This window comes from Myxine glutinosa, chromosome 8, assembly GCF_964187855.1.
Source record: "Myxine glutinosa chromosome 8, kmMyxGlut1.1, whole genome shotgun sequence".
Classification (NCBI taxonomy): domain Eukaryota; kingdom Metazoa; phylum Chordata; class Myxini; order Myxiniformes; family Myxinidae; genus Myxine; species Myxine glutinosa.
In genome coordinates this window covers 105,707,245-105,779,333 of record NC_136268.1, presented here as the reverse complement: position 1 = coordinate 105,779,333, position 72,089 = coordinate 105,707,245, and the positions used below count along the sequence as shown (strand labels likewise).

Sequence of the window (72,089 nt, the reverse complement as noted above, 5' to 3'; positions counted from 1 at the left end):
CGGGTCGTGGAAGGGGAGGGGATATGGTCGGGTCGTGGAAAGGGAGGGGATTTGGTGGGGTCGTGGGAGGGAAGGGGAACTGGTCGGGTCATGGGAGTTGAGGGGATCTGGTCGGGTCGTGGGAGGGGAGGGATCTTGTCGGGTCGTGGGAGAAGATGGACCTCGTCGGGTCGTGGGAGGAGAGGGATCTCGTCGGGTCGTGGGAGGTGAAGGGATCTCGTCGGGTCCTGGGAGGGGAGGGGATCTGGTCGGGTTGTGGGAGGAGGTCAGGACGGGTTGTGGGAGGCGGTCAGGACGGGTTGGGTCGTGGGAGGCCGTCTGGACGGCTGGGGTAATTGGAAAGGGATCTGGTCTGGTTGTGGAACTGGTCGGGTCATGGGAGGAGAGGGGTCTGGTCGGGTGGTGACGGCCTTCGTCCATTGTTGGCAGAATAGAAATAGCATGTGTAAGATAGAGTGACCTGGTCTGAATCCGAATTGATGATCCGAGATGAGGTTGTTGGAGAAGAAGGATTTTATGTTAACTGCGACTATGGATTCCATGACCTTGCTGATGATTGGAAAAAAACTGACAGATTTGTAGTTAAGGGGATCGGTTTTTGCACCTTGCTTATGTAATGCAGTGATGTTGGCTGATTTGCAAGCAAGCGGAATAAGACCTCGGGCAAATTATAAGGTGAAAAGAGCAGAAAGAGAATGTGCAAGAGCAGCAGAACAGGTTTTGGGACACTTGAGCTGATTATGTCAGGTCCAGTTGCACAATCAGAGTCGAGGGTTGCAGAAACGCCTCTACCTTCTTAGGCACAAAGGACACAGATTCCAGGAGCAGTTGTGTACGACTGGGTAGGATGCGTACAGAGAGCGAGGGGTTGGGGACACAAGATTTGGAAGCCAACAAAGGATTGAGAAATTCGGCCTTGTCATGAGCAAATCTGCTGGGGAGCATCCTCAATATACAGACAAAACAAGGTGTCACCAGATGTTAGAGGAGGGAGACAAGTTTGAAAGTTCAATCTTGATGTTGGATAGATGTTGTTTTCTAGCTCTCCTGAGAGCGAAGACACTTGTTGCAGGCTTTGTGGAATGATGTAAGATTGCCTCCAGTCGGGTTTGCCTTCCAGGAAGAGAAAGCAAGTGGTATCAAACCAACCACCTCACCACAGGATTCGGTGTACTATGGGTAGTAGGAAGGGTAGGATAACTGAAGACAAGATGGGATGAATCTGTGCATGAGACAGAGAAGGTTTCTGTGGAAGGATTTCCAGGCTGAATTAATATCAGGGGCGGTAGACATTGGAGACCAGTCCTGAAGTGTAATGGCTGCATGCAGTCCCTGTCAATCTGCTTGAGTGAAATGCCAGACTTGCTGGCATTGAGGCAGCTCTCTGAGAATACCCAGACAAATGTTAACCTTCACAAACATATGATCAGATGAACCAATTGGAGGAGAGGAGGAGCATCTAGTCAGGATCTGTTCCAGAAAGAGCAGAAAGAGGTTATGATTATAACAGTATTATGATTGAAAAAAGGACATTTGTGTGAAAGTTAGTCATCACCAAGTCCAGAAGGGAGGATTTGCCATTGGAAGAAATCCTGGTTGGAAAGTTCACAGATCGAGTCAGTCCCACAGAGTCACAGAAGTCTTTGCTGAAGTGCCATGGCTAATGAGAGAGGTACCAACACCCAGGTAATTTGCATGGTGACAATTGAAATCACCACATGTGAAGAAGAGAGAGTAGGGATGGATGAGTGGTTAAAAGTTTGTCCATGTTGTCTGAGAGAGATGTAGAAGGAGTCATCACAGTTTGGAAGCTGGTACAACACAGACAAACAAGAGGTGGGAGGGGAGGGGAAGTCGCAGCCAGAGGTACTCCTTTAGTTAGGAGGTGGAAGATCCGTTACTAGGTGTAAGAGGAGGTGAGGTGTAAGAGGGTACATGATGTCCATTACACACACAGTGCGAAATTGAGTTAATGATGTAGAGTGAAACACGGCCTCCAGTGCAGGGTTCAGGCCTATCAAATTGTAGCAGACAATACTTAGGGATAGGCACGAAGGTGTCAAGGATGTCCTGTGGGAAGAAGTCTGTTAAACAGATAATTTCCGGTTTATCAGCAGCGACCTGGTTTGAGAGATCTGTCAGGTTGGAGCAGAGGCCTCGGATGTTTGAGGTCCAGACGGTTAGGGACAGGAGAGGAGGCTTTGGGAGGATACGGGAAAGGGAGGAGAATCTGGGAGGGTGCCAGATGTGGTTGGTGGTTACTGGACGGGGGGTGGGGGGGGGCGGTGAGGGGGTGAGGAAGATGGATGAAGCTGAGTGTGCCCAGGGGGCCTTGAATGGTGTGGTATTGGTGAGTTGAGGGGAGGCTTGGAGGGTGTGGGATGGGGGGAGGCAAATGGAAGAATGCGGGATGGGGGAGGTGTATATGGGAGGGTATGTACATTGTACATGATGTCCGTACGTGTTACAATACTATCTCTCCTCTCCATTTTCCCATCACAATGCCATGGAGGATGCCATCACAATGCTGGAAGGAGCCCAAAATCAAATCTGGTTGCTTACTTTTCACTTGCTAGCATGGATCCTTGATGAGAACTTTAATCAGAAACATTTAAAAAACAAACCACAAAAAAACATCAGGCCAGCAATCAGTACCTTGAGGACTGCGGCCTTGCCCCGTCCAGTCACGAGGAAGACAACGCAGTGGGCGGCGTTCAGCACAGGTAGTGTGAGGGTTATGCGGCATGGAGGCTCTTTAGGAGAGTCATTGATATGAGCCACCAACCGCTTACTCTCCTATTCCGGGAATGACAACAGGTGTTCGGATTGGAATTAACCGAAATAAAAATAAAATAGGTTTATCCACAACACTGATCAAATATCACCAACTTGAAAGGGAGGGGGGAAGGGTAGGGATGTTTGGGGCTATATCAATTAAGTAAATAAAAGCACTGCTCATCAGGGAGTAACGATGTGTTGCTGAATGCAAATGTTTAGGTATATACCAATATAGGGTTTAGTCACCTGTAGTAATGGGTGCGATGGGAAGAGAGAGCAGGTATGCCCATCCGGGCCCATTCCCAGGATCAATAGGTCAAAGGTAGGTACATCCTCATTCGGAAAAAACTACAGAGCAAAAATTGAGATGAATGGAGAATTGTACGCCCATCACGACGGCAGAAGCAGCAAGTAATTATCACTTACTCTACAGCTGGGATTTATTTACAGAGTTAATTCCCTTCATTCGCTCGAGCTCAACATGAACTGAGAGATAGAACTATTCCATCGGAGGGAGCTAACCGGCCAATGAGATTGTACTCGTCATCGGTGAGCACCAAGGTAGCACTGTGAGAAACACAAGCGAACACGTTTACGTGTAGGCCGACACGATTAGCAATCAAAATATTATGGTCATAAGAAAACCAAAATCCAACACAGAGCTCTCTAATCATAGGGACTTCTGATTCACAATACAGGTAAACAAGGTACTCACACACACTTAATCATCGGTACTTGTGAATCACAAAACAAGTCCCAAGATACTCACACGCATGACTCTCTGCTCATAATCCTCAGCTGCCTCTTCCAATGGGAGATCAGTGTTAACAGCAACCACATGGTTCTCTGCCAGTGGTACCTTTGCTAGTAGTCCAGCCTGGTAAGAAAAGTACACTAAGGTCACATCAAAGCAAACTATAGATGATATATTACGTACGATACTTGGGGAATTCAATGTCACAATTGTCTAATCAATTCTGCCTTCACTTGCTCGATAGTTCATTGTTAAAACATTGGAATAAGGAAAAATACAAACGAATGCAGAAATCAGTTTCATTACCACTGCCACCCAAAGGTGGACGAAGGTTATGTTTTCACCCGCTGTTTATCTGTCTGCATGCCTGTGATCTCCAAAAGTTGTGGATGGATACTGACAAAACTTGGTGGACATGTGGGGTGTGTAACAAGGACGAAGTGAAAAGATTTTTGTGAAGATCCGGATCTTCGAATTTTAAAAGTGATTCTTCACAATTGAGAGACAGGACCAACTAGAACGGCACGACGTAAAGCGCTTACCTCCACCATGCTGAACAGTTTACATTTTGGATCACACCGAGAGGCCGGACCTTGATATGCTCGTTTTTCTAAAACAAAATCTAATCGATTTGCTCTTGCCACCGAACCAACTCATTCACCAAGTTTCATCATAACCGGTCCGCAACGTTTTGAAAATTGGCAAAGACTGTTGGGAAACTTGGAATTTGTTTAAGTAGCAACTTCTGAATGCAATTAATGAATTTGTTCCAGTTGTCAAAAACACTACAGGGTGAAATAGGAAACAAATCTTCACTACCAGAGGGACTCTTTTCCACAAGCAGACGTAGGCATAAGATTACCGGTCCTACTGTATGGTGAGTGCCAGACTACGCAAAGCAACTCAGAACCTCAACAAGGAATACGAGATGAAACTTATCGATAATATGAAACAGAATCCCAAGGATTTCTAGCATTATGGTAACTCAAGGGTGAAGAGAAGAAAAAAAAAGCATCGGGTCTTTGAAGTTGGAGGACGGAATGGAAGTGTTCAACAAACTCTTCAGTAGTGTGTTGACCAATGGAGACATCAGTGGTGCGCTTATGCCTAATTAGCAGTTCAACGGAGCGGATCTAGAAAACAAATATTACACCAAAGATGGTGAAAGAGAAACTCCAGCGGTTAATTGGGTGCAAATCAGCAGGACCTGATGGATTTCATCCTCGGGTCGGGTCCTGATGGAGTTAGCTAATGTTATATGCACTCCACTGGGAATCATCTTCAAGAAGTTGATGGATGAGGGAATACTTCTGGACAACTGGAAAAGCCAATGTAATCTTGATATTTAAGAAGGGAAATCGTCGACTTTCAGAGAACTACAGGCCAATAAGCCTAACCTGTGTAGTAGGTAAAACCATGTAATCCATTGTGAGGGATGCAGTGCTGCATCATGTCATCAGTAAAAAGAGGGAGCAATGCTTTGCCATACATGTCCCCTAGTGGTCCCAACAAATGCTCTTGTTCCATGCACTCAGCAATTGTGAGCCATTCGTACAGTAGGACAAATTATTTTAAATATGCAAAGCTACAGAATACGTTACAGTTTCTGTAAATTATCATAATAAAGCCAGGTACCAAGTTTCAGTTGAATATATATTAAGGGGTATGGGGGAAAAGTCTGGAAAAACCACAGGTAGGATGGACAAATGGGCAGACAGCAAACCTATAGTCTCCTCCAATGAAACCTGGTAGGGGACTAATAACCTCCTCCATGAGGCATACCTGGTCATTCATGTTTATCTCAGCTGACGTGGCAAAAGGAGAAATGGACGAGGTTGATCAGTTCTGCGAAGCCGATCGACATCTTTTATCTGAACGTCAGCAAAGCATGTGATACGGTCCGCATCGTCATCTTCTTAAGAAAGTCCAGGCTTGTGGCATCAATGACAAACTTTTGAGATGGATTGAAGCTTTCCTTGTAGGTGGAACCCAATGTGCCACTGTCAACAATGTTCAATCCGACCAGGTTAGCTTTGGCAGCGGAGTCCCGCAGGGAAGTGTTCTCGGTACCCAGATCTTTGTGTTATACGTCAGTGACCTGCCAACTGAGATACAGACCTCCGTCCAGATTTACGCTGACAAAACAAAGATCCATGAGGGCATCACAGCGCTTGACCTTGACAGAGCTGGAAGATGGGTCATTACTTTGCAACGTTCATTCAATCCAGCCAAATGTAAGGCCATGCACATTGGCAAAGGAAAGCGGAATGTAAATTGTAATGTAATACCTCAACTGTGAATAGCTACAAGTTACACAGGAAGGGAAGGACCTTGCTGTTGTTATAGACAATGAACTTGCCTTTTATAGGCATGTAGCTGCATCTGTCCACAAGACAAATGAGATGCTGGGTCTTATCAAGAGGACCGGGTCCGACGAATTACCCAAATGAAAGCACAATGTACCCAAATGTACCCAAATGTAAGTCGTACTACGTAAAGGAAGGTTATTTTATGCAGTAAAACGTTACGGTGTGCTTCTTGATGTCCAAGAAAACGAATGCGAACAGAATTTTACAAATTTTACCGGCCCGATCGGTGGCAGCCATTTTAGGCCAGGGGGACATAACTCGGTGTACATCTGCAGGATTAATGAATCCGTGCTGAAGCGAACAAGGTGGCGGTAAGTTTACCCACATAGGTTGATCCTAGACATTAATGAAGTATAAATATTTGATCAAAGTTACACCCTACTTTCTTATTATTTGTATCAGAATGATGTGGAATATTTACCCAAATGAAAATCAAAAAAATTCGACGATTTACCCAAATGAACGGCAACCAGCCAAGCTTTACCCAAATGAAGATCATCTCACACGGAACTAGTCACACAAAGTGAAGTAAATATAAATATTTGATCAAAGTTACACCCTACTTTCTTATTATTTGTATCAGAATGATGTGGAATATTTACCCAAATGAAAATTCTCAAAAATGACGATTTACCCAAATTTACCGAACCCGAACCCTAACAACTATAATCTGGTGCAGAAAAAAAATGCACAATGCCCTATGCTGTGGGCCATACACATTGCCCTATGGGCCATACACATTGCCCTATGCTATGGGCCATACACAATGCCCTATGGGTCATACACATTGCCCTATGGACCTGACTGTGCACACCGTAACGTTGTAAACTGTTTCTCATTTTGCCGACCTCGGAAGGATGGCAGGCTTTGTCAACCCACCCGGTGTTATTTAATGGCGGTACAGGGGCTCGACCTCGACCATAGCATCTCGATGAAGGTAAACACTGCTAGTAACACCACCAGGTGGACAAGCACAAACTAAGAGCGCAGGACGAGCCAACACACCTTGTACACCCCGTACGTACTGTCAGCGTGTCCGGGCGGGACGTAGCGCTCATCGCAGAAAAACATGCGGGTCCGCTCCCAGGGCAAGGTCTCCCCGGGAAGCGCACGAGCCAACAGGTCGGCCACACTACCGCCCGACACGCCAAAGCGGAAGGGAAGTGCCGAGTCGACTGATAGAGCGGCCCGTCGGGATACCAGGCGTCCGAGGGCCGCGGCCAAGTCTCCGGAATCTCGGAATCGCTGCACGAGCGCGTCCGCCATGTGATGTGTCCAAGTCGGTGTAATCACTGAACAGCCGCGAATTCCGTGCCGCAGATTCGGTCAAGCAAAGTCCAGCCAGCCGCCAATTCCGTGCCGCAGATTCGGCCAAGCAAAGCCCGGCCAGCCGCCAATTCCGTGCCGCAGATTCGGCCAAGCAAAGCCTGGCCAGCCGCCAATTCCGTGCCACAGATTCAGCCTCGCAGCGCCCGTTCGACCAGCTCGGTTACTGCGGTTTGCACTTCATTACGAGAATGGCGATGATTACTTCCCTGCGCTCACGAAGCGAAATGCGGGGTTAAGCGACCAAGTGCGTGCGTGCGTGTGACGAATGTATGTATATATACGCGTCTGCATTTTATATACGCATTATGCATTAATATATACGCATTAATATACGCGTCTCAGATCTCCGTGAGGCCGAACGTGGCGATGAGGAGACGTTTGAGCACCCCGTACTTGTGGTCGGCCGGCAGGTGCCGCAGGATGGACATGACTCGGGCGGCAGTGCTGGGCCCGAGGGCGGCGACCACGTGGTAGTAACGGGTCTCGTCCGCCGTTATGCCTCGAAGCTGAAATTGTGCTTCGGCCTACACGAACCACACATCAGCCTGTGCTTCCCAAAACTCTGAGTTTGACCGTGACGGCGTTGTTGGCCATGGCACGTTCGGTGGTCAGCAACGGCTGAACCAATCGGGGTCACCAGTGAAGTGTGGTGCTGCGCACACAACTTGCTTGCCAAAGAGGTAGGCCACAACGCGTTGTTAAACCACAAGTCTTTATTGCAAAAGCTCGAAACTGCAGCACTGGGCGGGCTCGAGTTTAGAGCCCGCATATATGTGCCGAGGCCACGCCTAGTCCTCGGGCGTGGCCGCTGCGCTCGGTCGAAGGGCGGGGCATGTGCCATCGGTCCCCGCCTGGGCGCTCGCGCCACCTTCTGGTGCGCGGAATTATTGCCCCATGTGTCCGCCACAGTTGGCCCTAACTGTCAGAGAATTTATTTTGATATATCTCGGAATTAGAGGAGAAAAACATCATTTATGAATAAGAATAAAAGCTTTAATGCAGTAAAACAGAAAAAATCTTTCCCAAAAAAAATTCCTGGACCCGGAATAATATCCTGAGCTTCACCAAAAACTAATCAATTCTTCCTTATCCCAAGTGCAATCATCCCACCAACTTTCATCGAAATCCATTCAGAACTTTTCCAGATATCTTGTTCACAAACACACAAACATACGAACACACACACCCACACACACACACACACACACGGACGGACACGATCGAATGCGTTACTCCCTGGCAGGAGTAATAAACCTGAAAATCACAGAGCCAGAACCAGAATTATTTATTTGGTCTGGGAAGCCCATGTGAGGTATCTTCTTCTTCAGCCTCTCACAACCCTGGGTGAATATGCGATCTTTTTTTAAAAAGTTGGAATTTTGCCAAATCTGTTTTATTCGTTTGTTAATATACCTCAGCCATTGACAAATCTGGAACTAAGTCTTTATAAGTTCATCAAATACTGACACCGCGAATGATATTCGCTGAGCTAAATGTTGATATTGTGGCGGACACAAAAGCCCACTGGCGTGGTGACATCATTCTGCGCACCAAGTGGGCGGTGGCCACGCCCGAGGGGTAGGCGTGGCCTCATGATATACACCGGGCGCCCAGCCCGGAGCAGTTCAGTGTTACAGTGTGCTCTTACAATAAAGACGTTTATATGTTACCGCTTGTCCGCTTCCTCCTTGCTCACAAGCAGCGCGCATAACGCCGCGCTTTACTGGTGACCCCGACGTGATATTGGCGGTGGATGGTCCACAATATCTCTTCTGAGGTAAAAAAAAACAAAAAAAAACGTTTTAAAGCATTATACGTAGCAAACGATACATTTTATTAAACGGGGAAACCTAATACACACTGGTGGTTTTAAAATGACAGAATATGTCTTTATTAGAAAAAAATAAATGAACATTGAAGACGACGCTGCTAAAAAAAAATACACCGCTCCAACGCATAACCACGAGTTTAAACTACATTTACAACAAATATGAAAACTATTTTCATATCACAATGTTAAATATAGAATATATAGAAGATAATGTTAAAAAAAAATGAGCCCCATCTTCCAATGGTAAAAAATCCTTCAAAAAATTCCTGGATCGGGAATAATATCCTGAGCTTCACCAAAAACTAATCAATCCTTCCTTATCCCAAGGGCAATCATCCCACCAACTTTCATCCAAATCCGTTCAGAACTTTTCCAGATATCTTGTTCACGAACACGAACACACACACACACACACACACACACACACACACACACACACACACACACACACACACACACACACACACACACACACACACACACGAGTGAATGCATTACTCCCTGGCGGGAGTAATAACTCCAGCCTACCTTGTAAAGACTGTTTAAAACATTAACTTGTATTCATGTGATTCCTCCATCATTATTTACGCCTTTTCGGTGAATATGTCAATGTCGAGTGTGAGTCAATGTGAATATTTTATCATGAAAATGAAAAGCCTTGTGAAGAGGAGTACGGTAATACAAGCCAGGTCCGGGGGGAAACAACCTCACACCCCACCCTCCCCACCCTATCTTTATTAAGTCGCATCTAAAATGAAGATCGTAAATTAGGACAGTGAAAAACTCATAAACAATGCACTAGATTCTACAACAACACTCAGTAGGGCGCATGTGCATACCTCCGCCAGGCTTAATAAACCGCATCTGGCTTCGGACCTAAACCAAAGTCGAATCAGCTTGTTATTGTCATGTAACTAACTCATCCACCTAGTTTTATCATAACTCTTCCACAACTTTTTGAAATATGCTACATATCGTTTTTGGCCATATTTCTCAATGGGGAAGAATCTTTTTCTCACCTGCCCTTTATAAGGGGTGAGGTCCGATGGCACCAAACTCCTGCCCTACCTTGATCACAATACTCGTCCACGCCTCTCTGTCCTCAGCCTACTCTCTCCACTCTCCAAACACCCCAACCATACATCCCTCTTCACACAATCCTCCCGTCTCAACCGAGATCTACCTCTTTTCCTCCCACCTTGCTCCTTCCACCTATCCGCTCTCTTTTCCATTCTCTCTTCCTCCATCCGCACCAAGTGTGCAGCCAATCTCAGCCGGAATTTCAACAATCTCCCTGTCAAGCTCATCTGCACACCAATCTCCTTCCTCAGTTCATTCATTCTCCTCCTATCCACCCTCTTCACTCCCACAATCCTCCTGATCCAGTTGTTCTCACAAACCTGCAGCCTCTGTTGTTGTCTCTGTCAGTGCCACCATCTCTAGACCGTGAAGGTATGCCGGCGTTACACAAGACATCAGAACCTTTCCTTTAATTTTCATCGAAATCCTTGTCTGCCATTCCACCCTCCTCCACGCACTCGTACCCACCTGAATGCTCCTACACACCTCTGCCTCTGACTTACCATCTTTGGTCACTGTTCCACCGAGATACTCAAACCTATTTCCTTGTCTGATCTCCTTCCCCTCTAACCTGATATTCATTTATTTTCTCTGCCACTCAAACCACATCACCTCAGTCTTCTCCATGCTCATTTTCAGCCCACGTTTCCCAAATGCCTCCTTCCACTATCCCAGTACTTCCTGCATCTCACACCCATTCTCCACCACAACAGCCAGATCGTCCACATACAATATCCTCCCCAGAATACCTTTCATATTTACCTTCCTGCTTACCAGCTCCATCAGCATGATAAACAGGAGTGGGCTGAGAGTGCTTCCCTGCCTCAAACTGATGTTCACATTGAACTCCTCCGACATCCCAGGACCAACCTATGGAAAAGAGGTAGACCGCGGTTGAGATGGGAGGATTGTGTGAAGATAACTAGAATGACTTTGCAACCAAAACTCTTCCCTTCGTTCCCTTGTACATCCCTTTCACCAACCTCATAACTTCTGCTTCCTTTACTCCCATTCATCTCGGTGTTGCCATCACTATATCCAGATCCACAAATCCCAATGTCATTTCACTTTGCATCTCCAACTTCTTCTCCACCAGCTGTCTCAACTTGAACATCCCATCCATCATCCCTCTACCCTCTCTAAACCCATGCTGCACTTCTCCAATCTCTTTCTCCACATTCTTCCTTATCGTCCCATACAGAACCCTCTCCAGCACCTTCATGATATGACTAAGGAGCGTCATGCCTCTGTACCTCCCCAGATCTTAAACATCCCCCTTCCACATCAGCACAATTAACCCTGTCCTCCACTCCTCCAGAATTGAACCATCTCTCTAACATACATTCAACAACTGTTCCCACTACAATTATTCGTTTCTGTACATACCTCATCAATGTCTGGTTCCATTTTTACCATCTTCATTGCCATCCACACTTCCTCTTCCGTGATCTCCACCAACTCCACTTTGCCCTCGACATAACATGGTAGCTCCAGCTCGCTGCCACCCCCTTCCTGGTTCAACAGCTCCATAAGATATCATTCCCACACCTTCAACACTGCCCCCGCCCCCCCCCCCCCCACTTTTGTCACGAGCCATCTGCCACTGCCCCTCCCCCCCCTTTCATGTCCTTACTATCCTCATCTGTGTCATGAGACAATGTATAGATCATCATCTTCCCACCATCCTCTTCCAACTTGTTATATACCTCTTCTTCCATATCATTCCTCAGCTTATCCACAGCCCCCCTTTCTGCTTTCTTATTTTGCCAATATAGGTGCAGCAACCCCGCACCCGGTACCCCGCCCCCTCCACGTCTACAAGTGCAGCACACAGTAGCAGTGAACAATCACTTTAAAAACTTTTTTAAAAAACTACTTGGATTTTCACCACAGTGGACAACAACAGACAAACAGAGACAGAGATGAAAGCACGACCTCCATCCACGTTCGGTGGTGAAGGTAAAAAAAAAAAAATCACAGCAGGAGCTCTTTTGAGTTCACAGTACTGTACAAATGTAAAAAAAATGTTAAGAAAGTGTCAACAAATCTTTTTGAAATCTATAAAGTAACAAAAATATAATAATTATTACTCAAATTATGATTTCAATCATTGTTGATGTATCCATAATTCATATACAAAGAAAAACCAAACATTATGAAGCACTATGCAATGATGAAATGAATCTAGTACCTAAAGTGCTTTGCGAGCTTTATGAACTGTCCAGGGCCATGTAAGAAGGAGCAGTTCAGCAACGGCACCAAAGTGCAATTTTCTTGCTAGAGGCACCGCCACTGCCAGTGCCAAACTCGTCAGTTGATCTCAGGATATTTTTGTTTTACTGTTACCAGTGTGTACTGAACGAGCGTTCCACCTGTGCGACGGTGCAGAAGATCATAAGCATGACGGAGGTATTAGGGAGCAATTGCAGGCTTTTTGGCTTGTAGGTCATACAAAACAAACAACATGCATTTTAAAGGCCATTTTCCCTGCTAGAGCGGGGGTTAGCCTTGCGGTCCCCATGACAATCTTCTCCATTTTGCCCTATTTTCTGCATCTCTCCTTGTTAACCCCCTTGTCCGCATTTCTTCTTCCACCATCTTTAGCCAAGTCTTTCTCGGTCTTCCCCGTCCTCTACTTCCTTCTACATTCATTTCCATCACTTCTCAACCAGTCACTTTCATCCTTCAACACATGACCAAACCATCTCAACCTGTTCCTCTTCACAGCATCAATCACAGGCTCTATTCGCATCATCTTTCGCAATTCATCATTTGTCTTCCTCTCTCTCAACGATACTCCGTACATCCATCGAACCATTCGCATTTCCACCCTTTCCAACCTTCGTTGCTGCTCTACGTTCATTACCCATGTCTCGCTCCCATAAATCATAACACTTCTCACACATGCAGCATACACCTTTCCCTTCAGCTTCAACGACACTCCCCTCCTCATCAGCACGCCACTCAGTTCCCGAAACTTCTTCCATGCACATCTCACTCCAGCAACCGTTGCCGAGTCTGATCCACCTTCTCCATTCAGCATGTCTCTGAGGTAGCAAAATGTTTTCACACCTTCCAGCTTCACGCCGTCTCCAAGATCCAACTCAACATTTCATCCATCTGCAGCTCCCTCTGTGCACACCTTACATTTGAATGTAGCTGCCACACTGGTTAATGATCCTCTCAGACCACTACATTTTTGATGAACCCACTCAGCGCACATTGTACATTGAATGGAGTTCACTCCGACACCCTTCCTACACACAGCACACGGCCACTTCCCAGTTCTTTCCACCTCACCACATGCTTTACCACTTGCCATCACCTTCGTCTTTCCAATATTCACCTTCAGACCTTTTGTCTCCATACATTCCTTCCACTTGTTCATCTTTTCCTTCAGTCCATCCATACTTTCCGCAATCAACACCAGATCATCTGCATAAAACAACTCCCATGGTAAACCCTCCTTTACGTTCTGAGCCAACACCTCCATCACAGCTGCAAATAGTAGTGGAATTAGTACCAACCCCTGATGCACTCCCACCTTCACCTCAAACTCACCACTGTTCCCGTCCTTCGTCCTTACAACTGTGTGCGCTCTTTTGTACATTGCCATCACTACTCTGATCAACCATTCCTCCACTCCTAACTTCCTCAATGCCCATGTCAATACTTTGCGTGGAACCCTATCGAATGCTTTCTCCAGATCAACAAACCCAAGAAAAAACTTCTTCCTCTTCTCCATGTACTTCTCCTGCAACTGCCTCACAATGAAAAGCACGTTTGTCGTTCCTCTTCCTGGCATAAATCCAAACTGCATTTCGTCGATCTTCACTTTCTTCCTTATCCTCCTCTCCAACACCCTTTCCAATACCTTCATTCCATGCTCCAATAACTTTATCGCTCAGTACGAGCCACACTCCAGAGGGTCACCTTTCCCCTTGTATAGAGGGACGAGGGTACTCAGTTCCCAATCCACTGGAATGCCGCCTTCTTTCACCACCAGATTACAAATCTCTGGCATTCTCTTCACACCCCAACTTCCTACTGCCTTCAACATATCTCCCACAACTCCCGTCGGCCCTCCCACTTTTCTACTCTTCATTGCTTTTATCGCTTCCTCAACTTCCTTCTCAGTTATCTTCTCTGCCGGTCCTAAAACTGGGTTACTCTCTATATTGCCATCCCATTCATTCTCTGTATTCAACAGCATTTCCATATATCTTTTCCATCTTCCTTTAATTCCATCTGGGTCGACAACGATTTGTCCCACTTCATCCTTCAAGCAACTCACCCCCATCACATCACACCTCTCTTTCGCTATCTGCTTTGCAATCCTGAATACTGCTCTCTGACCCTCTTCCGAATCCAAGCGTTCTCCGAACATTTTCCTACATGCCTCCTGCGCCTTTGCTACCTCTTTCTTTGCAGCCTTCTTGGCTGCCTTATAACTTTCATGCTCTGCTGTTTCTGCTCCCGTACCCTTCGCCTTCTGCCACTCCTTGAACTTCTTCCTCTTCTCGTCAATCCTCTTTCCAACTTCATCATCCCACCACCATGTTTCCGAGTGCCTCGGTGGTCCTTTTGTCCATCCACATACCTCACCAACGGCTCCCAACAGACTAGCTTTCATTGACATCCAACCACTTTCAAGCTCAACCACATCATCCTCGACCCTACTCAGCCTCTCTTTAAATGCCTCCCTTACTGTCACCTCTTTCAACCTCCACACCTTCATTCTCGGTTGGCACTTCACCCGCCGAGCTCTCCTCGCACCTTTCACCCTTATGTCGCAGACAACCATGTGGTGCTGTGAAACAGCCTCCCCCCCCCCCCCCCCCCGGGATCACCTTTGTGTCCCGGAGGTGCCCCCTATCTCGCCTACGCACCATCAGGTAGTCAACGGTTGTCGTCGACCCACCTGACGTGTATGTAACAAGCTTATTATCCTCTTTCTGGAACTGAGTATTACAAATCAACAAATCAGCTCCATCAGCAAACTCCAAAATCCTTTCACCTTCTCCATTTCTCACACCATATCCGTAACCCCCATGAACTCCCTCAAAACCATCCATACTCCTTCCCACATGTCCATTTAGGTCTCCTCCTACCACAACAACTTCCTCATCTTTCACGTTTTCCATCAGCTTCTCTATCGCACACCAGAACTTGTCCTTCTCTTCATCGCTCCGACCAACCTGCGGAGCATATCCCGAGATGACGTTCACCAAGAGCTTTCCAATCATCATTTTCACCATCATCAACCTATCACTCACTCTAGTCACACTCACCACACTGTCTACAAACTCCTCAGAAAAGTTGGGGGCGGGGAGTTGGAGGGGGGGGGGGAGGGCGGCGTCAGCATCACGGCTGCGGTTTAAACATATTTAAATAATATTTAAGCAAAACCATGCAAAATAATCTGGGAAAAGTCTCTCAGTGAGGACGTGGATTTGAGAAAGGAGCAGAGGTGGAAGAAAAACGAGATATAGGGGGCGGGGCACAAGTCGAGACGAGGAGGAGAGCGAACAAGCACGTGTCCGGGAGGAGAGAAAGAATTAATAAAGAATTATTTTTTTGTTTGTTTGTTTTGTTTTTAAAACGTTGGACAAAGGGTAAGATGTTCGTGAGAGGTAAGGGGGAGAAAAGAAAATCAAAGAAACAAGCAAATACTATGAAGGAAAGAACTTATATTCACAAAATACTGACGGGGGGTGGGGGGGGAGGGAGCATGGAGAGAGCAGACCGCGCATGAGGTGCGAATAAAAGACGACTAATTACACACAAATTTGCAATAATTACAAAACCAAAACTAAATAGAAACACACAATAACACATACACAATAGAATAACCAGTGGAAATTTGACAAAGACACGAATGGGAAAATACTCAAACTAGGTCATCCTCCATCAAAATCAAACAGTTTATTTTCTGTGCCACCCTCCCGTTCTGCTGGCTGCCATACATCTATACTGGCTGCCATACATCTATACTGGCTGCCATACATCTATACTGGCTGCCATACATCTATACTGGCTGCCATACATCTATACTGGCTGCCATACATCTGTACTGGCTGGCATCACTTTAGCAGATATAGTTCATTAAGTATACATTGTAGTAACTGGAGCAGTTGTATATATACTACCTTAGCTACCGCTCCCTATGTTATATGTTTTATGTGTCGGTTTGTCTTTCTGTGTGTTCATGTGATTAATGTTCGCTCTTTCACGAGCCTCGATATTGTATACAAAAAAAAAAAAAAAAAAAAAAAAAAAAAAATTTGCTGTTTAGCACATACAACTCTTTTTCTCTTTGGCACAGATCACAACAGTTTCACATTATACACAGCAGGTTATAAGCAGCGCGCAGATGGAATCAAGACAACACTGTCAACACAAGCTCACCGCTCTGCGTTTGCATCACCCTGTGACTTCCCTCGCCCACCCACTACCCCCACACGCTCACCCGGCGCTAGCAGTAGCGTAGCCAAAGAAGCAGGAGCAGCCAAGCGGCATATGCTGTATTGATGAGGGGGTGAGGACTAAGATTTTTGCCTTATTGTTAAAAATAGGATTAAGTGGGATTTAGGAGAAAACTAGAACACACTCTTCGACGTCACGATATTCCTCCACCCACATTATTACATCATTATAATACTTGCACCAAGTTTGAATTAAATCCATTCAGCTGTTCTCAAGTAATCACATTTTTACCTGACATGACCTCTGACCTTTGACCTCAAAATGTAATCGGTTGATCTTTATATCATTATACATATCTGTACCAAGTTTGAATTAGATCCCTTTAGCCATTCTCAAGTTATAGACATATTACAGACTTTGACCTTTTGACCCCAAAACCAAACCAGTTAATCTTTACGTCATTATACAAACCTGCAACAAGTTTAGTCAGAATCTCATCACTGGTTAACAAGTTATCGTGGTAACAGGATTTTTACCTAGAATGAACCTTTGATCTCGTGACCCCAAAATCGAATCAGTTCACCTTTACCTCGTGTTACATACCTGCTCCAAGATTGAATTAGATCCCTTTAGCCATTGTCAAGCTATAGACATATTACAGACTTTGACCTTTTGACCCCAAAATCAAATCGGTTAATCTTTACATTATCATACATACCTGCACCAAGTTTGAATTAGATCACTTCAGCCGTTCTCAAGTTATAGACCTATTACAGACTTTGACCTTTGGACCCCAAAATCGAATCAGTTAATCTTTACATCATTCTACAAAATTACAGCAAATTTGGTCATAATCACATCACTGGTTAACAAGTTATCGTGGTAACAGGATTTTTACCTAGCATGACCTCTGACCTTTGATCTTGTGACCCGAAAATCTAATCAGTTCATCTTTACATCATTATGTAAAGCTCCAAGACATACCTGCTCCAAGATTGACTAAGATCCCTACAGCCGTTCTCAAGTTATCGCGGTAACGAAAACCTATCACGGACGGATGGACGGACGGACAGCCGGACGGACAACCTGAAAACATAATGCCTCCAGCGACTTCATCGGCAGAGGCATAAAAAAAGAGGAGCTCAGGCATAGGTCCCTCAATGGACTACAACCGCCGGTAACTGGAGATGTATATACGAGGGGCAAAAAAGTCGTTGGACTTGGAGCTGGCAGCGACTCCATCCCCACCCCTCCCATTGATTCTACTCTCTGGTCTTTCAGTCCCACTCTCTACTCTCCAGCCCCTACCAGCTCCAGCATTATGATCAACCAGTCATCTCAAAATACACACCACCACCACAAAGCGAATCATATACAGTCACGTGAAAAAGTAAGTACACCCCATGTAAAGTTTTGTCTTTTTCAACATATAGCTATTTCATCTTCATTTCAACAATATTGATAGATAAAGGTGATATAATATAACAAATATCATGAAACATTTACATTTTGTAGTCCATTGTATAACTTAAATGAACATAAATGCAAATTTCACATGTGGAAAAAGTAAGTACACCCCTACATTTATCACAACTTCAAATACCTAAAATTAGAATCAGGTGCACCAGCTCAGGTGCAAATGATTAGAACATCGTTAGAGAGGATCTTGGAGGAACCTGTCTTATTTAAACCTCAGACATTTAGTTTGGTTTGCTCTTTGTTGTTGAAGTGTGCGGCATCACCATGCCTAGATCAAAAGAGCTCTCCGAGGCCTTCAGAAAGAAGGTTATAGATGCCTACGAGTCTGGGAAGGGATTTAAACAGATCTCCAAACAATTTGAAATCAATCATTCGACTGTCCGGAAGATCATCTACAAGTGGAGAAGATTCCAAACAACTGCCACCTTGTTCAGGCCAGGCCGCCCCAGCAAGTTCAGCCCGAGAGCGGACCGCAAGATGCTGAAAGAAGTCTCTAAGAACCCCAGGATGTCATCACGGGACCTACAGGTAGCTCTTGCCACTGTTGATATCAAAGTGCACGAGTCTACCATTAGAAAGAGGCTGCACAAATTTGATCTACATGGGAGGTGTGCCAGGAGGAAACCTTTGCTGTCCAGAAAGAACATCAGGGCAAGACTAAAGTTTGCCAATGAACACCGAGGCAAAGACAAGCACTTCTGGAACAATGTGCTCTGGACAGATGAGTCAAAGGTAGAGCTATTTGGCCACAGTACTAGAAGACATGTTTGGCGAAAACCAAAGACAGCATTTGACCACAAGAACCTGATACCAACTGTAAAGCATGGTGGTGGAAATATTATGGTTTGGGGCAGCTTTGCTGCATCAGGGCCTGGGCAGCTCACCATCATAGAATCCACTATGAATTCTCCATTGTACTAGAGGGTGCTTGAGGATAATGTGAAGCCATTGATCCACCGTTTGCCCTTCACGTGACTCGTGGTGGTCCCTCTCGGCTCTCCCCCCGTTGGTATTTTTGTGCACATAAGATTGTTCACGGTTCTGTTTAAATATTATTTAAATATGTATAACCTTTCCCCTTCAGTGTTTTACTCAGTGGTATTTTACAACACGCTGTTTTTCTTCCTATTTAAAAGGCTTTTCTCAATTTCCTCTCCAACTCATTCCACCTCAAAAAAAAGAAATTCAATATCTTATACGTCTCCCTCACTACATGGTCTAAATTCACATTCATTCCATCCCTCCTCCATCATTCTGAACCGGATTGCTAACTTGAAAATCACAACAAACCCAATTTGTTTTCAATGTTCGTCTTTCATTAATCATCCACTTTCTAAACTCCCCTCTTGCCCCTCCCATCCAAATCCCTCCCCTTGCACCTACACTCCTAAACTCCCCCCTTGCCCCACCACTCTTAAACTCCCCCCTCACTCCTCCCCTTCAAAACTCCCCCCCAACCCCTCCCATTCAAATCTCCCCCCATACCATTCCTCTCCAATTCTCCCTCCTCCCCCCTCCTCCTCAAAGCTGCCTCCTCCCCACTTCGTCTCCCTTCTATCTCATACCTCCACCCCCCCCAACCTTCTTCTTTCCTCTGCCCCCCCTCAAACAACCCCTCTCTGTGCCTCATCCCTTCACCTTCAAACCTTTCATCCTCCTCATCCTTCCCTTTCTTGGAACTCTTCTGCAATCGCTGACACACTAACAACTGCTCTCCCTACCTCCCCCTCTCATCCTTCATCTTACCCTACTCCTCCCCTCCCCTGTCCTGTACCCGATGCTCCCCCTCTCTCTTCATTAACGGTATGGACCTCAAACATCCGGGGCCTTCGCTCAAACCTGACTGATCTCTCCATACAGGTTGCTTCTGACAATCCAGACTTGATCTGCTTAACAGAGACTTTCCTCCTTCAAGATGTCTCTGATTCCTTAATATCTCTTCCTGGTTACTCCCTCCTCCGGTATGATAGACCTGAGCCTCGGCCTGGTGGTGGGGTGGCTATCTTTATCAAAAACTCTCTTCCTCACTCTCCTTGCACTGCCCTCTCTCCTCCTCACCCCCAGGAGTACCTCTGGCTACGTCTTCCTCTCCGCTCCCACCTTTTGTTCATATGTGTTCTGTACCGTCCCCCAAACAGTGATGACTCCATCTACATTTCACTGTCTGACAACATGGACCAACTTCTATCCACTCATCCCAACTCTCTCTTCCTCATATGTGGTGACTTCAATTGTCATCATGCCACCTGGTTGGGTGTGGGTTCCTCTCTCACCAGTCATGGCACCTCAGCAAAGGACTTCTGTGACTCACTGGGATTGACACAATCTGTCAATTTCCCGACCCGGATCTCAGCCAATGGAGTATCTTCTCTTCTAGACTTGGTTATGACTAACTTCCCTGCTAATGTCTGCTGCTCTTCTTCTGCTCCAATCGGTTCTTCTGATCATGTGCTTGTCAAAGTGGACATCTCTCTGGCCATTCTCAGAGAGCCTCCTCAGCGTCGACGAGTCTGGCATTTCACTCAGGCCGACTGGGACGGTCTTCAAGCAGCCATCAATCGTCTGGATTGGTCTCCCATCTCCACTGCCTCTGACATCAATTCTTCCTGGGAATTCTTCCAAAGCAAACTGATCTCTCTCATGCACAGATTTATCCCATCTCGCCTTCAGTTGTCTTACCCTTCCTCCCGTCCATGGTACACTGAATCTTGTGGTGAGGCAGTTGCCCTGAAACAACTTGCCTTTGCCTCTTGGAAGGCTAATCCAACTGAAGGAAATCTCAGTTCCTTCCACCAAGCTCGGAACAAGTGTGTGTCTACCCTCAGGAGTGCCAGGAAGCACTATCTCTCCTCACTCAAGAATGAACTCTCAAACCTGTCTCCTTCCTCCAAATCCTGGTGGCGTCTGGTCAAATCCGTTTCTGGTGTTTGTTCCCCATCCATCCCCTCCCTTACCTCAAATGGCCACACAGTTGACATCGCACGTGACAAAGCCGAATGCCTCAACTCTGTGTTTGCCTCAAAATCCTTAGTCCCAAACCCATCTCTCTCTGTTCCCACCTTTCCCAGTCGAACCAAACTGCTCCTGGACTCTGTGACCTTCTCTCCTGACAAGGTGGAGGAGTTTTTGTCAAACCTCGACTCTGATTCTGCAACTGGACCAGATGGCATCAGCCCACGGGTCCTAAAATCCTGCTCTGCCGCTCTATCTCACCCTCTCTCTGTTCTTTTCACCATATCCTTTGCTCAAGGTCATATGCCAGCATCCTGGAAATCAGCAAACATTACCGCTTTACACAAAAAAGGTGCAAAAACAGATCCTTGCAACTACAGACCAATCAGCCTGCTCCCAATTATCAGCAAAGTCATGGAATCCATAATTGCTTCGGATATGAAATCTTTCCTCTTCTCCAATGGCTTGATCTCTGATCATCAATTTGGTTTCAGACCAGGTCACTCTACTCTGGACATGCTGCTTCTGCTGTCTCAACAATGGATGGAGGTCCTCAATGCCAAACAGGAAATCAGAGCTGTCTCCCTTGACATATCACGTGCCTTCGATACGGTCTGGCACCCAGCTCTGCTCACCAAACTCTCCTCCTATGGTATCCATGGAAATCTCCATGCATGGCTTGCGGACTTCCTCTCTGGTCGTAGTCAACGTGTGGCCCTGAATGGATTTCTCTCATCTCCCCTTCCCGTTCAGGCTGGAGTTCCCCAAGGCAGTGTGCTGGGCCCTGTGCTTTTTCTGGTCTTTATCAATGATCTCTCCGACTCTCTGGAAAATCCTCTGTATCTCTTTGCTGATGACTCCACTCTCTGCCGCTCCATTCCTCTTCCCTCAGATCGGCAGTCTGCAGCCTCCTCACTCTCTGAAGACCTGGACAAAATCACAGACTGATCAAACATGTGGAACATGTCTTTCAATCCTGACAAATCTCACACTCTTACTATGTCTCTCTGAAAAGATCGACTGGACAACCCTCCCATCTACTTTCTCAACAATCCTCTCCAAGAAGTTCTGTCGCTCAAGCTTTTGGGTCTCACCATCTGCCATGATCTTTCTTGGGAAAACCACATTTCCAAGCTGGCCTCCAAAGCCAGTCGCCGACTGGGCATCCTCCGTCGTGCGAAGTCCTTCCTAGGCACACCTGAGCTCCTCACCACATACAAGGCTTTCATCCGCAGCTCAATGGAATACTGTTCTCCCCTATGGCCTGGTGCTCCTGCCTCACACCTGGCTCGGCTTCACGCTGTTGAATCCAAAGCTTTCAGAATCATTGGAATCTCCCGCGATGAAGCTATCTCTGAGGGCCTTTCACTCACTCACCGCAGGCAGGTAGGTGGTCTTTCTGTCTTCTACCGACTCCTCTCCGGCCTTGCTCCCCCAGCTCTCTCTGTGCTCTGTCCCCCAAATATTCCTACAGGTCGCACAAGATCTGCCAGCCACCCTCTGATGGTTAAACTGCCGAAATCTCGGCTCTCTGCTCACCTTCACTCTTTCATTCCTCTTTTCTCCCGCCTCTGGAACAAACTCCCACACTCACTTCAATCACACTCCTCCCTCCAGGTCTTCAAAACAGCTGTTCACCACCATCTCTTATCTTCCCCCATCCAAAACCTTGATCTTTTCTACCCCCACTAATTCACCCCAGATCCACCTTGTTTGAAATTCCAACTTCTTTCCTGGAAGTCTTGGCAGTGTGCATATGTTTTATACCTCTCCCACCCCCCCCCCCCGCCCCTTCCCATGCCTCCCCCCCAAAGCCCTCTCCCTCCCACAGTTCTCTCGATGTCTCCATGTCTCTCGGTCCCTGCTCTCAAATGTTGTGTTTGTGTCCTTCCCCCTCTCTCCGCATCTTGTCTTCCGCTCCCGATGTTATTTGTTTTGTGTGTCTGTTTGTCTTTCTGTGTGATTAATGTTCGCTCTTTCACGAGCCTCGATCTTGTATACAAAAAACAAAAAACAAACAAAAAAAAAAAATCTGTCGGAAAGTTGAAGCTCAACCGAAGGTGGACCTTGCAACATGACAATGACCCTCAACATACCAGTAAATCCACCAAGGAATGGCTGAAAAGAAAGAAATTGAGGGTTCTGGAATGGCCAAGTCAAAGCTCGGATCGAAATCCCATCGAGATGTTGTGGGGGGATTTGAAACGAGTTGTGCATGCAAGAAACCCCTCAAACATCGCACAGCTGAAAGAATTCTGCATGGAGGAGTGGGCAAAAATTTCTCCCAGTCGATGTCAGAGACTGGTAGACAGTTATAAGAAATGCCTACTTGAGGTTGTTTCTGCCAAAGGGGGCAATACCACCGATTAGAGCCAAGGGTGTACTTACTTTTTCCACATGCGAAATTTGCATTTATGTTTATTTAAATTGTACAATGGACTACAAAATGTAAATGTTTCATGATATTTGTTATATCATGTCACCTTTATCTATCAATATTGTTAAAATGAAGATCAAATAGCGGTATGTTGAAATATGTTGAAAAAGTCAAAACTTTACATGGGGTGTACTTACACCCCATGTAAAGTTTTGACTTTTTCAACATATTTCAACATACCGCTATTTGATCTTCATTTTAACAATATTGATAGATAAAGGTGACATGATATAACAAATATCATGAAACTTTTACATTTTGTAGTGACTGTATGCACGTGACTGTATGCACCTGTACACCCTTATAGTCATGTACTTAGTTTTTATTTATTTATCCAATACCATCCTTTGTGCTTCTTTTTTTTTTTTTTAAATCCTTTGTGCTCCTACAATAATTGCTAACCACTGTAAAAGGTTTTTTTCCCTGTTTTTCATTCCAAGAGCCAATATCAAAACAAAATGGCAACTCACAATCAAGTCAATCATTATTTATATACAGTCATGGCCAAAAATATTGGCACCCTTGCACTTTTTTCACATAATGCACCATTTCTTCCAGAAAATTGTTGAAATTAAAAAATATTTTGGTATCCACATATGTATTTCTTTGGTTTGCAGTGGAACAAAACAAAAAGCTGAAGAAATTACTAAATCTTAGCTTATTCCACAAATAAATCCTAAAATGGCTGGACAATATTATTGGCACCTTTTAGGTGTTGTTAGAAATGATTAGATTTCAAGCAGGTGATTCTCCTTCACTTTGGAATTGAACTCACCTGTGGTGAGTTGCAGGTGCCTGCAATATAAAAATAACTCATTCAACCAGTTTGAAAGGAGAAAAGGAGTCATTCTGCTGTTTTGTGTCTCTGTGTGTACCGCAATGAGCAAGGAGAAAAGAAAGAAAACCAGAGAAATGTCTGAGGAGGTCAGATACAAGATTGTATCCTAGCATGGACAATCTCAAGGCTACAAGTCCATCTCCAGAGACCTTGATGTTCCTGTGTCCACTGTACAGAGTACGCAATGTCATCAGGAAGTTTAAGGCCCATGGCACTGTAGCCAACCCCCCTGGACGTGGCCGCAAGAGAAACCTTGATCAAAAATTGCAGCGAATAATTGTTCAAATGGTGGAGAAAGCACCTCGATCAACTGCCAAACAGATTCAAGCTGACGTTCAGACACAAGGTACGACAGTTTCAACTCGCACCATCCGTCGCCAACTCACTGAAAGAGGGTTCTGTGGTAGGAGACCCAGAAGGACCCCACTGCTGTGAGAGCGACATAAGAAAGCCCGACTGGATTTTGCCAAAACGCACCTGAACAAGCCAAAATCCTTCTGGGAGAATATCTTCTGAACCAAATTTGGTCGATGAGACCAAATTAGAGCTTTTTGGTAAAGCACATCATCTCTATGTTTACAGAAAACAAAATGAAGCCTTCAAAGAAAAGAACACCTTCCCAACAGTCAAACTGCCAGTAGAGAGGTGTAGGAAGCTCATTCATGGCTATAGTGTAGCAGCATAGCAAACCTGTTGTGCATTTTGTGATACAAGCACCAAATTTGGCACAAATGTACATTAATATGTTGCGAACATTTTCAGATATTGGGCCACTTGAAATTCCGTAATTTTTTTTTTCAAATTTTTTCAAATTTCGTAATTTCAAATTTTTCGGGTGACACCGTCACAATTTCGGTCTTCGAGGCCGGCCGATATAGTGGGGCGGCTTAGCCCAAATATTCAAAAGAATTGTGCATTTTGTGATACAAGCACCAAATTTGGCACAAATGTACATTAATATGTTGCGAACATTGTGTGGTCAGCAATGAAGACGAGAGTCTGAATTACATGTATGCAAAAGACCTTGTGAACCAGTGAAGCAAATACACGGGTAAGCATGAATTAAATCTAGGGCATGATATAATTTCCATGATGTTTACCTCTACACTCAATGGTGGAAGGAGGTAATGTTTTGATCCCAGCTTGTCTGTATGTCTGTATGTCTGTTTGTCTGTTAGTCCACAAAATTCCAGACAAAGCTTGTAGTAGTGGTAGTTGTAGTGGTAGTGGTGATAACAGAAATTGTTATATAGAACTGAACTTATATTATTATTATATGCAGAAAATAACTTCATTTCTATATGCCCTGCAGTGGACAGGTTAATTGGTTTATGCACTGAAGGGGTCACCCTGGTGTGCACTGCTGTGTTCTGCCTCACCGAGTTGTTCAGGTATGATGTACTCAGCACAAGCTTCCGGTCGGCCCGGAGGTGGGGGTGCGGGGCCTGTCACGGAACGTCAAAACAAACGGCCTGCCGGGGCCGCCCAAAAGTCGGGCGTGAGGGGCGCGTCCACTAATGGAGCTTCCCAGATCGAGGGCCACGTGGTCAGGAGAACCTCGTCCCTTCCGGTCACACTTTGCCTATCGGCCGGCCTCGAAGACCGAAATTGTGACGGTGTCACCCGAAAAATTTGAAATTACGAAATTTGAAAAAATTTGAAAAAAAAAATTACGGAATTTCAAGTGGCCCAATATCTGAAAATGTTCGCAACATATTAATGTACATTTGTGCTAAATTTGGTGCTTGTATCACAAAATGCACAATTCTTTTGAATATTTGGGCTAAGCCGCCCCACTACTATAGGAAGCGCTTGACTGTAGTTATTTTGTCCAAGGGCTGTGATACCAAATATAAAATCTAGGGTGTCGATAATTTTGTCAATGCCATTTCTTTTTATTTTCTGATTTAAAAGGATATATGAAGTTCTGAATCAAAAACAAAGGTTCTGTTATATCAACAGTGAAATAAAGAATTGTGGAGACCAAATACTTTTGTCAATTTCAACTTATTTTTAGAGAAAATTGTGAGTTATTTGAAAAAATTACAAGGGCGCCAATATCTTGGGCCACGAATGTACTTCTAAATTGGAGATTAAAAATAATGTACTGTATATGGCAAGTGGAAAAAAAAAAAAAAAGACATGCCAAGGCAAGCGACATGTGGGGAGGAGGGGGTTGGGGGGAGGGAAGGCAAGGAATGGGGCTAGTGTGGCAGTCATCTGGCCAATTTTAATGTTAAATGTACAATCATTCTATGAAACAAGTAATCCACGCAAAACTACAGGTGCAGAACACACGTCTCATGAGCATAAACATGCTTATGGTAAAATTGAAGGTGAACGGAACCAGCTTCAATAGTTCAATGTTTAATTCGGAAATAAATATTCACATTATCAAACAACCAAAACCAAGACTGTGAAGCAATTCGTCCCGTCCTTGTCAATCTCAGGAAACAGCACCAGCCGAGCTTCGCTGCACCTTTGGGAGGCTGGAGGAAAGCTGTGAGCCATGGCACATGGATGGAAATCACAGATAGCCTCGCGATACTCGCGGCATTCTGGAAAGGCATGACACCTCGGAAAGGCAAGACACTTTGCCGGTTTGCACTCACTCCTCCAACAAGTCTCCATACTTGTTCTTCTTCACTGCAGACGGAGATCAAAACCACAATGAGCGGCTTGTGATTAGCATCGGATAGGATTTGGTTTATGTGCACAACTCCTAAAATCCTTGCTTTTCAATAAAGGAATCTAATCTTAGATCGTAGAATCTCATCATACGAGGATGGTTCAAAGTTATTGTGGATGTTTTATTATCAACGTCATCATCACGTGCAATACAACAACAACAACAACAACATGCATTTTAAGGCCATTTTCCCTGCTAGAGCGGGGGTTAGCCTTGCGGTCCCCATGACAATCTTCTCCATTTTGCCCTATTTTCTGCATCTCTCCTTGTTAACCCGCTTGCCCGCATTTCTTCTTCCACCATCTTTAGCCAAGTCTTTCTCGGTCTTCCCCGTCCTCCACTTCCTTCTACATCAATTTCCATCACTCTTCTCAACCAGTCACTTTCATCCTTCCTCAACACATGACCAAACCATCTCAGCCTGTTCCTCTTCACAGCATCAATCACAGGCAATATTCCCATCATCTTTCGCAATTCATCATTTGTCTTCCTCTCTCTCAACGATACTCCGCACATCCATCGAACCATTCGCATTTCCACCCTTTCCAGCCTTCGTTGCTGCTCTACGTTCATTACCCATGTGTCGCTCCCATAAATCATAACACTTCTCACACATGCAGCATACACCTTTCCCTTCAGCTTCAGCGACACTCTCCTCCTCATCAGCACGCCACTCAGTTCCCGAAACTTCTTCCATGCACATCTCACTCGAGCAACCGTTGCCGAGTCTGATCCACCTTCTCCATTCAGCATGTCTCCGAGGTAGCAAAATGTTTTCACACCTTCCAGCTTCACGCCGTCTCCAAGATCCAACTCGCGGTTCAACTCACGGTCCAACACTCAACATTTCCTCCATCTGCAGCTCCCTCTGTGCACACCTTACATTTGAATGTAGCTGCCACACTGGTAAATGACCCTCTCAGACCACTACATTTTTGATGAACCCACTCAGCGCACATTGTACATTGAATGGAGTTCACTCCGACACCCTTCCTGCACACAGCACACGGCCACTTCCCAGTTCTTTCCACCTCACCACATGCTGTACCACTTGCCATCACCTTCGTCTTTCCGATATTCACCTTCAGACCTTTTGTCTCCATACATTCCTTCCACTTGTTCATCTTTTCCTTCAGTCCATCCATACTTTCCGCAATCAACACCAGATCATCTGCATACAACAACTCCCACGGTAAACCCTCCTTTACGTTCTGAGCCAGCACCTCCATCACAGCTACAAATAGTAGTGGACTTAGTACCGACCCCTGATGCACTCCCACCTTCACATCAAACTCACCACTGTTCCCGTCCTTCGTCCTTACAGCTGTGCGCGCTCTTTTGTACATTGCCATCACTACTCTGATCAACCATTCCTCCACTCCTAACTTCCTCAATGCCCATGTCAATACTTTGCGTGGAACCCTATCGAATGCTTTCTCCAGATCAACAAACCCAAAAAACAACTTCTTCCTCTTCTCCATGTACTTCTCCTGCAACTGCCTCACAATGAAAAGCGCATCTGTCGTTCCTCTTCCTGGCATAAATCCAAACTGTATTTCGTCGATCTTCACTTTCTTCCTTATCCTCCTCTCCAACACCCTTTCCAATACCTTCATTCCATGCTCCAATAACTTTATCGCTCGGTACGAGCCACACTCCAGAGGGTCACCTTTCCCCTTGTATAGAGGGACGAGGGTACTCAGTTCCCAATCCACTGGAATGCGGCCTTCTTTCACCACCAGATTACAGATCTCTGTCATTCTCTTCACACCCCAACTTCCTGCTGCCTTCAACATATCTCCCACAACTCCCGTCGGCCCTCCCGCTTTTCCACTCTTCATTGCTGTTATCGCTTCCTCAACTTCCTTCTCAGTTATCTTCTCTGCCGGTCCTAAAACTGGGTTACTCTCTATGTTGCCATCCCATTCATTCTCTGTATTCAACAGCATTTCCATATATCTTTTCCATCTTCCTTTAATTCCATCTGGGTCGACAACGATTTGTCCCACTTCAGCCTTCAAGCAACTCACCCCCATCACGTCACACCTCTCTTTCGCTATGTGCTTTGCAATCCTGAATACTGCTTTCTGACCCTCTTCCGAATCCAAGCGTTCTCCGAACATTTTCCTACATGCCTCCTGCGCCTTTGCTACCTCTTTCTTTGCAGCCTTCCTGGCTGCCTTATAACTTTCATGCTCTGCTGTTTCTGCTCCCGTACCCTTCGCCTTCTGCCACTCCTTGAACTTCTTCCTCTTCTCGTCAATCCTCTTTCCAACTTCATCATCCCACCACCATGTTTCCGAGTGCCTCGGTGGTCCTTTTGTCCATCCACATACCTCACCAACGGCTCCCAACAGACTAGCTTTCATTGACATCCAACCACTTTCAAGCTCAACCACATCATCCTCTACCCTACTCAGCCTCTCTTTTAATGCCTCCCTTACTGTCACCTCTTTCAACCTCCACACCTTCATTCTTGGTTGGTACTTCACCCGCCGAACTCTCCTCGCACCTTTCATTTTTATGTCGCAGACAACCAAGTGGTGCTGTGGACTTGCAATGCCCAATGAAAAGTATTGGTGCTGCCGGAGCAGTTGCTAGGTTACAATCATTGTCATGTAGCCACTACAACTCAGGAAGTCAGGGCAGAAATTTGGAATTTCTCCAATTGCAATCCCAAACTAGTTTATGTCTTAAAGATGCTGCATAACAAGTTTCATCAAATTTTATCAATATTTGTGACTTTTAGAGCGTAGACGTCGAATTGTTTACAGACGACAGACAGACAGACAGATAGACAGACAGACAGACGGACGGACGACGGACACTGGGTGTCGACAAAAACTCAGCCGATAGCTCGCCTACTCTTCGCGAAGGACACCGTGGGATCTTTAATATCCACCAACTAACGTCTATTTAACGTATATCCAAGGGACCTCACACACATTGATGAATCACCCTGACTGTGAAACACCAGTATGACAGTTTATATCTGGGTCGGGATTCAAATCAGGACTAGACAGCTTAGAGGTGAGTGTGCGTACCTCTGGGCCATCCTGCCAACACCGGTTTATTATTAAACGAGAGAGGTTCCAGGGAACCTGAACTCAACTGGTCTATATCAATATGGTTAGAATATGCATAATAGAACCACAAACTATGTAGTTTATATGTGCTAAAAATATATGACAAAAATTGATTTTCAATATGGCCACCCTGCCGCGCCCATTTTTGGGCGTGCAACGCCCAAATGCAATCCCAAACTAGTTTATGTCTTAAAGATGCTGCATAACAAGTTTCATCAAATGTTATTAATATTTGTGACTTTTAGAGCGTAGACGTCGAATTGTTTACAGACGACAGACAGACAGACAGATAGACAGACAGACGGACGGACGACGGACACTGGGTGTCGACAAAAACTCAGCTGGACATAGTCCAGTTGAGTTAAAAATAAAAATCTAGAGTCCAAGGTAGTGTGATGAAATTGTTTCTATTCCTCCAGGAAATCAACCTTCTGCTACAGGTACTACAGGTACAATGGGTTTGTGTGTGTTCTGCTTAAAAATCGTTGGCAAGGCTGCACACATGTATCAGGAGACATGATTTGATGTAATCATTCGTGAAATTAATTCCACCCAGATGTTGAGTGATCTGGAGGTGAAAACACAAGATGAGAAGACTCGACTGTATGGGACATTATTTGGAACTTCCTCACCAATCTCCGCTGGAGTCGATGTGGTTATATTCGCTGTGTGAAGGCGAGGATTATCCTGCGGTAAAGACAGGCCCTGAGATAACTTCCGTGTATTGCTCGTCTCACATCATTCCATCATGAGTCTTTGCAGTTCTGTGCACCAATCGTTTTCCAATGTTCAAGTGATCACGTGGTTTAAACCAAATTTGAGGTTGGTTTGCTGCCCATTTTGCACTCACCATATTGGACTTGAAATGGGAATGAACGATCGTTGACACACTTCAACACAGACATCAAATTGTTCTACAATTTAATGTATAGTCATTTGGCAATTCTTCAAAATTCGCCTTTCAGCACGTTTAACGAGCATAAAGGTCGAAAGTTTTTTTTCCCCTTACAAGCTTTAATCCATAAAATCCATTAACCTGAGAGTTTTGGCTGGTTTACGATCTCCTTCACAGATGATTTTAATTCATGATCCACCTCTGTTCCACAGGATACACGACTATGTTGATCACCATCCTGTTTTACCCTGAATGCATTGACAAGTATCGATGATACTTCCTGTATGATTTGCTCAGGGTAGAGACTACCATTGCACAAAACTTCAGGACTTAATTATTTTACCTGTTCTAAGATTTTTTTTTAAACCATGTATACCTTGAACATCCCTTATAGTTGTGCACAGCTACCTTCAATATTAAAACTACAACGTGTGAATCCTCTGTTTGTTTGCTTGTTTGTGTGTTTGCTAACTCCTCTAGTCATTAACTGATCTCATCCAAACTTAGCACTACATATTACATATGCAAAAAATATTTGGCAAAATCATGGAACTCGCCTCCCCCACTCTCCACCTTTGGGCCCCATTTCATTGTTTCACAAAATCATAATGCCCAATCCTTTGTTTAATAACAAGAAAATACAAGCACATCTCCTCGTACCGGGTTTTCTGTCACATGGATCAACCGGGAAGGAAGTACGAGTGTCAGGATGCCTGTTCGTCACTGGCTGTCCCAAAACCACCTCAAAGCGCTCACGGTTCTTGGAACGAAGCTCGTCGTATGTGGTGTGCTTTTGTGGTTCATTTCCGGACTCAGGCTCATCGGCGGCTGCCTCCCCACCCCAAACCAACGGCAAGAGTGAGCAGAACATGAAGTTGGAAATTTTCAAAAGAAAAAGACGGGTTGGGGGAGGTGGAGGAGGAGGAGGAGGAGAGGAGAGATGGTGACAACATCAACCAAATTAGCCAACCAGAAAGTACAATTTGTATTATACGAGCCATTAGTAATGCAGTCACCTGCTTTCAATGGCCAGCGTTTCATTATGAATGCAGTTTCCTTATAGCATTTCAGTCCACAAGTCATAATCCTGGTGCTTGTGTAGGAGCCTTTGAGAAGAACACCATATACTGCAACATCTTCTCAGTTAGCGTGATTTTGGGAGGGGGGGGGGGGCGTTGCCTTTTCATAGATAATATTTAATGCACACCCCAAGTTGCGTTGAGGGTCATAAAAGTCAACCATAAAGTGCAGACTGGACTCGCATTAGGCCACAGCAGATAGAGAAGGCAGAAGATCACCTCCCAGCAGCTCAAACATGAATCCCAAGTCTCCTGAGATAAGCTCAGTTTCCTGAAGCTTACACTCCCTGTAGCCTTCTGATGGATTTGAACTGGCACTTTCTAGCTTTGCGAGTTGGTGTTAAAAACGTCAATCGACACAACCTCGATGTGTTAAGGGGAAGGCGGTTACTTTTCGGAAGTGACCACATAGTATCAGTCTTGTTGTGCAATCCCCAGGTGCTGCCACAGCCATTTGCACTTACATTCGAGAGAGAAGGGTGTGTCTTCAGCAAGTCCACTGGGTTGATAACCATCATGATCCAACTGTACAAATGCATCAACTGCTACAAAAAGAGTTAAAAGATGTTAAACCAAAGAGATCTCATCCATTTTAAACTATCTACTACTGTAACAAATAATAATATTAATAATAATAAAGCAGTAAAGTACCTGGGGTGTAAGGAGAGCTCTCTTCCTCCAGGCTATCCGGCACTGCACCTCTCTGTTCCTGCATCATCCTGCAAGTCACAAGAAGATTGCTGATGTTTGCAAAGACATTTGCTCCCAAATATAGCCTTTTTCAGCCTACCCAAATGGACTGCAAAGACCTCCATTTCTGATATGTTTCCCTCATAACCACTCTGATGGTCCTTATCAGTCCAACTTAAAGTTTGCTCAAGTACGATCACAACCCTCCATTTTTGCAAAACATAAATCGGAGGCCTGACCGTTTGCACTTTTAGCTCATGACTCCTTGGCCTGACCAACGAGGTTATGCTGGCTCCTCTTGAGCTTTCTATTGCAGGCCATAGGGCAAGGGCATCTGCACTCCTGCATTAGTTGTATTACATTAGAAATGCCTGTTTGAGTATCGTCAGCTTACCTAAGTCAGAAACATGAATGACTGCACTGTGGTCACAACCTGCAACAAAATCTGGTAAAGGGCCGATTGGGAAACGCGCATTTAAAGCATGCTTAAAAGATGAACAGAGCGATTGGGAAACACATTTAATGCGCTACAACAAGATTAACTCGACGTCTCACCCATGTCACCCTCCACCAAGGTTATATCAGAACGAGCTGATTCGTCACACGGTCATGGACTGTTTAACCCCAAAATTTTACGTACCACTAATTTTAAACTACACATTATGGCCATGACAGTATAATGAGCAATGGTTTTTAGTAATTTGGACAACGTGATGCTTTATTCCCCTCATTTTGTCTCGGTGCTATTGTGGGTGGAATCAATCGACAGATGTGGGTGTGGCCAGGCAGCTTTCCAACCAATCGGTGCACATTTTAAAAATTGACCCCCAATAACAACCCCAACAGCAACAACAACAACAACAACAACAGCAACGTGAAGCTCTTGTAGACCTGTGACATGTTGCAGGTAAAAACTTCTTCTTTTTTTTTTAACTAGAAGGGCACTCGCTAGAGCCCATAGTTCCGTCACGCAATACCTGATCCAGTAGAACATTTAGCCCTATCACTCAATGGTGAAGAATTCACTTCAAAAATTAAATAATTATCGTATCCGAATCCATATTCAGCTCTTCACCAAAATCGAATCGATTCGTCTTTGTCACACACACAACCTCTTCATCAAGTTTCGTCCAAATCCATCCATAACTTTTTGAGATATTCTGCTATATATAGTTTTTGGCCCTATCTCCAAATGGTGAAAAATCACTTAAAAAAATTATATTAGCCGGATCCGGATCTTCACCAAAATCTAATCACTTTGTCCATGTCACATACAAACCTCTCCGCCAAATTTTGTCCGAATCCGTCCACAACTTTTTGAGGTATCTTGTTCACAAACAGACAAACAGACAGGGGTGAAAACATAACCGCCATCCACCTTCGGTGATGGAGGTAATAATATTATGTCGGTGGGGTAGTGACATATATAGATCCAGGTAGATCTGCATAGGTAGGTGCTTCGACTGTCGTGATAGGGAACCTCACCTGTAATAAGTTTGTTTAGGCGGGTTGTTCGGATTAAGGTGTATCTTCGTCCCCATTACGAGGAATGGGGCATGTTAAATAGTTGTAGGGATTATGCTATTTCCCCCGTATGTCGTCCCCTCTGTGATCATTCCGGTGTCCCGATGGCAATGCACTCATACATTAGTTAGGCCCAATAGCGCACCACATTAATTAAATCCCCCCTCCATCACAATAACTTACGGAAAACAGAGCAGAAGCAACCGCACACTACGGCGGCATGGCAGGCAAACATCAAACAGGCAGGCTGGGAATCCCGCCCAGAAGGACTCGTGATTGACAGGGGGGAGGGGCGAGTAAAGAGCAGGTCACCGATTGGCAGAGTAGGGAAGGACGTGTGATTGGTCAGGGGAGGAACAGAAAGCTTCCCCGTGATTGGTGGAAGGAAGGTGAAGGACGTGCCACACTGATTGGCCACCAACCGATGACACCACGGCCAATGAGTGAGGAGGGTGCGAAAGAACCACAAGAAGCAACACGCTGATTGGAGGAGAAGCGCCGGTGACGTGAAGAGGAAGCGAAAAACTACGAGGAAGCGACGCACTGGTTGGGGGGGAAGAGAGCTGACGTCAGGAGACGGCCAGTAAAACCACTTGCTGGCCGACATTTCCTTCTTCTCGTTTTTCGATTCTTCCTGCCCGGATCTCTATGTCTGTCTCTCTCTCTCTCTCTCTCTCTTGCCTTTTCGTTCCCGTGTGGACCTTTGCTTGTGGAGCGCCGACGATCATCCTCCCTTGTTGTTCTGGATCCTGGTGCCTGCGTACGAGTGCTGCTGTGGCGTGGGACGGACTGAGCCGCGAGGCCGGTGTTCGCGCCCACGACCGAGCGGTTCGCGCCAATCGGAGCCGCGGCGAGCTTGCACGCCTGGGGCCTGGACGACGGTGCTCAAGCCTGACGGACGCTGCATCCAGACAGAGATAAGACGCATCCACAAACAAAACAATTGCTTTTATGAATTCATCCTTTGTGCTCCTTGTATAAGTCTGGTGTGGGGACGTCCCGATATAGGGGTTTAGATTTTACTGTCGCGTTCTTCTTATCAGCATCCGTGGCAACAAAGCCTTGTTCTTTTGTACATAATTCCGTTTTCGTTTGCGAGTTACCTTTCGCAGGTTGAAGACTGCGCGCGGACCGACAGGTAAATCTCGCCGCTTCTTCTTCTTCCCTTCTTCCTCCCGCACATAGAGTGAAATCCGCCATTGACCCAAACTCCTCAAGTAAGCTCGATTGCTATCCGTGATTTCCCCGGTCTTAACCGAGGGGGAGTCACGCAACAATATGAACAACACACAAGCCCATATTCTTGTCAGTGTCCATCAAAACTAGTCATGGATACTATAAGGATAGAATTAACCTTGTATGGGTCGTCATTCCATTCCAACGTATATAGACTTAAATTGAGCAGCCATGACATTCAAAGCAATGCAACGAGGCTCTACCCAATCAACCACTGAACCATTCACGGTTTAAGGCCTGTGAAATCAAAAATATTACTCGAACAATTGACACAGCAAAGTGTCTGGCAAACGTGTAAAATAAAACCGTTGCCGGTGAAACACCCAGGAGTTTGAACAACATTTATGGTGCTCTGGAAGTACGACAGCCCATCGGGGACTCTGCCATCTCACGTGATCTGCGATGGCGTTTTTCCCATCTTGAAGGCCTCAGCTAGGGGGGAGTTTTCCAAACGCATGATCTTTTCACGGCACTTTGATATATACAGCAGTCTTCCGAAGAGGAAGCCAGTAATGCCTGCAACTGCACAGAGTATAAGGCAGCAAGGTAACGTTTACTGGTGCATGTTACCAGAAATAAATTCATGACAACTATCCAACCACATGATCATTATCTTTCAAGACTTTAAAAGGTCTTCATTTATGGTAGCACCAATCTGTATGCAAAGCACACCACTGAGGAAGCACAAGTGACATTGACAGAACTTGAGACAAACATATCCCTTACAGAAGATGTGTGGTATGCGTCCGAACCGCTTGGACGTACGGAGAATCCCGTATTGCACCAAACCATTGGTGATGCCAGCACAGACCACGGCAGCTGGCAGTCCTGGAAAGCAGAGGAGGGTGCAAGGACAGGTGGAGCAAATATGCATGAGAAACAAGAAGGCAGAACATTAGCACTGGCAAGCTATAAGCACTACATCTGTGCCGAATGCTAGTATAACATGAATAGGCCTGCCAAAATGGGAATTTCGAAATGACGCGATCCACCCCAGAATGCTTTGAGCGCATGTGCAGAAACCCCTAGTAACAGCGGTCATCAGGGCATTCTTACGTATATAGTGTGCAAGATAAGGATTGTTATCTAAAATGGCTCGCAAAGCTTCCAAAATAAGTCAAAAATAACTTTGAAAAATAGCTGAGAGAAAGGGACATGCCTTTGCGCAACAAAAGAGTTAGATAACTTCCTCAGCTCACGGACAGGCCTGAGATCTTACAGCTGCCCGTACTACAGACTCCCAATGACATGGACCGGTACAAGGCCTGAACTATAGATGGGTGTGTGTTACCCAAACCCTTGGCCATCGCCGTCAGTGAGCGCCAGCGGGCTTTGAACCTTGCGGGAGTGCTTCCTATGAACATGGCAGGCTTGGCGATTCATTTAATAGACGTCCGTAATTGGAAAGACGATGCTGTGTGTCATGACCATCAATCAAAGTAATGGCTACCAACTCGTCGACAAAGGATATCTTCACACTTGAAAATACACAAACCTTGCGCCAGCTATTATTCACATGAAAACTAGATGTACCATGCAGATTTCCCCGAGGAGACAACATGTCTAGTTTGGGTGCTTCTTCCTAGCGAAGGGAAAGGCATATCTGAGGCTTGTGAATGCAGAGGGCAAGTTTAAAATAAACTTTTAAAATGATATTTAGTATGAATCATGTGTTGGGGTGTTAGGGTTAGGGTTGGTGGGAGTGAGAGCTGTGAGGGATGTTATAAATTTGTTTCGTTCTGGGGCCACAATAAAAGTTATACGAGATTTTTGTATCTGTTACTAAATCGAAAAGTGTGCGCGCGTGTGTTTGTTTGTGTTTTGTGTGTGTTTGTGTGTGTGCGCCGCTGCTCATGTATATCAACAGGACATGGTAGAGATTTGACACCTCTCATCCACGGATATTTCTAGAATTTCCTATATTTCCGTGAGTCCGATTTGCATCCAGGAAAACAACAATTATAGTTAATCATTTTAAAATTACCACTCTTTTGTCTAAAACCTGAAAATTATGTTTAAAAGATTTTCGCTTACAGATTTCACTCCAGCAACGACCGGTTAAAAACGCCCCATCTAACAGAAGTGAGTCGCTGAAAAAAAGCAAACACACACACACACACACACACACACAAAAGACCATACATCACTTTGAAAGTCCTGTATTGGCGAGCTTAAGTCAAAAGAAACGCCAACATCGACAATGAAAAGTATACACACCAAGTTCTACCATCTTGCAGACACAAAAAATGGCCAGCCCCCAAAAATTTCAAAACAACAAGGTTTAGCTGTTTACAGATGATGGTGTTTCATTTCCAGAACAAACAAAAAATGCTCATAATGGTGGATTTCCTTTCTTTCTCTACCTTAAAAATGAATGATATATTTCTGCTACGGCACTGAACAATAGAAGAGAATGACAAATAAAATAAACAAGAAATATGTCATGCACAGCACAATACATGCGAAATCCTTAAAATAAGTTGTTGGCCTATGATTACCTCAAAAATAATTTGTGGTTGAATTCAGTAACCTGGTGTGCAAAATCCTCTTAAGTCAATCAGATAAAAATTGAGGATTTTAGAAATTTGGCCGATGTTGACCTAAAAAATACTTGGTGGTTGAATTTAGTGACCATATATGCAAATCTTCTTCAAATTTCAAGTCAACCAGATGAAAATTGAGGATTTGCGAAATTTGACAAAGTTGGCGACCTTTGGCCAATGTTGACCTATTGACCCTAAAAACAATAGGCTTCTTGTGTACGACCAACTCTACCATTTGGTGAAGTTTCATGAAGATCGGTTGAAAATTGTGACTTGTAGGCGACATACATACAGACAAACAATGCACAAGACCAACCAATATACGGTCGGACCCCGCTATTCGCGGAATCCGTGTATTCACGGTTTATGACAAAATGCGACATGTTTCTCTATTCGCGAAAAAATGACCCACGAGTTCGCGGTCCCCCCCCCCCCCCCCCTCCCTATTCGCGGCCATTTTCCGTGTTCACGGTTTTTCAAGGGCGCAAAAATAAATAAATCACAAGCTGCTAGCTTGACACATTTATAAAACCATCTTTCACCAGCCATGCATAGAGCAGCTGGGCATATGCAAAAAAGCATCTTATACAAGTCTCGAGCATGACCTGCTTATATATTCACTGCTGTGTGCTTTGTGTTTTCATGGTGTTTGCGGCCGCAAATTTAAGCAGCACTATAAGCGTGAGCCAACCCCGTGAATTATATAATGCAAACGCTACATTAAATCCAATATTGAAATTAGCAGATCGGCTCAAAACGGCATTATCCGATAACATCCCCCACAAATAATGGGTAGAATACCTCCCGCAACTACCCACAATGCTCACAATACTACATATACAGACTGTGTCCTTGATCTCAATCATTGTTCTCGTCCCGTTGCTTTGACCTGTGTTTTTGACTCTCGCTCTGCTCATCGTTCAATCATGGCTCCCAAGAGCAAGAACAGTGCCGGAGATGCGTCGACTAATAGGAGGCAGAAGAAAGTGATGAGCCTCAACAACAAATTGGAGCTGCTCAACCGGCATTCGAGAGGAGAGAGTGCGGCCTTTGTGGGCAGGCATTATGGCATCAACGAATCCACTGTTCGTGACATACGGAAGAAGGAGGTGATTCGTGACAGTATTTCAGTGAGCACTGTATAGAGTACGAAGGTGGTCACCCATGTCCAGGATGTCCACATAGAAAGGATGGAGAAGGCTCTCAGCATATAGATCGAGGACAACACACAAAAGAGAAGGCCTTTGAGTGGACCTCTCATTCACGCAAAGGCCAAATGAATTTACAATCATCTGTCTGGCCTGGTGTTGGCTTAGCGGTTAGTGTGCCGGCTTAGGATCCTGGGTTCGAATCCCGGTCGATCGCTGAATTAACGCCAGGGGGGTTGACTCAGCCTGTCATCCTTCCGAGGTCGGCAAATTGAATACCAGCTTGCTGGGATGAATGATCCCGGTGTGTACCCCGGTTTAGAATAGGTACACCGTATCCCTGCGCATCGTAAGAGGCGACCAAGGGTTGGCGTCAGGAAGGGCATCCGTCCATAAAAACATTGCCTCAAACAGGGAACCATGATTGTCATGGGGCCCGCAAGGCTAACCCCTGCTCTAGCGGGGAAAATGGCCTTAAAACGATCATTCATTCATTCATTCATTGTCTGGCGCGGGTGGTGCCAGCATGAGTGATGTGCTGAGCGATGATGGTACAAGCAGTGCGACTTCATTCACTGCGAGAAGGGGATGGTTCCATCGTTTCAAGGAGCAGTACTGTCTGAAAAATGTGAAGCTCTCAGGGGAGCGTGCCTCCGCAGACCACGAGGCGGCAAAAGTGTTCCCTGCTCAACTTGCGAGGCTGATCCAAGAGAAGGGATACCTCCCAGAGCAGGTGTTCAATGCTGACGAGACTGGCCTCTTCTGGAAAAAGATGCCCACGAGAACTTTCATCTCGAAGCACGAGGAGACAGCATCCGGATTCAAGGCTGCCTAGGACCGGGTGTCTCTTCTCCCCTGTGCAAACGCAAAAGGGGACTTCATGTTGAAACCCATGATGTTGTACCGTTCTCTGAATCCACGTGTTTTGGAGGGCCAATGGGAAAGGCCTGGGTGATGGCAGCAATCTTCCTGGACTGGTTCCATAAATTGTTTCATCTCTCAGGTGGAGAGGTACATGGTGGAAAAAAAAACCTTGCGTTCAAGGTTCTCTTACTCCTGGACAACCACCCCGCGCCTAGCCACCCCACGGACCTGGACGTGGCTCACCCAAACGCCGAGGTGATCTTCCTGCCACCCAACACCACCTCCCTCATTCAGCCACTCAACCAAGATGTGATTTCAACGTTTAAAACGTATTCCACCCATCGCACCTTTTGCCGCATTTTGGATGCGATAGAGCGATTTTGGACCCAGGGCTCACCGTCGAGCAGTGTTGGAAGGATTTCAACATTGCCCATTGCATCGGCACCATCAAGGAGTCGCTGGATGAGGTGAGAGCCTCCACCATCAACGCGTGCTGGCACAACCTGTAGCCACAGGCAGTCAGAAACCTTATTGGCTTTCCCGATAACATGGAGGAGAGGCATGTGATTGTCGGATTACACGGCAGTTGGGAGGGGAAGGATTTGATGACATGCAGCCTGAGGATTTGGAGGATCTCATTGCCTCACATGGCGACAACCTCACCGAGGAGGAGTTTGAGGCCATTATAATGGTTTCAGAGGAGGCGGAGGAGGAGGCAGGCAGTAATGAGGAAGAGGTGCCAAGGTCTAACCCCACAGTCCAGTTCCTGGGCGAGTTGCTGCATGGCATGCGGGCGCTTGTCGACAAGTTGGAAGATGCTGACCCAGTCATGGAGAGGTACCTCAAGTTCAAGAAGGGCTTGGATGATTTGCTTCTCCCCTACAAAGAGCTGCATCGAAACCTGCGTCAATCTGCCAGGCAGCTCTCCATTACCCATTTCTTCAGCCCTGCTCCCTCCACCTCAACACCACCAGCACCCTCTCCTGCCGTCCTCTCAGTGTCCTCACCAACACCCTCATCTGTTCCCTCTCCTGCCTGTCCTGCCTCTCCCTCAGCGCAAGACATTGCAGGACTATCATTTGGGTCATCCTCAGAGTTTGAGGAATTCATGGGATTTTAATTCATCACGATCATCACCATCATCATCATCATTTGAAAGTTGCGTGTGTTTGTAAAATAAAAAATTTAAATGGTACATGATGGTGTTGTTTTTTCCTTTTTTTTAGTTTCACGGTACGGTATGGTTAAGCTCTTTAAGCACTTTTAATAAACTAAGCGCATTCCTTCAATAAATTGCAAATGGTACCTGGTGTTGTCATGTTTTTAAAATTGGTAAGCATTTTCTATGAAACTGTAATCATGTGCAATTGTGCATGTGCGGTTGAAAACATTTTAAACTTTAAAATCTTTCATCTATGAATCAGGAACCGCCAGGAACCTATATAACCTTTTTCCCCCTTTTCCCCATTGAAACAATGCTACGGCATACATTCACAGGATTTTCATCGACCTTCGCGGATTATCGTCGACATTCTCGGGATTTGCCTCGCCATTTGCAGATTTTGCCTCACCATTTGCGGTTTTTGTTCCTCTCTATTCGTGGATTTTCGTGACCCAGGAACCTATCCCCCCTTTTTCTATTGAAAAAATGCCCTGATATTTGCGGGTTTCGCTATTCACGGATTTTCCAGGAACGTATCCCCACGAATAGCGGGGTCCCAGGGTACTTTTAAAATATTCGATTTACGCAAGTAATAAAACTGTACACTTGATCAAAAAAAAATTAACAAAGCACGGACCTCCAACAATAATCACAAAGTCATACAGTTCACGATACATTTTTTAAGGATCTAAAGCTTGTAGTGGATCTGCCACACACAAAAACACGGCTCAAACACACATGGAGACATAGACAAATACACGAGACAACACAAGACTGTTGGAGATAAGACAAACAATGGCACTGAGCTTGGGAGAAGCAATCACTTCCTGGGGCATTAGGTACCAGCGACATCACAACTACCTTTCTCACCGCACTCAGCGGGGCATTTCCTAAGAAGGAATTTCCTACTCCCCAGTCCCCATGGATGCCAACCTATGGGGATTGTCTGAGCTTTATACTTTTAAATGCTGAACATCAAGCAAGGAAGCAGCACATACCATTTCAAAAGTCTTTGGTATGACTCGGTCGGGGTTTGAACTACCGACCTCCCAGGCATTGAGCAGACGCCATTCGACCAAGGTAATCTAACCATTACACCACCAAATCTGGGCAACTTCATTATTGGATTTTATAGCATTGAAGATGAACTACAATCAGTACAATCTACATGCAGCATGTATACAAGTCATGTTTCATAAGTAAACAAAAAACATGAAATCTACACATCTCAACTCGGTGCAAAAGGAACAAAAGTTACAAACAAAGAGCAGAAATTACATCACCAGCAACTGGTTCACAGATGGAGAAGTCAACAAAAGAAGAACTGCTTCACAGACGGAAAGGTCAACAAAACAAGAAGATTGAAGGGCCGGGTAAAGGAGAAACCATGAGGTGACGATGGGCAGCACTCTTGAAAGACTGGAGGAAAGAGCACGAGACACGGTTCCACAGATGAGAGAATAGAGGGATGAAGGGTTGGAGGTAATTCAAGCATGGGATGGGGAAGGGTAATCATGTGTGGGATTCTGGAACAACAAATGCAACCTGAGCTGATTGGATGAGGAAAGAGAGACGAGAGAGCTAGAGGAACAAGGCCAGAAAGGTTCAGAGGTAGGAAGATGGAAAACCATCCGAAAATTTGCCTGCAATGAGTGAGAATCAGACCTCTGTCATCCTCCTGAGCAGGGCCGGCGCTACCATTAGGCCAACTAGGCAGCCGCCTCGGGCGCAGACATCAGAGGGGTGCATTACTGAACCTTAAAGGGTCACAGCTTTATACAAATTATTGTTTTAAGAAAAAACATAATATAAGGAAAATATAATAGTTCATTGTTCATAATAGTGTAAGTGATTAATTTTGAGCATGTACGCTTCGTGGCATGTCACATCCTGTTTGAAACTGAAGTAGCCTGCTCCCATACGTCACATCCGGCATGTTCAAAACGCTGCCGCCATTTCGTCGTTGGGCACATGGATTGATCATCGTCAGGAAAACGGGAGATTTAATTGTTTGCTGATGTGAGATTCGAACGGATCAACGTGGCCACTGCCACTAAAATGGCCACTGCCATATTAATGGATATTGCGCCTTTAATATTGGTGCTGTTGGCACCTTACGGTACTTATTCTTGCAATTTAAAATAAATTCAGCAGTTTCAAGTTTTCTGCTTTTTATTTTTTCAACAAAACATCTGCTTTTAATAATCGAAGTTGGCAAAAAAAAATTGTGGTGGGGGGGGGGGGAGGGGATGCAAGTATCTGGCCTTGCCTAGGGTGCAAAATAGTCTGGCGCTGGCCCTGCTCCTGAGAGATGACTCTAACATAGAGCCTTCAATGGGAGAAAGACAGGAAACAGCTGAAGCCACAAATAGTGGGGATTTACTTGTTATTTCAGATCAAGGTCTTTATAACGAGCTGTGAGCAACTCAGAATGGACTCAGTCATGCAGAAATACTAAAGTGACAGTCTGCCTTCTAGTAGACCAGCTATTTATGAAAAAGTGCTCTAAAAAAACTTTGGATGGCATTTTCTGTTAAAAGCAGGCATCCATGCTGGATCACTTGGTTGGGGTGTGTGGAAAATTATGTGGGTGGATGCCACCCTGGATTTTGACCTTGAAGGTCATTTTCAAGGTCAAATGGACCTAAAACATGCAAAAATTGGTATATCGTTAGCCTATTTTTCATAACAGTTTCTGTTGCACTTAGAAATTTATAACCTTATTAGATCAATTGCCGTAGGATGTAGAAGAATATGTGAGTTGATTCCACCCTCAATGTTGACCTTGAAGGTACTTTTCAAGGTCAAATCGACCAAAAAGTGCTAAAAATGGGTATTTTCGACCCTATATTTTATATTACAATAACTTTCTGTTGAATGTAGATACAGGCATCTGCATTGCATCAATTGCCTGTAGGTTGGGAACAAATAAGTGGTTGGATGCAACCCTGGTTTTTGACCTTCAAGGTCAATTTCTAGGTCAATTGACCCCCGAAAATAGAAAAAAAATGGATATTTTCTCGCCTATGTTTTGACAACATTTTCTGCTGTGTTAAGTAACAGGCATCCATGTTGAATGCTTGGGGTGTGTGGAAAACTTGTGAAAAAGTGGTGTTCTTTGTCAGACCTGAAGATAAACACAGTGATATCATTATAAATAAATAATTATAAATAAATAATCGTGAATTTATACTTTAATTGTACAAAGGTATCACATAATTTTGTATGAAAAAATGTGAAAGAAAATATTGTCTCAAAATGTTTGTCAAATGTGTTGTGTAAAGTAATTAATATTTGCTTTGCTTCCTTTTTTCAGCATCCTGCCTTTGCAGTTGAGCCCTGGTTGACGCGATGGAGCCAGTGGCCATACTCAAGCGGAAAAGTGGACAGAGAGTCACAGAATCTGCATCATGCTTTTTCTGTGAGAACACTACGCCAGTTGCTGACCTTCGCACAGGGTCATCTCAAGGGAAAAAGAGAGCTAAAGTGGTTGCAGCGGAGCGGAGAAAACTGTGTGATAGAAGCAACGTGGACATCATAGAAAGACTCGAGGCACTATCTGAATCAGACTTTGAAGGATTAGAAGTCAAGTGGCACAAGACATGCTACAGTGTATTTACATCGGACTCCAAGCTCTCCAGACTGAGAAAACAACGTCTGCCATCTAGTACCAGTACTGATGTTCAGGCAGGCCCTTCCAGCAGTACTGCATTACAATCGACACGACGCAGCTCCTTACCTGCTGTTGACTGGAAGAAATGCATCTTTTGCCAGCAGCAAAGCAAGGTACCACTTCACAGAGTGACCTCGCTGGGGAAGTCAACAGAAATAACTGAATATGCCAAATCGGATCTGGTAATGAGGACACGACTGGCAGGGGTTAGTGACTTGATTGCAGCCGAGGGATGCTACCATCTACCTTGCTGGGTTGCTTTTGAGCGAAGATGCAAAAGGCAGAAAGCAACATCAACATCACAAAGAGCAGACAGAGACTGGTGCATGGGCAGGCTATGTATAGACTTAACCAGAGGATTGTCCCAGGGTCATGTATACGACATGGGGAAAGTATGGGTCCGGTATGAGAGCATCTGCAGGGAAGAGGGTGCACAGGTGCCTCTGAGGTACAAGAGACGATCAACGTTCTATGAAGAAGTCCAACAGTCAGTCGGATCGAAAGCCAGCTACGTCCGACCCCTCTCTCAAGGGCACTTGCTGATGTATCCTGGTGAGCAATCAGATGTCATCATTTCGAAACATCTCACAAAGTCATCTCAACATTCCATGTTCTTATCTGATTCGGAGTCTACAGGAGATGAAGGAGAATACAGCGAAAGAATAGGCTTCCAAGAGAACAACATCTTCCAAGACATGGTGCACGTTGCGCTCCAAATAAAGCAAGACCTTCTTGACACCCCAGGACATCCCAGCATGTGGCGAGGAATTGATGAGGAGCATGTGGCACAGGTGATCCCAGATAGCCTTTACTTGTTCCTCCGGCTCCTGTTTGGAGGCACCGATGTCGTGAATGAGGGTCTGCTGGATGATGGCGACCTCAGGCGGAAAGCTTGTAGCATAGCTCAGGACATTGTGTATGCAGTGTCCAACAGTCGGAAACTGACACCAAAGCACATTGGGCTGGGGATGGCTCTTCACCAAGCTACACGATCTGAGGCTCTGCTAGATCTTTTCCATGCCGCCAACCATACCATTGGCATCGACACGGTCAGACGAATCGACACCTCCATAGCAGAGGGTATTCTCGACAAGTTTGCCATGAATGGCAATGTCTACATCCCAGATAACATTGCCATGGGGAGGATGGTCCACTATTCCTGTGACAACATTGACATCCTTGAAGCCACACTGGATGGAAAGAATACCTTTCACTGTACACAGATGATGGTGTGGCAGAGAGGACCAGCACCATCAGATGACAGTCCAACAGAAAGGGGGATCGTGAGGTCCAGGGCAATCAAATCTGATGCTCTGAAAGCATTTCAAGCTATTGATCAGGCTCGACTACCATCTGGCCAAAGACCCTCACCCTCCTTCAGTGAAGCTAACAAGATAGACATAGATGGCTGGTTCGACAATGACAAAGAAAGGCCGGAGGCAAGGCTGAAAGACTTTGCGTGGGTGGTCTCCCACTTTCATGATGAGGTTCATGCAGTTCCAGCATGGAGGGCCTTCATTCAATGAGGCAACCAGTCTCACTGACCCACCCGCAACTACAGCAGGTATGCTGCCAATTCTTCAGGCCCAAGCTGATGACAATGAAACCATAACCACTGTCATCAACCATCACCAACTTGTCACCTGTGGATGCAAATCAAAGTGCAGAACTGCTCGTTGCAGCTGTTACAGACAGGACCTCAAGTGCACCACTGCCTGTGGCTGCGACGCCATTGACTGCTGCAATCCTGCAGGCCAGTGAACACTTAAACATTTGCAGGATATCAAGCACATCAAATCATGCCCAAAGACACTTGTGTATTCACCTATTAGTATAGTTAGTGAGAAAATGCCTATTTTAAACATTATTATTTGTTCAATTTGACCTTGAAAATGACCTTCAAGGTCAAAATCCAGGGTGACATCCACCCTCATATTTTTGGCCATCCCACAGGAAATTGATTTAGTATGGGTGCCTGCTTGGACATGCAACAGAAAATGCTGCAAAAAAATAACAGAGAAAATACCTCTTTTTACCCTTTTTTTGGTACATTTGACCTTGAAAATGACCTTCAAGGTCAAAATCCAGAGTGGCATCCACCCACATTTTTTTCCACATCCCCCAAGCAATTGATCCAGCATGGATGCCTGCTTTTAACAGGAAATGCCACCCAAAGATTTTTTGTATGACTTGGCTGGTCCACTATTAATTAGAAGCTCGTTTGGCGATATGATCGATGACCAAGACAGTTTGTGACAGACTGTGAAGCATAGGATATCCACAGACTGCACCTCCTCCAAGCGTTGGCCAAATAAGTGGACTTGGATTCAAAAACTGATCCTTATGGAGGGAAAAAGTGTGAACGTAGGATTTTCCTGTGTTGAAAGACTTATTTAAGGTAGCTTACCAATCAACAAGGTTGTTCCAAATCTCCAGAGATGGGTACTGCAGTAGTGTGCCTCTGAAAAGTGTGAATTACTGTTCTGTACAGGGTGATGTCATCCACAAAATTGAACAGAGGATTACAAGAAAGTGGTGAGGTCATTGATGTCAACCAATAAATAATAAGTTCCGTTCTGCTTTGCAGGACTCCAGCTTCAAGATGGAGATCTTGAGATAGAATGCCATCAAGAGCAAACATGGTCTTACCCTCGGAGAGGAAACCTGATAACCATTCAAGTGGAGGACACTTCCCAACCTCACCCCCCCCCCCCCCCCCCCAACCCCCTGCCCCCACCCCGGATACTACTAGCAGATAGCTTGGAAAGTATGGCTGGGTGCAAGGCAGTATCAAAAGCCCGACTGGTGTCAGGAGTGATGGCCCTGATCTCTCGTTTGAGATGTAGTACATCAATCCATTGTTGATTTAAATTTTAAAGGAAGCAACATGTCCATTTTAGAATATCTTGGGCAGAGGCTGAATTGATCAGGAATTGGAGAGTCGGAGAAGAGATAATGTTTACGGTCTGCAGCAATGATAGATTCCATTACTTTGATTCTGATGGAGAGATGGCTGATGAGTCTGTACTCGAGTGGATGTCTTGGAACTCTTCTTGTGAATAAGAGCCATGTTTGTAACTTTTGAAGATGAAGGCAGGCGACCACTTGAGAAAGACCTGAAGAAGAGTGAGGAAAGAGGAAAGGATATGGCCAAAGTGAAGATCTTGAGAATTTCAGTGCCAATGCTGTCAAGACCAGATGTAGAGGTATCACGGTTGACAGCGATCTTAAGATCTTCTCAACTTTAATCGGAGAGAGGTCAGCAGGCTGCGGAAACATGATTGGGGTGGAGGGGCATTGTTGGTACGTAAAGGGACGGATCAAGGATCTTGGATTTTTCAAGTAAAGACAGCGAGTGTCAAGATATTCCATTTTTACTCGAGCAATATCCAACATTACTCCATCCTTTCGAGATTAGACGAAACAGAAAGAGCAACAAGGAACGAGGTGAAAGTAAACATCAAACAAGATGGCAAGGTTCACAATGTACACCCCCCAAGAAAAGTACTCAAAATCATCAGTGGTGGGACGAGGGAGGGTTTAAGGTATCTTCTTAAAAGTCTAGTAACTCAAAGCACAAGTGCACATACTCGTAGTTCGACAATGTTTAAACCAAAATGGCTCTACACTTACACCACCCAAAATGGCTCCATACTAAAACGACCCATAATGGATCTACTGTGAGCTGCCAGTGTGCAAATAAGACTAGTTCGGTAATCCGAGTGCTCACTTACGTTACCTCGATAGAGCATGGCCTCTCTGCCGCATTCTTGGATCACACGTCTTTCTTCCTCAGACAAAATGTATGGTTGTATGCTCTCCTGCGTGAATGGAGGTGTGCATCAAACTCAGTAATTGGGAATTCAATCACATGTCGTATTCGCTTCCATGCGATCATGTTTGATGCATCAATGTCAGCCATTTTGAATTTGATCACGATTGTAACATGCAATCCATCAATCATACAAATTGTTCATTCTTTAACACCAAATAGTAAGGTGGCTTAATGAAATATTTTGGAAATACCGTTTCCGGGTGGACAAAAGTTCCAAATTTTCCATGAATGTTCCTCACGTCATAATGATTAATTTCAGAAAGATAGCCATATAGAACGAGGCCTCAGTAGGGGATACTGAAATTCAACATAGGATATTACCCACAGATATGACAGATGTCCTCATTAGGCCTTTTTATAAGAACAGTTATTGGGGGGGAGAGAGGGGGAAATCAACACCAAACAGTCAATAATGAATGAATGAATGAATGAATGAATGAATGAATGAATTTCATTGAATGAATAAAACGATCATTCAGTCAATAATGCATCAAATTAAACTGATATAGATGTCACCTGTACATTTACTCACATAAAAATAGTGTATAATGCTTCATATGTGATGGCTGTAAATAGGGGGACAATGGCAGACAATATCTCTTGCAATCGGAAAGTTTTAGAAAGTTTTATTCATACTTGCTCTTCAATATTTCAATTATCTTGGGCCAATATTGGACCTTTAGTAACAACTGTGATTTATAATATGTATGAAATCATCAAATATAATTAAGAATCACATCAATTTGTGTAAATTCTTTATTTTCCATTTTTGATGGCTACCCTTCTGAAATTAACAATGGTAACCTAAAATAAATTCTGTGGACATTTTGGTGCTTTTGTCCGGCCTGTAACGGTATTTCCTATAAGCCACCTTACTAAAAGGACCAAATGGGCAATGCAGACAAACAGTGGTATGGACTAGGCAACTAGTGGGGGGAGGGAGGGAAATGGGACAACTAGCGGGGAGGGGGCATCCAGCAGGGGAATGAAGGCAACAAACAGGGAAATGACAGGTGAATGAACCAGGCAACTAGCGGGGCAATGAACGGGGCAACTAGCGGGGCAATGAACGGGGCAACTAGCAGGGCAATGAACGGGGCAATGAACGGGGCAACTAGCGGGGCAATGAATGGGGCAACTAGTGGGGCAACCAGCAGGGGCATGAACGGGGCAACTAGCGGGGCAATGAACGGGGCAACTAGCGGGGGCATGAACGGGGCAACTAGCGGGGCAATGAATGGGCAACTAGTGGGGGCAATGAACGGGGCAAATAGTGGGGGCATGAACGGGGCAACTAGCGGGGCAATGAACGGGGCAACTAGCGGGGCAATGAACGGGGCAACTAGCGGGGCAATGAACGGGGCAACTAGCGGGGCAAATAGCGGGGCAATCAACAGGGCAAATAGCGGGGGCATGAACGGGGCAACTAGTGGGGCAATGAACGGGGCAACTAGTGGGGCAATGAACGGGGCAACTAGCGGGGCAATGAACGGGACAATGAACGGGGCAAATAGCGGGGCAATCAACAGGGCAAATAGCGGGGGGGATGAACGGGGCAAATAGCGGGGGGGGGGGGGGGGGGGGGTGAACAGGGCAAATAGCGGGGGCAATGAACGGGGCAACTAGCGGGTAGGGTGCACACAGTGCCCCCATATGAGCATATTGCCCTGTCCCTGTTTTTATTTTGTTCCAATCATTAAAATATTAGTCCTAGTCAATTTTTATGAAAATTGGACTCTATTTATGTGTCCCACCATTCACTTGAATATTTCCACAAAAATGGCCATAAGCCGCCATTATAACAATATTATGGTAAATAGGCTGTCTTTAATTCCAGCACTAGTATCATTATTTGTTGTTGTTTTTTCTTGAGACTTCAATGTGAATTGATTTACCTGTGTAAAGTTGTAAATAGAAATGCCAGGGATGAAATGTCCAGACAGTTGCCATGAAAACTGCTGCTAGATTTGGGCTATTTTTAGACATGCACAGTCTAGACATTGTCTAGACATAACAATGCAGTCACAATATGAGCTGATTGACTGATCTGCTCTGTAGCAAGTATATGCATTATGCAGGAACTGATCCTGATGTAGCTGACATGTTTGCCTTTGGCCTGTCATGACACAGATGCTATTACCCAGTTGTAGATATTGACACACATTTGTGATACGTTTGTGTGCGCTGCCAGAATTACTAGCAGAGAGGAAATATTATGGAGGAGGATAAATCATCACAAGATGCTGGTGTTCTTGATATCTGCTTAACTGATGAACTCCAGCATGAATCTACGCCAGGCTCGCCAGCAACTGCAGCAGGATCTAGTAGAATGAAAACAAGAAACTCTTCTGAGATATTTGCACTAGGTCAATCGATCACGGACGTTGATTCAGAAATAACTGGATCTCGCTTGCCTACAGCACTACAGGTCCTTCGGTGTCTGATATTCCATATACAGGATGGATATTCTTCCAACAAAACCAAGTGGGATTGTTCCAAGCTGGTGCTTGCAAAGATTCAGCCTTTTTATGAGAAAGCAAACGTTCCTTTGATATGTGATCGCAAAGCATGTGAAAAGATCTTGAAGCTGCACGATGAGAACTCCAAACTAAGACAAATCCCCAAAAGTCGCCGTGACATGCCAACTGTTTTGAGCAAAGTCCATGAACATGAGCAGGATCTTTCCAAAACATTCCCACTCTGGCCGCTTGATGCTGAAGAGAAAATGAAAACTCCTGAGGACATCAAATTCCTGCAGTCCATGAAGACAGATCGTATTGCTAGCTTTGGAGGTTTTGACACTTCCCTCGCGAAACAGAAACAGAGATCAGAACAACGCAAGCTTCTGGACAGACGAAGGCAAGAAAAGGCAGAAGCTGAGATGGCGGAGTTAACTGCTACAGCAACATTTGAGAGCAGTTCTGATACTGATCCTGGTGACACCGAGGATGGAGTGGATCTCTTGCCAGGAACCTCTATGGATACACATCCGAGAAGAAAGCACAGACGAGTGGTACATTCTGGGACAGAGGCTTTCATACCTCATAACATCATGAAATCCCCCAAAATGGTTGCACTTGCTACCAGAATGAAGATGACTCCATCACAACAGGCTGCTTTCACTGAGGCATTCGTCCAGGAAGCTGGAGGGGATGTGTCCAAAGTATATACATCGTATGCTGTGGCTGATAAATCCAGACGAGAAATCAGAAAGCAAATAGCTGAAAGTTACCAGGAGAAGTGGGATGTTCCACAGTTTGCTTCTCTTCACTGGGATGGCAAGCTGCTTCCCTCGCTCACAAATAAATATGAAAATGAGGAGCGGCTGACTGTGGCGGTTGGAGATGTGACAGACATCAAGGTTCTTGGTGTGCCTGCTTACAAACCTGGAACTGATACAAAATCTGGAGAAATCATTTCAAAGCTCACATTTGATTTTTTTTTTTTTTTTTTTTTTTTTTTTTTTTTTTTTTTTTTTTTTTTTTTTTTTTTTTTTTTTTTTTTTTTTTTTTTCTATACTGAATCGAGGCTCGTGAAAGAGCTGACAACCGCGAGGGAAAGACAAAAGACAGCACATGGGGACCACAAGGGAAAGACAAAGACAGCACATGGGGACCACGAGGGAAAGACAAAGACAGCACATGGGGACCACGAGGGAAAGACAAAGACAGCACATGGGGACCACGAGGGAAAGACAAAGACAGCACTGGGGGACCACGAGGGAAAGACAAAGACAGTACAGTGGGACCACGAGGGAAAGACAAAGACAGCACATGGGGACCACGAGGGAAAGACAAAGACAGCACATGGGGACCACGAGGGAAAGACAAAGACAGCACATGGGGACCGCGAGGGAAAGACAAAGACAGTACAGGGGGACCGCGAGGGAAAGACAAAGACAGTACATGGGGACCGCGAGGGAAAGACAAAATCAGCACATGGGGACCGCGAGGGAAAGACAAAGACAGTACAGGGGGACCGCGAGGGAAAGACAAAAACAGCACATGGGGACCGCGAGGGAAAGACAAAGACAGTACAGTGGGACCACGAGGGAAAGACAAAAACAGCACATGGGGACCGCGAGGGAAAGACAAAGACAGTACAGTGGGACCACGAGGGAAAGACAAAAACAGCACATGGGGACCGCGAGGGAAAGACAAAGACAGTACAGGGGGACCGCGAGGGAAAGACAAAGACAGCACATGGGGACCGCGAGGGAAAGACAAAGACAGTACATGGGGACCGTGAGGGAAAGACAAAATCAGCACATGGGGACCGCGAGGGAAAGACAAAGACAGTACATGGGGACCGCGAGGGAAAGACAAAATCCAATTTGCTGTGCAGTTGGAACTGCACAGACTCCATTTGCAACATGGTGTTTGATACGACCGCTAGCAACACAGGGCATGTGTCCGCAGCATGCATTCAGATACAGGAAACCCTAGAACGTCCACTTTTGTGGTCTGGTTGTCGGCATCACGTAGGAGAAGTCATTCTTACGCACGTGTTTGAGGATCTCAAGATCGAGACATCCAAGTCTCCAGATGTCATGCTGTTCACTCGTCTCAGGAAAAATTGGAACTTGGTTCCCCATGAGAGCGATCAGCCACTGCACCGAATACAGTTAGCGTCATTTCTCGAGGAAGGTAAAGATCTAATTGATGAATGGCGTGCAGAAACCTTGCAACTCGTGACATCACAAGTTGACCAGAAACGGGACGACTACAAATAATTTCTACAGCTGTGTGCAGTCTATCTCGATCCTGACTACCCTACTACAACATTTCAGCATCCTGGTGCCTTACACGAAGCTAGGTGGATGGCAAAATTGATCTACTGTTCGAAAATCTGCCTGTTTGAGACACAAATCCAGGATCTCCCATCTGGAACAATAACAGCCAAGCACCAGGGAAAGAAGCTCACAGAATTCGTCACCTTTGCAACACTCGTCTATTCCACTTGGTGGATGCAATGCTCCATCAGTGTAGATGCGCCCTGGAATGACCTCCTCCTGTACAAGAAGCTGCTACGGTATCAGGAACTCAACACCATAGTGGCCAGTAGCGCACTGAAGGCGTTCAGTCGACACCTGTGGTACCTTACCGGAGAGCTAATACCACTGGCACTATTCAGCAGTAACACCCCAGCTCATGAGTGTTGCCTACTTGCAGACCAACTGCTCCAAAAAAGACCTGACACACCGCGCCAGCTTCCTGAGAATCGTTTCGGAACAGGCTTCGGCAAACCAAGGTTCCCAACAGAAGTCAATCTCGGCTCAAAACTTGCTGACTTTGTCACCGAAGATTCATGGTTTTTCTTACATGTTCTGAAGCTGGAAGCAGGGTTCCTGTCCCTGGATGTTTCCGAGTGGCCTGAATCAGAATTCTCCAAGAATGCCTTGATCAATGTTGGAGCAATCAATGTAGTGAATGATTCAGCAGAACGAGGCGTGAAGCTGAGCTCCGACTTCTTGGCAGCTGCTCGCGGTGAAGAGCACTATCAGAATGTTCTCCAAGTTGTTGAAGAGAACAGAAAGATGAGGCCCAGTCTGAGAAAAAGGACAACTGAACCAGATGATAAAAGTCAGGGACAATAAAGACATTGTTGGACCAAAAGTCATAAGCAGCTGATTCATGAGTTTGTTGCCTTTCTGTTTTGTGTATGTTAGCCAAATTGGCCATTATGTTCAATTAATACATTGTTGAATACATGTGTGAACTTGTGAAGGAATATAAAATGTACTTTATATCAATATCTGAACTATGTCTGTCATGCATTAATATTTTCTGTCGATGTTTGCTAACAAAATAAATCCCTACATGTGTCCTTTGTATGTATACCACCTATTTCTGCAAGCGTTTATTGCCGTTTATTTGTTTTTGCCAGTGAATATTCAAAGCAGTGGTGGGACACAAAAATAGTTTCCAATCTTCTTGAAAGTTTGCCTGGCTTTCTTATTTTGGTATAGGAATACAATGAGACCAGGGACAGATTGATTCTATTTTAAAAAATATTTAAAGGGGCACCGTGTGCACCCTACTAGCGGGGTCATGAACGGGGCAAGTAGCGGGGGCATGAACAGGGCAACTAGCAGGGCAATGAACAGGGCAACTATGGGGTCATGAATGGGGCAACTAGCGGGGGCATGAACGGGGCAACTAGCGGGGGCATGAACGGGGCAACTAGCGGGGCAATGCACGGGGCAACTAGCGGGGCAATGAACAGGCTAACTGTCGGGGCAATGAACAGGGCAACTAGCGGGGCAACTAGTGGGGGAATGAACACGGTAACTAGCGGGGGAATGAACGGGGCAACGAGCGGGGGAATGAACGGGGCAACTAGCAGGGCAATGGACGGGGCAACTAGTGGGACTGATGAACAACGCAACTAGCAGGGCAATGGACGGGGCAACTAGTGGGACTGATGAACAACGCAACTAGCAGGGCAATGGACGGGGCAACGAGAGGGACTGATGAACAACGCAACTAGCGGGGCAATGAACGGGGCAACTAGCGGGGGCATGAACAGGGCAAATAGCGGGGGCATGAACGGGGCAAATAGCGGGGGGGATGAACAGGGCAAATAGCGGGGGGATGAACGGGGCAACTAGCGGGGTCATGAACAGGGCAAGTAGTGGGGGCATGAACAGGGCAACTAGCAGGGCAACTAGCGGGGCAATGAACAGGGCAACTATGGGGTCATGAACGGGGCAACTAGCGGGGGCATGAATGGGGCAATTAGCGGGGCAATGCACGGGGCAATGAACAGGGTAACTGGCGGGGCAATGAACAGGGCAACTAGCGGGGCAACTAGTGGGGGAATGAACACGGTAACTAGCGGGGGAATGAACGGGGCAACGAGCGGGGGAATGAACGGGGCAACTAGCAGGGCAATGGACGGGGCAACTAGTGGGACTGATGAACAACGCAACGAGCAGGGCAATGGACGGGGCAACTAGTGGGACTGATGAACAACGCAACTAGCAGGGGAGATTAACGGGGCAACTAGTGGGCGAATGAACGGGAAAAGTAGTGGGGAAATGAACAGGAAAAGTAGTGGGGAAATGAACAGGAAAAGTAGTGGGGAAATGAACGGGGCAACAAGAAGGGGGAATGAATGAACAAGGATATGAACAAGCAGAAGGGGAAGAGGAGAAAACAAAGCATCAGACATGGATGAGGTCAAAAATAACTATCACCCTGGACAAGAACCAAACTCAGCAGAAAAGTGCAAATGAAATTCATGAGACGAGAGGAGACGTACAAATGTCCATTGACAAACTAACAACAACAATTAATAACAACTGCAATAAAAACATTCCCGAACAGGTAACCTCAGCGTTTATGAGCAGTTTCTTAGAACAGAGAAGATAACAATCGGTCATGAAATAACCCAAAACAGAATTTTGTTTTCCATTGAATGAATGATCGTTTTAAGGCCATTTTCCCCACTAGAGCAGGGGTTAGCCTTGCGGGCCCCATGACAATCATGGTTCCCTGTTTGAGGCAATGTTTTTATGGCCGGATGCCCTTCCTGACGCCAACCCTTGGTCACGCTCTTACGATGCGCAGGGATACGGTGTACCTATTCTGAGCAGGGGTACACACCGGGATCATTCATCCCAGCAAGCTGGTACTCAATTTGCCGACCTCGGAAGGATGACAGGCCTCGACCCCTAACCCTAGGCAACCCCCCTGGCGTTAATTCAGCGATCGACCGGGATTCGAACCCAGGATCCTAGGATCCCAAGCCGGCACCCTAACCGCTAAGCCAACACCAGCCTTTCCATTGCTGTGTTTTGCAATGTTTTCCATTGCTGTTCACAATGTGTGTGTGTGTGTGTGTGTGTGTGTGTGTGTGTGTGTGTGTGTGTGTGTGTGTGTGTGTGTGTGTGTGTGTGTGTGTGTGTATGTGTGTGTATGTATATATGAGTGTGTGTACCCATGTCCGTGTGTGTCTGTGTGAATGTGTGTATGTATGTGTGTGGCAACGAGCGGGAGAATGAACATGAATGAACATCCTGAGATGATTAAATTAATGTCACAATAATTTTGTTGGTGTTGATGTTCGTCTTCTTTTTGATTCAAATTGGAGGTTACGATGCAAAAGGGCATTTGAAGTCACACAAAATAGAAACAGTAATTAAACAGTCACTTGCAAACTTGCACATTTACGTTTGGTTATAAATACCTAAATACACTTATTAAATCATAATGTATTTACACAGCTCCACTGAAAGGGTTTATCATTAAACATGAGGAAAAGTGATAACACAACAACTATAAAAACACACACACACACACACACACACACACACACACACACACACACACACACACACACACACACACACACACACACACACACACACACACACACACACACACACACACACGAAATATACACATATACACATGACACATGCACACATATACACATGCACACATACACACATATACACATGCACACATACACACATATACACATGACACATTGATATACACATGCACACATATACACATGCACACACGACACATTGATATACACATGCACACATATACACATGCACACACGACACATATACACATGCACACATGACACATAGACATACACACGACACATACCACATCTTTCGCAACGCGCCAGTCTCATCAACCTGATCCTGATATCAACTTGGACACAAACACCATGACCATTAACCGTGATCGTTTGTTCGTCCTTCTCTACTGAAGGATTCATATGAACAGGATCGAGAGGATCCGCACAGCGGTTCAAAATGTTAACCGTAGATTAGTCCAGACAAACACTTTCACTCTCGCTTCAACCCACCTGATCACTCCCGCCGAACGCCATTACGTCCTTCGAACCGGACGTCCGGAAAAGTCTTTAATTCCCGCGAAATCCGGTAATTAAATCTGGAATTCCTTTAATTTAATTGTCTTTCTCAGGTGATTAACGAATTTCCCGTCTCGTTATATAATTAAATGTAATTAAGACGCCATCATCATTTACCTCGCCATGTCCACGTTAGGATGGATCATTGCTTCCTGACACTCGGACGCGTTTTGCGTACGTACTTTACCAAAACCAATGCCCTCACAGAAACATACGTAATACGTTTGGTTCACACGAAGAGAGTAAAGTGAAAGGAAATTTCAGGAGAATATTTTAGTGCGAAATGAGAGACGGGACAGACGGATTGGGCGCACTCCATTGTTCACAACGAGTGATGTAACTTCAGTGAGAACGGAACTCAGTGGAGAGCACACCTCCACCTGGTTGGCCATATCACTCAATGGTGAAGAATCACTTAAAAAATTATACTAGCCGGATCCGGAACTTCACCAAAATCTAATCATTTCGTCCTTTTGGCATACGCTACATCTCTGCCGAATTTCGTCCGAATCCGTCCACAACCTTTTGAGATATCTTGTTCACAAACAGACAAACGGGCAGACAGGGGTGAAACCATAACCTCCATCTACCTTTAGTGCCGCAGGTAATGAGCATGAGCAGCCCCTACCTCCACGTAGTGAAAAAATAACATCAGCCCCTCCTTCCCCCCCCCCCCCCCCCCAGATCCCGATTTTTATAATGTCGTGAACAAACATTGGTACATGACCGATGAGGCGATGATGAAGGTTGTGTTCAAGTTTCAATGAAATTGTGGGTGTAGTTTCAGGAAAGAGAGAACACACCCTGGCTCCAGGCTCCAGCACGCAGGAACGAGCATACTTTGGGTGTTCCGTTGGAAAGCAGCTTGCTATCGCTTGCCAAGCCAGTGGTCCGAATGAACCGCTCTTCAAGCGATTACCACTTTTTTACCGCTTTTTGGGGGTTTTTTTGTGTGGAGGGCAGGCAGGGTTGAAGGACAAAATACAGGGAGACCTTTATTTATTTATTTATTTATTTATTTTTGTTGTTGATGTTGCACACAAGATCGAGGCTCGTGAAAGAGCGAACATTATTCACACAGAAAGACAAACCGACACATAAAACATATAACATCGGGAGCGGTAGACAAGATGGGGAGAGAGGGGGAAGGACACAAACACAACATTTGAGAGCAGGGACCGAGAGACATGGAGACATCGAGAGATCTGTGGGAGGGAGAGGGCTTTGGGGGGGAGGCATGGGAAGGGGGGGGGGGGGGGTGAGAGAGGTATAAAACATATGGACACTGCCAGGACTTCCAGGAAAGAAGTTGGAATTTCAAACAAGGTGGATCTGGGGTGAATTAGCGGGTGAATTACCTTGGGAAAATTCACTTGGGTGAATTAGTGAATTAGTGACTTGGACAATTTAATGGGTGTGGGGAGGAAATAGTTTGGGGCCATGTCATTCCGTGGGCCTTGCATGATCATTTTTGTTTCTTTGCATAAATTTGATCTTTGATATGTTAGTAATTGGAAAAAAATTGTCACCAATTTTTTTAATGGTATTTTCTGTATTTTTTATGCAAATTAGTATGACGTCATAAATATACGTTTAAATTCTGAAAATTGTAAATTCTTTTGGAATGTTGTGTTAAAAGTTTGTAAGCAGTATTTTTAGGATGTAATTCGTCTGCTGAATGATAAAAAAAAAAACTTTCCAGTCTTCATCATGCAGATTACTATGCAAATTGTGACAAAATATGCAAATTAGCAGTTGTATATGCATATTTATTATAAATCATGTTAACAGTTGAAAAACAAGCAAATCAGAATGGAAATGGTGTTCTTAGGTTGGAACATAAATATTCAAGGCTAAATTATCCAAATTAGTGTGAACATTAGAAATGAAATATGCAAATTAGCAAATTATTATGCAAATTTATGCAAGAAAATTAAATTGAACATAATCCACCACTCTACCACAGCATACAAGGAATTATGTAATTTATCAGGTACTTGTTGAGATTTGTGCATTTTAAAATTATATTTAACATATTTATAGCAAATCTCCTACTGTAAATATTATTTTTTTCAAAATAGTAATGTTTCAAAATCCAAAGTTTCCCAAGTCTTCACTACATATATAATACATTTCCTTATTTAACTGAACATCTCTTCACAGTATATATCAGAAAGGAGCTAATATATTACATTATTCAGGATCTACAATGCTAGTTCACTCTCGTCAATGTCAGAATCCGTTGTAATAGGACCACAAATTTCTCTGTTTTCACAGGCTGCATCACATCCAACACACATGTCTGTACACCTAAGGTTATGTCTCTTACACGAACAGTTTCTCGATGAGCAGTCGCCCTTACATCTGCACTTGACAAGCTGCAGAATGGCTTGGGGAGCTGGAAGCTTGGTGGTACCCACAGGCTGGAGTCGCTCTCCATCTAGCGACCATCCATGATCTGCTGGTCGAGCACTTCAGGTGATGGCACAACACACTGTTTCCACACCAGAGTTACATAATAATAATAATAATAATAATAATAATAATAATAATAATAATAATAATACATTTATTTTGTATAGCGCTTTTCAAGAAACCCAAAGACGCTTTGACATAGTACATAAAACAAAGACAACAGACAAAAATACATAATTAAATAACCAAACAGAAAGGAAGGAGAAGGAGAAGAGACGGTCAGGGGTTGAATGCGGTGTTGAACAGGTGGGTCTTGAGTGATGATTTGAATGTGGTGAGTGAGGAGTCCGGATGGGGGGGGGGGGGGACAGGAGGTTGGCAGCAGCAGAGCGGAGGGTGCAGGTGGGAGAGTGTCTGGAGAGGAGGTCAGTCAGGTAGGATGGGGCCAGGTTATGGAGGGCTTTGTAGGTCAGGAGGAGGATTTTGTACTGGATTCTCTGGGAGATGGGGAGCCAGTGGAGCTTGTGAAGGATGGGGGTGATGTGGTCCCGGGCCCGGGAGTGGGTGAGTAGACGGGCAGCGGAGTTCTGAATGTATTGAAGTTTATTGATGATATTTGAGGGTGAACCAGAGAGGAGGCTGTTGCAGTAGTCCAGACGGGAAGTGATGAAGGCGTGGATGAGGGTTTCTGCAGCTGTGGAAGAGAAGGATGGACGGAGACGGGCAATGTTTTTCAGATGGAAGAAGGCTGTCTTGGTGATCTGTTTAGTGTGTTTGTCGAAGGAGAGGGTTTGGTCAAAGATGATGCCAAGATTCCGGATGTGAGGGGAGGTGGATACTGGGATGCCGTCGATGTTGAGGGTGAAGTTGCGGGTGGATTTGGTGAGCGTTTTTGGTCCAATAATGATTATTTCGGATTTATCATAGATTAGTTTGAGGAAGTTGATTTGAAGCCAGGATTTTATTTCAGTGATGGAGTTTGTCAGGATAGAGTGGGTGGTGGTGGAAATTGACTTGGCGGAAATGAATAAGCTGGATGTCATCAGCAAAGCAGTGGAATTGGAGACCATGACGACGGATTAAGTGACCAAGGGGGAACAGGTACAGGATGAAGAGGAGGGGACCGATAACTGAACCTTGGGGGACACCTTGGGGGAGGGGAGCGGTGGGGGATTTGCAGTTATTGATGGAGATGAACTGGTGCTTGTCGGAGAGGTATGATTTGATCCAAGAAAGGGCAGTGCCAGTGATGTTAAAGGTGGTTTCAAGTCGGGTAAGGAGGATGATGTGATTGATGGTGTCAAAGGCGGCGCTGAGGTCGAGAAGGATGAGAATAAACTTGCAATCGAATAATTCGCCCTTGCAATCATCTGGTCAAGAGCAGCTCTGGTAGGTGGCAGTTTCTCATCTGTATATTGTTTCTTGCTGAAGAGAAACCAGCGCATATCTTTGAGCGTTGTGATCACTGTCCCGACGTACAGCTGGCAGGTGTAGCACTCGAGTTCATCAGCATCATTGTCTTGCATGTGTGGTCCTATGCTGAGGTTGGTGAAGGCTTTAACGATTTTGCCATCCGACTTCAACAATGCTTTCCAGCATGACACCTTCGATTTCCCACAGAATGTTCCAGTTTGGTCACATCCTGTGAATGCATGAAATCCAGTGAGTGCAGGGATGAGGTCATGTGGGAGCTGCTGGAGTGCATCATGAATCTTGCACAACTGGATGGTTCGGCGCTTACTGCTGGTTCCGACAATCAATGTAGTGTCAAGGCATATATTCTCAAGGCACCACACACCAATGACCAAAACATCAGAATCAGGGCTCTGTATGCAGATTGACGATGCCCCTCTCCGTGTAGCATCTAGAGCATGCAGGAACATCTGCGTATCTGCTTCCTCTTGTTCACTGTATAAGTGATCGACTGCTAGTTTGTTCGATTTGCATTCTTGATTCAGTGTGGTGACATAGGTTTTGTCAGATGCGGCATGTTTCAGTAGATAGGCGGCTAGGTACAGTGACACATTTTGCTGGTTGGCATTGCTGTTCAGCAGTTGTTTCAGTGGTATCTTCTCGATAAGAGCCGAATCAGATATGATGTATGTTGCACTGCTTGTGTTTCCTCCTTGGCGCAATTTGCGTGTTCTCTCTTTAAGAGAATTCTTAATGTTGTACCTGTCGAATATCACATGAACCTCATCATAGCCATTGGACCTGCTTTCAATGATGTTCATGAAATGCTTGCCGAGATCAGCTCCAGTCCGCACCCACGTAGGCTTTCCCAATATTGCCTGGACAATGGCCATGCCATCAATGATTGTAACCTTGTTGACAACATGCTCTTGTGTGCGTGGGATCTTGTGTGCGCTCTGGCGTTGGCTCTCGTGTGGGCTCTTGTGCAGGCTCTTGTGTGGGTGATGGTTCTTCTGGAAGAGCAAGATTCTCCAGTATAGTCATCAGCTTGCTTTTAGCTGTGCATGGCCGAATGTTCCCATCAAGAGTGAAGAGTGCACGTGGTGACAGGGCAAACTCATACTCGCCAATGCTCGGTTTTAGGTCGAGATCAGGTCGTGACAACATCACTCCTAGAAATCTGGCAAACAATTCCCTATCATCTCGTAGTGACACCAACTCACTTGCTGTCTTGGTCTTCCTCACAGTCCTCGTTGTTTTCCACATGGGAAGGCTCGCCTTTTTCATGCGACTCCAGATGCTGATCTGTCTCTGAATAATCCTCTGTTGGACAAAGGCATCAAACAGCTGTTGTCCGATTACATCACGTTGTGTTACAGCTTGCTTTACTGCCTCAAGCATCAAGGCTTTGGTGATCACATTCAGTAACGCATCCTCCTGCTCTTCACATGTGCTAAATGGATCATTATTCACGAGCACAGTCTTCAACTTTGGTACATTTGCCTGAAACCTCTGCAACACAGCATATGTTAGGTCGTGGTGATGGGAAGGTTTTTTTGCAACAATTCCAACGTGCTGTTTAGCTTCAGATGCTAGGCGACTTAATTCAGGAGCAATGAGGAACCACCTTGCCATGGCTGCTGGCTGCTGTGTCAGCCCTTTCAAACCACCCTGAATTTTCAATATTTTGTTGACATGCTCAATCGCATGGTCAGGACCAATTGCGCAAAATGGTACTTCGTTCTTGTTGACACAGAAGTTTCCAGCAACAAATTCTGCATGGATGTCAGGGTCACCTGTCTCGAGTTTCTCCATTTGTACAAGATACAGAGGAACCATTCGTGCATAGCTGAGTCAGTCATGAGCAAAGAAGTACTTGCACAGGGCTTTGAGCGACTCAAGATGAAGCTTCCAGTGAGCAGTGCGTGTTGCGCGACGTGCGTATGAACATCCATATGCATTCAGCAAATTTCACATAGTCTCTTGCAAATTTGAATGTGGGATGTGTTGTTGTCATAGTTTGATAAAACTCATCGAGCTTCTTTATCAGATCATCTGCCTCCATCATCGATAAAAGCTCATTGTGCTCGGCTCTGAGGTCATCATACCTATGCTCCTTGCAAGTTGTATTTACATCGGACACAGCATGCTTGACCTGATCAAGGGAACTCCCAGACTTTTGGAGAAATGCATCAATGTGTAAATCAGAAAGCACGGTTGATGTTATTGAATGAGCAGGGGAATTCCCATCACATTCTGTTCCAGGAAAAGCCTTTATTATCACTCACTTAGTCCAAGAATCATTAAATTACAATGAGTACATCAAAACAGTTATATTAATAATTTGTATCTGAAACATAACATGTTTCATTAATATTATGATAGTACTTGCCTGGTATGACATCATCATTATCTCTGCAGAAACACATCTTAGTTTGCCACATGTGTCAAAACAAATTCTAGGAAGAGCAGCAGGAAGTTCTAGCATCACAATGTATGGAAGCTTTTATGGGGCACCTTTTCTTTCTTTTTTTTTTCGTGCCAACATATCATAATGGGGTGATGCTATTTAAATATGGCTGCCACTTTGGATTATTGAAGACTAATACATCACATATATACTTTTAGTACCTTAAGTTATGACAAGCTTGGGTATTATATAATATATATTTATGGTATTTTAGGTTTATTAATTCTTAGTTTCTTAGTTTTCTTAGTTTTATTATTTTTAGTTGTTTTATTTTATTTATTATTTATTATTTATTATTTTACTATTTTAGTTTATTTCTGTTTCACAGCACCACTTGGTTGTCTGCGACATAAGGGTGAAAGGTGCGAGGAGAGCTCGGCGGGTGAAGTACCAACCGAGAATGAAGGTGTGGAGGTTGAAAGAGGTAACAGTAAGGGAGGCATTACAAGAGAGGCTGAGCAGGGTAGAGGATGATGTGGTTGAGCTTGAAAGTGGTTGGATGTCAATGAAAGCTAGTCTGTTGGGAGCCGTTGGTGAGGTATGTGGATGGACAAAAGGACCAACGAGGCACTCGGAAACATGGTGGTGGGATGATGAAGTTGGAAAGAGGATTGACGAGAAGAGGAAGAAGTTCAAGGAGTGGCAGAAGGCGAAGGGTACGGGAGCAGAAACAGCAGAGCATGAAAGTTATAAGGCAGCCAAGAAGGCTGCAAGGAAAGAGGTAGCAAAGGCGCAGGCGGCATGTAGGAAAATGTTCGGAGAACGCTTGGATTTGGAAGAGGGTCAGAGAGAAGTATTCAGGATTGCAAAGCAGATAGCGAAAGAGAGGTGTGATGTGATGGGGGTGAGTTGCTTGAAGGATGAAGTGGGACAAATCGTTGTGGACCCAGATGGAATTAAAGGAAGATGGAAAAGATATATGGAAATGCTGTTGAATACAGAGAATGAATGGGATGGCAACATAGAGAGTAACCCAGTTTTAGGACCGGCAGAGAATATAACTGAGAAGGAAGTTGAGGAAGCGATAAAAGCAATGAAGAGTGGAAAAGCGGGAGGGCCGACGGGAGTTGTGGGAGTTATGTTGAAGGCAGCAGGAAGTTGGGGTATGAAGAGAATGACAGAGATCTGTAATCTGGCGGTGAAAGAAGGCCACATTCCAGTGGATTGGGAACTGAGTACCCTCGTCCCTCTATACAAGGGGAAAGGTGACCATCGAGAGCAGGGGTCGGCAACCTTTTTGACATGAAGTGCCAGTTTGAAATGTTCTTGTTAATTTGTGTGCCATATCAACATTAAGTTTAACATTAAGTTGAATTATGACACCACATCAAAAAAATACTTCCAACAGACATGGAATTTAAATTCCATCCATATAGGCTATATGCATAGCAACAACATTTTAAAGAAACATTTATCTCTCATCATCAGGACATTGTAATGATCATTTTATCATTGTAAAATTTGTCCCCAATGACGTTACAAATTATATGCATGGACCCCATTTCAAAACACTGCTTTCAGTAACTCATTTACAAAGTATTGCATTGGGAACAAATGTCAAAAAGGGAGAATAAAGTGTATCAAACAGAAATACCAGTACTATACAAGAATGCTGCCATCCTCATGAAAACATCCACATCTGAGTTGGAAAAAAAAGAGATGGACAAACAGCTACATATGCAAACCCATGTGTACTACAAATAAACAGATGCCTACCAGTCAGTGTGATCCCTAGCCCTGCTTTCCTTAGCTGAGCTCCATTATCTGGAGGTTGAAGTTAGTCACTTTAAGTTGCACATATGCTTCGGAGTGGTCGGTTGTCAAACGACTGCGGGAGGGGCTGAGCACGTTCTTCATGTGTGAGAATATCTGCTCACAGAGGTACTTTGACCCGAAGACTGACAGCAAAGCCAGTGCAACGTTCCGGAGACAGGTGAACTTCTTCGGCACGGATGTCCAGCAGGTGAAGATGCAGGTTTCGTGATCTTGCACTGCCGTGGTTTCTAGTTGTTTCCGGAGCTCTGCAAACTTAGTCACCCACAGTGTTGAACTCTTCAGCTCAATCAGCTGCATTTCCATGTCCTGTGTATCCAACCAGTCTATCAGAGATAAATCCAATTCGTGTCCATCAAAGCTGTCTGGCTTGATCAAGAAAGAGAACATGGGTCCATACTTCTGAAAGTCCCCAAATCGTGTTGTGAACTCCGACTCAAGCTCGCTCATGTATTTGCATATTTCAGCGGTGCTGATGCTGTGCTGCGAGGAAAGCTCCCTTACGTGTCTGAAGTAGTGGAAAGTGGAGGTAGCAACATCGCTTGAAAACATTGCTAGCTTGCCGACTGCCAAATGCCAATGACTGCCAAACCTGAGAGCATGAGGGCTCTCGTCAAGTGCAATGCTAAATACCACAGCATCTTTTAACCCAGCTATTTGCTGCGCGCTGACATTTTCTGCCATTTCTTCGATGCGTCGCTCAACACTTCTAGCTGACATGGGAATATCTTTTATTCTTGATTTGATTGTCTCTTTGTTTGGTAAGCCTTCAAACAGAACCTCTGAGCTACAGAGAAAAACCTCCTTAATGTTAATATATTCGCCATCCGTGAATGGCTTTCCGCGTTTCACAATGCAATGAGCAATGCGATAGCTTGCTTCATTCGCATGGCTTTTAGCAATGGCAAAGATTATGAGGGTGTTGGCTTGCTTCCCATACCTGGACACGGCGCGTTTGATGGATTCTGCCTTGTCTGCCTGATCTTTGAAAGTTTTCTCGTGCTTTGTCTCAAAATGGCGCTTAACACTCGACGTTCGACAAACAACATTTTCAAAACATAAAGTACACACAGCACGGTCCTTCTGAAAAACAAAACCCCAGTCTTCTGTCCATGAGGGCTGGAATACCCGCACCTTTACTTCAGCTTTCTTAGCTAGCGGGGCTGCCATCATCTACCGAACTTGAACCGCATCACTGCAATTCCTGTGGTAAATGTGAGCGGGAGGCCGTACCGTCAATCAAACTAAATAAGACAGGCCGCGTGTTACGAGAAAAACTACTACCCCCATTTTCATTACCACCACCCCATAAAAAAAAACTCAAAATAATGACGATATTAATATTAAAACACAGAAGGCGGCCTGAATGATAACAAAGAGTGGAGATGCAACCGCTGACCACCGGGTGTTAACACATAGTCGCTCTTACTGGTTTAGGGCCGCAGTCAGGGCCTGCCTTTTTTACGTGTGAAAAAAGGTAAAAAGTCCAAACATTTGAACAGCCTCGGACGTGCACCTTGACCCCATGGCCAAGGCACAACGTCAACAAGGCTGTCCCCATAACAATACACATGCGCCTCAACCCCGAGGAGGAAGCACATGGTCATTCAAACGCATGCATCATGCCCCCGAAGGGCCACAATGCATGGTCATACAGGTGCTCTTACATCACCTCAGGTTGCCGCGAATGGCGTATCGGAAGGCACCAAGTCTGCATCTCCTGTTTTATATCTGCGATTATTATACAATTCAGAATAATGATGAGATTAATGTTAAAACTCAGAAACAAGTCCGAATAATAATAATGAGTGGAGATGCAGCCTCGGACCATCTGCTGTGAACAACACCACTGTTCTTACTGTTACAGCACATCTGGTTGCCGCGAATATTGTGTTTGAATGCGCCAGGCCGGCATCTCATGTTGTGCATCTTTGATTATTATTCCAGTAAAAGAATTTGGAATTGGAATGGTGACTCTGCTCTGATCCATCTACCTCAACACCCTGCACCATCACACCAGAATACTGTTATAGTGCAACACGCGCAACAGCCAATGGCTGTTCAAGAGGTGATTTGACATGCAGCGGAGAGGGCACTGCTTTCGCCAGTGTGCCAATGATTACGCTGCCGCGTGCCAATGGTGGCACGCGTGCCGAAGGTTGCCGACCCCTGCTCTAGAGTGTGGCTCATACCAAGCGATAAAGTTATTGGAGCATGGAATGAAGGTATTGGAAAGGGTGTTGGAGAGGAGGACAAGGAAGAAAGTGAAGATCGACGAAATGCAGTTTGGATTTATGCCAGGAAGAGGAACGACAGACGCGCTTTTCATTGTGAGGCAGTTGCAGGAGAAGTACATGGAGAAGAGGAAGAAGTTGTTTCTTGGGTTTGTTGATCTGCAGAAAGCATTCGATAGGGTTCCACGCAAAGTATTGACATGGGCAATGAGGAAGTTAGGAGTGGAGGAATGGTTGATCAGAGTAGCGATGGCAATGTACAAAAGAGCGCGCACAGCTGTAAGGACGAAGGACGAGAACAGTGGTGAGTTTGAGGTGAAGGTGGGAGTGCATCAGGGGTCGGTACTAAGTCCACTACTATTGTAGCTGTGATGGAGGTGCTGGCTCAGAACGTAAAGGAGGGTTTACCGTGGGAGTTGTTGTATGCAGATGATCTGGTGTTGATTGCGGAAAGTATGGATGGACTGAAGGAAAAGATGAACAAGTGGAAGGAATGTATGGAGACAAAAGGTCTGAAGGTGAATATCGGAAAGACGAAGGTGATGGCAAGTGGTAAAGCATGTGGTGAGGTGGAAAGAACTGGGAAGTGGCCCTGTGCTGTGTGCAGGAAGGGTGTCGGAGTGAACTCCATTCAATGTACAATGTGTGCTGAGTAGGTTCATCAAAAATGTAGTGGTCTGAGAGGGTCATTAACCAGTGTGGCAGCTACATTCAAATGTAAGGTGTGCACAGAGGGAGCTGCACATGGAGGAAATGTTGAGTTGGATCTTGGAGACGGCGTGAAGCTGGAAGGTGTGAAAACATTTTGCTACCTCGGAGACATGCTGAATGGACAAGGTGGATCAGACTCGGCAACGGTTGCTCGAGTGAGATGTGCATGGAAGAAGTTTCGGGAACTGAGTGGCGCGCTGATGAGGAGGGGTGTGTCGTTGAAGCTGAAGGGAAAGGTGTATGCTGCATGTGTGAGAAGTGTTATGATTTATGGGAGCGAGACATGGGTAATGAACGTAGAGCAGCAACGAAGGTTGGAAAGGGTGGAAATGCGAATGGTTTGATGGATGTGCGGAGTATCGTTGAGAGAGAGGAAGACAAATGATGAATTGCGAAAAATGATGGGAATAGAGCCTGTGATTGATGCTGTGAAGAGGAACAGCTTGAGATGGTTTGGTCATGTGTTGAGGAAAGATGAAAGTGACTGGTTGAGAAGAGTGATGGAAATGAATGTCGAAGGAAGTAGAGGACGGGGAAGACCGAGAAAGACTTGGCTAAAGATGGTGGAAGAAGAAATGCGGGCAAGGGGGTTAACAAGGAGGGATGCAGAAAATAGGGCAAGATGGAGAAGATTGTCATGGGGACCGCAAGGCTAACCCCCGCTCTAGCAGGGAAAATGGCCTTAAAATGCATGTTGTTGTTGTTGTATTTTAGTTTTATTAAATGGAAATAGGCATCACACAATATTACACTATGGACTATATGTAAGTTTAGCCATTTTCGTATTGATTTTGGCAGCCATTTTGGATTTTGACCATTTGTATATGGAATATATATCTGGAACTATGCTTAATGGATTCCTTTGCCTTGAAAACATGGTAGTAGACACAAACCCGATTGTCCTAACTGCATTAGAAGTGAAGATATAAGCATTATAAAATAATCCCGTTGTAGAATTATGACGTCATTCTAATTTGCATAAATTTGCATAAATTATAGCCTAAAAAATTGGTGACAACATTTTTTCAATTCATTACATACCATAGAAGATAATTATGCAAAGAAACAAAAATGATCATGCGATGCCCACGGAACCAATAATAGCTACACATGACCCCCAAACTAAAAGCGGGGTAGGAGAGGATGTGTGAGATGGACAAAATGGACACAGAAGAAAACTCTCAGGAAGGTAAATTCGAAGGAGGATTGTGGCGGGGTTGACGATGGTATAAAAGGTCATGGCTTTTGATTGAAGATGATCTGAGATGGTGGTGAAGAGTTGTCTTGAAGATCTGGAGGGAAGAATGAGATTGAAGAGAATGTGTAAGTTGATTGCACAGGTTGTGAAAAAGAGGAACAATTGAGTGGAGGTGAGCAGTAATCTTTGTAGTTTCACCAGAAAGGGTCAAGATGGTGGACCGTGCGAGTCCTGCAGAAACCTGTGGGTGTAGGAGGGAGCGGGGACAAAGCACAGAAAGTGCAACACCAGAAAGGAGTTGAGCAGTCATTCTAGATATTGGGTAGTTTCACGAGAATGGGGTTGATGGTGGACCGTGTATGTCCTGCAGCAACCTGGGGAGGACAAAGCATGGAAAGAGCAGGGGGTGCAAGACCAGAAAGGAGGTGGTAGAAGACAAAGAGACCACCGACCTGTTAGCGATAACTAAGTGATAGGCCCATAGTCAGCTTCATCACGAGAGATCCTAATGATCTTGAAGGTCTTGGTTTCCACAGAATCAAGCTGAGAAAGATGTGAGGCAGGGGAGCCAGCCTAGAGGGGAGAGCAGTACTCCATCAAGCTGTGGATGAAAACCTTGTAGGTGGATAAGAGTTCAGGTGTTTCAAGGAAGGACTTGTGGTAACTTCTAGTTTTACATGCATCATTTTCCACGTGAACAGATGGTGCAGGCAGAATCAATTCACCAACCTCGTTCCTCACATACTGACCGCTCCTAGCCAATAAATAAATTTTGAGTACATGAGGAGGAAGCACCAGGGTGAAGAAGAAGAGGTTTTTACACGGACTCTACTCTCAAGGGGTTTGGAGCTAAAAGGCATAATAACGTGGAGCGAGTGAATACTGTTAAACCACCACTCTGGTCAACCCAAAGCATTGGCATTTTCGTCTCCTGAAAATCAATATTTCACGACGGGTTTACTCGCCGAGACCTACGACCAGCTTCTGGGGAGTATTGGATGCATCTTGGTGGAACATTAATCTTTACTCCCATTTCTGGATGTCCGTCGAGCATGACGAAGATGAAGCATTGCCAGCAAGCATCCAACCACACGTATGACCACACGTGAGGAGAAATTCACACACACATATGGCCAATAGTAAGACTTCCTCAAGAGGTTTGTAAAGAAAGTAGATAGTAAGGTTTGCCAGACGGTCCTTTCGGAGAGAGATCTTGAGGGTATGACATTTGTCAGGATTGAAAGACATATTCCAAGTTTTTAACCGGTTAGTGATTTTTTTTTTCAAGATCTGAAGAGGGAAGAAGCTGCAGCCTGCCTGTCTGAAAGATGAGGGATGTCACGGCAGAGGGTGGAGTCATCATCAAACAGATAAAGAGGATTTTCCAGAGAGTCAGAGAGATCATTGATGAAGATCAGGAATATGACTGGGCCAAGAACACTCCATTGGGGTACTCCAGCCTTGACAGGGAGAGGAAATGAAAGAATTCTGTTGAGTGTCACACGTTGCCTACGAGGGTAGAGGAAGTCAGTGAGGCATGAGTGGAGTTGACCTTGGATCCCATAGGGAGAGAGTTTGGAGAGTAAGGCAGGCTGCCAGACAGCATCAAAAGCATGAGATATGTCAATATAGATGGCTCTGGTCTCATGTCTGATATTTAGGGCCTCCATCCATTGTTGGGTGAGCAGAAACAGCATGTCCAAGGTGGAGTGACATGGAAACCAAATTGGTGATCTCAGATGAAGTTGTTGGATAAGATAAATAATTTCATATCAACTGCGATGATGGATTGACAAATGGAAAGAAAAGAATATCATTAACAAATTAACCATTTTTAGGTCAGGCCATCTCAATTCTCAAAGAGATGAACTTGTAAAATCGGTCGTGATGTCCATCCGTTAACTTCTCGTTATTTTTGCTACTCCTCCCTTATCACCTTGCAGATTTTTGTTTAACATATTGTTATGAATTTGGGGTAGGGGGGAATATCTAGATTTAGGTAGATCTGCATCGGTAGGTGTCCGGCTGTCGTGATAGGGAACCTCACCTGTAATAAGTTCTGTGTTTAGCCCGGTTTGTCGGATCAAGTGTGTACCTACAAGGATGACCGTGTGATAAATAGTTGTAGGGACTAAGATAATTCCCCTGTGTGTCAGACCTGGTGATCATACCTATGTCCCTTATGGCAATGCACACTTGTAGACATTAGTTAGGCCCATTAGTGCACTACATTAATTAAATCCCACTCCCCCCGCCCTCCCCCCCTTACAATGACTGACCATA

General features: G+C 45.1%; 2 protein-coding genes across 4 annotated transcripts in view; both read right to left on the bottom strand.

Annotated features, from left to right (window-relative positions):
- The window catches only part of PGLS (6-phosphogluconolactonase), an 8,758-nt gene extending 1,398 nt beyond the window's left edge, over positions 1-7,360 (bottom strand). The window contains exons 1-4 of one of the 2 annotated variants that reach the window (XM_068125049.2): positions 6,907-7,360; positions 3,548-3,655; positions 3,025-3,126; positions 2,656-2,796 (exon numbers count right to left, since the gene is read on the bottom strand). In XM_068125049.2, the coding sequence (XP_067981150.1) occupies positions 2,656-2,796; positions 3,025-3,126; positions 3,548-3,655; positions 6,907-7,167 (612 nt within the window). In that variant the 5' untranslated portion in view covers positions 7,168-7,360. The remainder of the gene's footprint in view (positions 1-2,655; positions 2,797-3,024; positions 3,127-3,547; positions 3,656-6,906) is intronic. The other variant, XM_068125050.2, reaches the window with a different exon arrangement.
- Positions 7,361-26,483: 19,123 nt separating this feature from the next.
- On the bottom strand, positions 26,484-57,768 carry LOC137432815 (OCIA domain-containing protein 1). 2 transcript variants are annotated; one of them, XM_068125046.2, is made up of 8 exons: positions 57,527-57,768; positions 48,602-48,683; positions 36,199-36,300; positions 35,865-35,994; positions 32,674-32,741; positions 32,487-32,567; positions 31,604-31,771; positions 26,484-26,919 (listed from the first exon to the last, which is right to left on the bottom strand). In XM_068125046.2, the coding sequence occupies exons 1-8, from the start codon at positions 57,548-57,550 to the stop codon at positions 26,882-26,884; spliced, it is 693 nt and encodes a 230-aa protein (XP_067981147.2). In that variant the 5' UTR covers positions 57,551-57,768; the 3' UTR covers positions 26,484-26,881. The 2 variants fall into 2 exon arrangements, with proteins under 2 accessions (XP_067981147.2, XP_067981148.2); XM_068125047.2 differs by having other exon boundaries at positions 32,487-32,564; positions 57,527-57,677.
- Positions 57,769-72,089: the final 14,321 nt, after the last annotated feature.

What these genes read in the sequence shown, in the direction of transcription:
- LOC137432815 (XM_068125046.2), bottom strand. Translation starts at nt 57,550, where the DNA reads ATGGCGTTCGGCGGGAGTGATCAG. An exon ending in CACACCCTTCTCTCTCGAAT is followed by an intron (nt 31,772 to 32,486) that starts GTAAGTGCAAAT and finishes GTGGGGAGGCAG; the next exon opens with CCGCCGATGAGCCTGAGTCC. An exon ending in TCCATGTGACAGAAAACCCG is followed by an intron (nt 26,920 to 31,603) that starts GTACGAGGAGAT and finishes CTCCGTCTGCAG; the next exon opens with TGAAGAAGAACAAGTATGGA.